Below are 72089 nucleotides of genomic sequence, written 5' to 3' on the forward strand. Positions count from 1 at the left end.
GGGTTTATAGAAGAGCCCAAGTTGTGAATTCTGACCACAGACTTGTTGCAGCTTCCCTGTGGATTCAGTTGAAGTCTCACAGGCCCAAGATTAAATTGGGCCAGCCTTCAAGATCAGGAATTTGTGTGAAATCTGTCAGGATGACTTTGAGACATGGACATAACTGGTGAATAGATTGTGGGAGTTATTCCATAAACACACCTTGAAAGTTGCTGTTGATTGTATCGGAGTTGTCAGTGTCCAGAGGTGTTTAATATCTGAGGGCACTGCAAATACAGTGAGGTAAAAAAGTATTTAGTCAGCCCCTGACTGTGCAAGTTCTCCAACTTAGAAAGATGAGAGAGGTCTGTAATTTTCATCATAGGTACACTTCACCTATGAGAGACAAAATGAGAAGAAAAAAAAAAAAAAAAAAAAAAAAAAAATCCAGAAAATCACATTGTAGGATTTTTAAAGAATTTATTTGAAAATTATGGTGGAAAATAACATATTTGGTCACCCACAAACAAGTAAGATTTCTGGCTCTCACAGACCTGTAACTTCTTCTTTAAGAAGCTCTTCTGTCCTCCACCTGTTACCTCTATTAATGCACCTGTTTGAACTTGTTATGTGTATAAAAGACACTTGTCCACAACCTCAAACAGTCAGACTCTAAACTCAACCATGGCCAAGACCAAAGAGCTGTCAAAGGACACCAGGAAGAAAATTGTACATGTGCACCAGGCTGGGAAGAGTGAATCTACAATAGTCAAGCAGGTTGGTGTGAATAAATTGACTGTGGGAGCGATTACAAGAAAATGTCAGACATGCAAGACCATTGATAATCTCCCTTGATCTGGGGCTCCACACAAGAGCTCATCCTGTGGGGTCAAAATGATCATGAGAAAAGTGAACAAAAATCCCACAACTACACGGAGGGACCTGATGAATGACCTACACAGAGAGGGACTCAACACACCAAGTGGAGTGGCCAAGCCAGTCTCCAGACCTCAACCCCAAAGGAAATTTGTTGAGTTGAAAGTCCATGTTGCCCAGTGACAGCCCCAAAACATCACTGCTCTAGAGGAGATCTGCATGGAGGAATGGGCCAAAATACCAGCTACAGTGTGTGCAAACCTGGTGAAGACTTACAGGAAACATTTGACCTCTGTCATTGCCAACAAAGATTATGTTACAAAGTATTGAGTTGAACTTTTGTTACTGACCAAATACTTATTTTCCACCATAATTTGCAAATAAATTCTTTAAAAATCCTACAATGTGATTTCCTGGATTATTTTTTTTCCTCATTTTGTCTCTCATAGTTGAAGTGTACCTAAGATGAAAATTCCAGACCTCTCTCATCTTTCTAAGTAGGAGAACTTGCAGAATCAGGGGCTAACTAAATACTTTTTTACCCCACTGTATCATCAAGAGGAGTTTTAGTGCACCGGTTGATGGTGATTCAAGGGTGTACAGGGAGCAGAGAAAACAGGCTATGATGGCCCAGCTGGGAGTTGACAAGAAGACGTATGTTAGAGGAACCTGATCAGGTGACATGCCATCTGTGGTCTAGTGACCCTCGACCTGCTTACAGAGGATACAAAGCACTTTGTTCCTTCAAACCTACACCTTGTCTCATTGCAGTCCCACAGATGCCTCTGCTGGCAGCTACTTTAAGCAGTTTTATAAAGCTGATTCTCATGTTGGGATGTTAGAAACCTCCAGCACCAGGGTGCTTGTGGCTGAGTCTCCAGTCAACTGCAATCCACAAAATATTGGTGAGATTGTAAAGGACGGGAAACAGCTGAGGGCAAAGAAACCTTCAGAGATTTATCAATCAATCAATTTCAATCAATTTTTTTTTTATATAGCGCCAAATCACAACAAACAGTTGCCCCAAGGCGCTTTATATTGTAAGGCAAGGCCATACAATAATGATGTAAAACCCCAACGGTCAAAACGACCCCCTGTGAGCAAGCACTTGGCTACAGTGGGAAGGAAAAACTCCCTTTTAACAGGAAGAAACCTCCAGCAGAACCAGGCTCAGGGAGGGGCAGTCTTCTGCTGGGACTGGTTGGGGCTGAGGGAGAGAACCAGGAAAAAGACATGCTGTGGAGGGGAGCAGAGATCGATCACTAATGATTAAATGCAGAGTGGTGCATACAGAGCAAAAAGAGAAAGAAACAGTGCATCATGGGAACCCCCCAGCAGTCTACGTCTATAGCAGCATAACTAAGGGATGGTTCAGGGTCACCTGATCCAGCCCTAACTATAAGCTTTAGCAAAAAGGAAAGTTTTAAGCCTAATCTTAAAAGTAGAGAGGGTGTCTGTCTCCCTGATCTGAATTGGGAGCTGGTTCCACAGGAGAGGAGCCTGAAAGCTGAAGGCTCTGCCTCCCATTCTACTCTTACAAACCCTAGGAACTACAAGTAAGCCTGCAGTCTGAGAGCGAAGCGCTCTATTGGGGTGATATGGTACTACGAGGTCCCTAAGATAAGATGGGACCTGATTATTCAAAACCTTATAAGTAAGAAGAAGAATTTTAAATTCTATTCTAGAATTAACAGGAAGCCAATGAAGAGAGGCCAATATGGGTGAGATATGCTCTCTCCTTCTAGTCCCCGTCAGCACTCTAGCTGCAGCATTTTGAATTAACTGAAGGCTTTTTAGGGAACTTTTAGGACAACCTGATAATAATGAATTACAATAGTCCAGCCTAGAGGAAATAAATGCATGAATTAGTTTTTCAGCATCACTCTGAGACAAGACCTTTCTGATTTTAGAGATATTGCGTAAATGCAAAAAAGCAGTCCTACATATTTGTTTAATATGCGCTTTGAATGACATATCCTGATCAAAAATGACTCCAAGATTTCTCACAGTATTACTAGAGGTCAGGGTAATGCCATCCAGAATAAGGATCTGGTTAGACACCATGTTTCTAAGATTTGTGGGGCCAAGAACAATAACTTCAGTTTTATCTGAGTTTAAAAGCAGGAAATTAGAGGTCATCCATGTCTTTATGTCTGTAAGACAATCCTGCAGTTTAGCTAATTGGTGTGTGTCCTCTGGCTTCATGGATAGATAAAGCTGGGTATCATCTGCGTAACAATGAAAATTTAAGCAATACCGTCTAATAATACTGCCTAAGGGAAGCATATATAAAGTGAATAAAATTGGTCCTAGCACAGAACCTTGTGGAACTCCATAATTAACTTTAGTCTGTGAAGAAGATTCCCCATTTACATGAACAAATTGTAATCTATTAGACAAATATGATTCAAACCACCGCAGCGCAGTGCCTTTAATACCTATGGCATGCTCTAATCTCTGTAATAAAATTTTATGGTCAACAGTATCAAAAGCAGCACTGAGGTCTAACAGAACAAGCACAGAGATGAGTCCACTGTCCGAGGCCATAAGAAGATCATTTGTAACCTTCACTAATGCTGTTTCTGTACTATGATGAATTCTAAAACCTGACTGAAACTCTTCAAATAGACCATTCCTCTGCAGATGATCAGTTAGCTGTTTTACAACTACCCTTTCAAGAATTTTTGAGAGAAAAGGAAGGTTGGAGATTGGCCTATAATTAGCTAAGATAGCTGGGTCAAGTGATGGCTTTTTAAGTAATGGTTTAATTACTGCCACCTTAAAAGCCTGTGGTACATGGCCAACTAACAAAGACAGATTGATCATATTCAAGATCGAAGCATTAAATAATGGTAGGGCTTCCTTGAGCAGCCTGGTAGGAATGGGGTCTAATAAACATGTTGATGGTTTGGATGAAGTAACTAATGAAAATAACTCAGACAGAACAATCGGAGAGAAAGAGTCTAACCAAATACCGGCATCACTGAAAGCAGCCAAAGATAACGATACGTCTTTGGGATGGTTATGAGTAATTTTTTCTCTAATAGTTAAAATTTTGTTAGCAAAGAAAGTCATGAACTCATTACTAGTTAAAGATAATGGAATACTCAGCTCAATAGAGCTCTGACTCTTTGTCAGCCTGGCTACAGTGCTGAAAAGAAACCTGGGGTTGTTCTTATTTTCTTCAATTAGTGATGAGTAGAAAGATGTCCTAGCTTTACGGAGGGCTTTTTTATAGAGCAACAGACTCTTTTTCCAGGCTAAGTGAAGATCTTCTAAATTAGTGAGACGCCATTTCCTCTCCAACTTACGGGTTATCTGCTTTAAGCTACGAGTTTGAGAGTTATACCATGGAGTCAGACACTTCTGATTTAAAGCTCTCTTTTTCAGAGGAGCTACAGCATCCAAAGTTGTCTTCAATGAGGATGTAAAACTATTGACGAGATACTCTATCTCCCTTACAGAGTTTAGGTAGCTACTCTGCACTGTGTTGTTATATGGCATTAGAGAACATAAAGAAGGAATCATATCCTTAAACCTAGTTACAGCGCTTTCTGAAAGACTTCTAGTGTAATGAAACTTATTCCCTACTGCTGGGTAGTCCATCAGAGTAAATGTAAATGTTATTAAAAAATGATCAGACAGAAGGGAGTTTTCAGGGAATACTGTTAAGTCTTCTATTTCCATACCATAAGTCAGAACAAGATCTAAGATATGATTAAAGTGGTGGGTGGACTCATTTACTTTTTGAGCAAAGCCAATAGAGTCTAATAATAGATTAAATGCAGTGTTGAGGCTGTCATTCTCAGCATCTGTGTGGATGTTAAAATCGCCCACTATAATTATCTTATCTGAGCTAAGCACTAAGTCAGACAAAAGGTCTGAAAATTCACAGAGAAACTCACAGTAACGACCAGGTGGACGATAGATAATAACAAATAAAACTGGTTTTTGGGACTTCCAATTTGGATGGACAAGACTAAGAGACAAGCTTTCAAATGAATTAAAGCTCTGTCTGGGTTTTTGATTAATTAATAAGCTGGAATGGAAGATTGCTGCTAATCCACCGCCCCGGCCCGTGCTACGAGCATTCTGACAGTTAGTGTGACTCGGGGGTGTTGACTCATTTAAACTAACATATTCATCCTGCTGTAACCAGGTTTCTGTTAGGCAGAATAAATCAATATGTTGATCAATTGTTATATCATTTACCAACAGGGACTTAGAAGAGAGAGACCTAATGTTTAATAGACCACATTTAACTGTTTTAGTCTGTGGTGCAGTAGAAGGTGCTATATTATTTTTTCTTTTTGAATTTTTATGCTTAAATAGATTTTTGCTGGTTATTGGTAGTCTGGGAACAGGCACCGTCTCTACGGGGATGGGGTAATGAGGGGATGGCAGGGGGAGAGAAGCTGCAGAGAGGTGTGTAAGACTACAACTCTGCTTCCTGGTCCCAACCCTGGATAGTCACGGTTTGGAGGATTTAAGAAAATTAGCCAGATTTCTAGAAATGAGAGCTGCTCCATCCAAAGTGGGATGGATGCCGTCTCTCCTAACAAGACCAGGTTTTCCCCAGAAGCTTTGCCAATTATCTATGAAGCCCACCTCATTTTTTGGACACCACTCAGACAGCCAGCAATTCAAGGAGAACATGCGGCTAAACATGTCACTCCCGGTCTGATTGGGGAGGGGCCCAGAGAAAACTACAGAGTCCGACATTGTTTTTGCAAAGTTACACACCGATTTAATGTTAATTTTAGTGACCTCCGATTGGCGTAACCGGGTGTCATTACTGCCGACGTGAATTACAATCTTACCAAATTTACGCTTAGCCTTAACCAGCAGTTTCAAATTTCCTTCAATGTCGCCTGCTCTGGCCCCCGGAAGACAATTGACTATGGTTGCTGGTGTCGCTAACTTCACATTTCTCAAAACAGAGTCGCCAATAACCAGAGTTTGATCCTCGGCGGGTGTGTCATCGAGTGGGGAAAAACGGTTAGAAATGTGAACGGGTTGGCGGTGTACACGGGGCTTCTGTTTAGGGCTACGCTTCCTCCTCACAGTCACCCAGTCAGCCTGCTTTCCCGGCTGCTCGGGATCTGCCAGGGGGGAACTAACGGCGGCTAAGCTACCTTGGTCCGCACCGACTACAGGGGCCTGGCTAGCTGTAGAATTTTCCACGGTGCGGAGCCGAGTCTCCAATTCGCCCAGCCTGGCCTCCAAAGCTACGAATAAGCTACACTTATTACAAGTACCATTACTGCTAAAGGAGGCCGAGGAATAACTAAACATTTCGCACCCAGAGCAGAAAAGTGCGGGAGAGACAGGAGAAGCCGCCATGCTAAATCGGCTAAGAGCTAGTAGCTACGCTAAGCTAGCGGATTCCTAAAAACACGCAAAGTGAATAATGTGTAAATAATTTAGAGGTGATTCAGCAGAATGAGTGCTTTAGTTAAGGCACGTAAAGATTACACTGGGAAACAAATCGTAATCTAGATAACTAGATCAATCTAACTGCGCAGATTAAACAGCTAACAGATACAGAAAAACACCGCTGTGCTCCGGAACAGGAAGTGATACAATACCGCAGTGAGAGCCAACCACCAGTAGAGGCAAGCAAGAGCATCAAAGCTGAGCTCCTCCATGAGTGGAGATGTTGTTCCACTTAGTTTCAATCTGAAAGAAGGGTATCATCCCTAGAGACTGGAATAAAGTTCTAAAATCTTTGGGTGGGTGCATGAGTTGTGGAGCACTTGATATGTAAGGTTGCATACACTTGACAATACTGTTTTTCAATAAGCATTGATAACATAAATTGTGCAGCACTAATCATCATCATCATCATCATAAGATACTGTTACAGCTGCCATTTAAACATTTGTTATTAGAACATTATCTGCAATATGAGCTTGAAAGAGATTCATGCTGCCAAGTCTCTGGCCATCATCGTGGGTCTGTTTGCTGTCTGCTGGCTGCCCCAACATGTGCACCAAAAGTAATGATGATTTTGGTGCACATGTTGCCTTCCCAGCACGGTGGATTAGTGGTTAGCACTGTTGCCTCACAGCAAGAAGGTCATGGGATTGAGCCCCACCTGTGGCCTTTCTGTCTGGAGTTTGCATGTTCTCCCCGTGTTTGTGTGGGTTTCCTCCAGGTGCTCTGGCTTCCTCCCACATCCAAAGACATGCAGGTTAGATGGACTGGAAACTTTAAACTGTCTGTAGGTGTGAATGTGTGTGTTTGTCTCTATGTGGTCCTGCGACAGACTGGCGTCCTGTCCAGGGTCAATCCGCCTCACACCCTATGACTGCTGGGATAGGATCCAACCCCTCGTGACCCTTAATTGGCGGAAGCAGTTGAAGATGAGTGAGTGAGTGAGTGTTGCATCGTGATGACGTCACGCGCCGGTCTGCTCCGGTGCGGGGGACCCACTGGTAGGCAGAAAACTCTTCTTCAGACACTGACTGTGCGTAATAATATTTGGAGATGTCACTGTTCAAAGCGTGCACTCGGTGATCCATCACACGCTGACGGATCAGCTGAGCGCCGTGCGTAAAAACACATCACATCCAGATGGATGACAATCTGTTTGAAAGATTTTCACTTTCCCAGCATTTTGTCTCAAGGACTGGATGTGATTTGGCTCAGAAGTGTCCAGTACAGGTGGAACCGATGGATCACATGCGCTCACCCTGTGTTCAAACTGAAAACTTTAAACCTCTGTGCAGCTCCACGTGTATAAGATGTAACTGAAGTTATTATGAGGGCTGCAAACTAACAACAATCTCATTTTCGATTCATTCTTTGGAAATCAAACACATAATATTCCTAAAGACGAGCATTTATGCAGAACGCGAGCACGCAAAAGAGCGATTTTGCAGACAGTAACGGACAAACGCAACATGACAAGTTAGGGTTCGGGACTCACCAGTGTCAAAATGACTGGAAGCTGCGAGAAGAAACACAGAGGGGACTGTCCAGGAACCCAGGGTTTGGTTCTAGCTGCTCTGGTGGCTTTCAGGTTGTTAAAATGTACGAAAAAAATGTTATGGATCTTGTGTTGTGCTCAGGATTTTTTATTTTTACTTTTGGGAAGTCATGTGATCCACACAGGTGTATGTAATCAATGTGCAGGCGTGTATAATTAAAGTGGTTACATCACTGTGGTGGCTTTTTTTTTTTTTTTTTTTTGGTCACAGAGAAACCTTTGGCACCACACTAGTTGTTTTTCCTCCATCATTTTTCCAATCTTGCACTGGGTGCGCACGCAGCTGCATTTAATAACTCTGTCAACCTGACGCACGGACGCGCACACTGGCCGGACTGTGCAGGAGTGTCTTTTTGGACTGCTTTTAAAAAGTCCCTCAACTTCAAGGCACAGCCTGCTGCTGCTGCTGAGCCCCTCACTCAGCCCACAAAGACGGAACCAGACAGCAGAAAGAGCATGCGAGGTCTCAAGCTCGAAAGGCTGCAGGTTTTCTGGTTGCAAAGAAAACCTGCACCCTCTTGACCCTTTCTGGAATGAGTCTGAGACCTCTGGTACAGACAAACATCAACATGCTGATAACGGTGTCGCCGACCGAATGGTCCCCCCCTAAAAATCGGTCCACCCTGCCTTCACTGTGCATGCGTCATTAGCCGTGGTTCACGGATTATCACCTCTTTTCTGCTTAAAACTGCACTCCAGTCATCATCTATCTCAGTGACAGATATCTGAAGCTTTTTTACAACAATCATTTCCACATAAATTCAGCATTATTTCATCATAAAAGACGGAGGAAGCGATCAGCGCGCAGCAGCTACACAAGCCGCAAGCCGATGCGTTCACTGTGAGTCGGTCATTTCAAAGCGTCACAGAGTTTTGCCAAGTATCTGAGTAAAATGGCCTCATTTCTGCTTAAAACTAACTTTAGAATGATTGAACAGGTTTTACTTTGTCATCTGATGGTTAATAATCCCATTATTCCCTTTGATTGCTTTGGGTGAAGAGAGTCCATCTCAGACATGCTGCTGTGGTCCAAAATGACGCATGCGCAGTGAAGACAGCGCAGACAAAATTTCAGGGGTGACAACAGCATTCCCTCACGTGACCGCCGATAAAATAACTGTACGCCTCCAAAAAAAAGCCTTTGTCGTCTCCAAGATTTAATTTCTCACAATATTGCTTTTGATCTTCGGGATCAAGAGTTGACAAGTAATCTGAAGTCATCTTCCCATGTGTTTTGTCACCGCATCTGCTTGGAGTCTGTAGTCTGGAGTCGAGTTCCTTGATTGAGTAGCATGAAATCAGAACAAGGCGCCATTTTGGTTCCAACTGCGCTGACCTACTGAATGAACCTTTTATGTTTTCAACATTTTTTCAAATCTTTTAACCACATACAGCAACACATCCAGGTACAGTTGCTATCAGAATAAATATAAAAGTAGTTAAGCTATCAAATGTACAGAAATGTACAGTTTATGATGATTTATTTAATTAATTTAAAGCCTTATTTATGCTTCTGCAGCTCTGTAACTCCATGTCATACAATGACATGCGTGACAGTTTTAAAGTTTTCCGTCTCTGGATTATGCTTATTATGGATTAATTTGACCCTCAACTATAGCTATTCTTTCTACAATCATCACCTCCAAATCTAAGGTAAGCTCTACAATTTCATCTTTTTCACACTCTGTGCTGTAAAGTTGCAGACTTTTCTGATCCATTTGTAATCAGCGTGCGCACTGTAAAAACTATTAAAATATGATGGCAGATGAAGGAGTGAAGGCAGAAAAGTGTCAAATCGAAGCTTTTTGTTGTGTCTGATTTAACAGGTGCACGTCCAGGCTGCGGGTCCGAGTCTGAGCACGGTGTGAAAAATATAAACTGTCGGGCTTTTAATTACAGAAATGACTCCGGTCCCACTTTCCTCAAATCAGCGAGTGTCATAGGGCTGAACTTTAATTTGTGCCTCTGTTACTTTGCACGTCCATACTGCTCATGGTTTTTAATGTTAATACATTGCAATCAGACAGGACATTTTATTTGATGCGAGTGAAAAATCTGTTATACAAAATCCATAATATACGGTGTTTATTACAAGGAAAACAATACAAAAACATTGGGACTTTGTTTTGTCAGGTGACTGCGACTATCCAATAATTTATATGACGACGGTTTAGTTGAGTTTTACTGTACATGGGACTGATGAATAAATTTGTCTGTCAAAGCTTTGATGATGATGTCGGTTTTCTTCCCACACGGCTGACTTTATTTTCCAAAACATTCTTCTGTTCGGATCTGAAGGGAATCTGTACATCTTGAATCCCTTGTGTCTATTTGCACAGCAACCCGGCATTTTCAGCGAATAAATAAATAAAATAGCTGGATTTTTAAGCAGACAGATTAACAGCGAACACTATTTTGGAACATAGATGGCACCAGGAGTCACGTGACCGTTTTTCCCCCCGACTCGTCCTGTCGCTACTCTCTGAATAAAGGGACTCTGGAGTTTTCCTCTTCCCTTTCTGTGCGCATGAGCAGGAAAGTTGGACGTAAACAATAACTTGTTTATCTGATCCCAGTCGACAAAATCAAAGCTGACATTAAGACAACAATTTCAGGTCTTCAGAAAGGGAGTCTGAGAAAAAAAGAAGAAACCGAGGCAGTATTATTAGACGGCATTGCTTAATTTCATTGTTACGCAGATGATACCCAGCTTTATCTATCCATGAAGCCAGAGGACACACACCAATTAGTTCAACTGCAGGATTGTCTTACAGACATAAAGACATGGATGACCTCTAATTTCCTGCTTTTAAACTCAGATAAAACTGAAGTTATTGTACTTGGCCCCACAAATCTTAGAAACATGGTGTCTAACCAGATCCTTACTCTGGATGGCATTACCCTGACCTCTAGTAATACTGTGAGAAATCTTGGAGTCATTTTTGATCAGGATATGTCATTCAAAGCGCATATTAAGCAAATATGTAGGACTGCTTTTTTGCATTTGCGCAGTATCTCTAAAATTAGAAAGGTCTTGTCTCAGAGTGATGCTGAAAAACTAATTCATGCATTTATTTCCTCTAGGCTGGACTATTGTAATTCATTATTATCAGGTTGTCCTAAAAGTTCCCTGAAAAGCCTTCAGTTAATTCAAAATGCTGCAGCTAGAGTACTGACGGGGACTAGAAGGAGAGAGCATATCTCACCCATATTGGCCTCTCTTCATTGGCTTCCTGTTAATTCTAGAATAGAATTTAAAATTCTTCTTCTTACTTATAAGGTTTTGAATAATCAGGTCCCATCTTATCTTAGGGACCTCATAGTACCATATCACCCCAATAGAGCGCTTCGCTCTCAGACTGCAGGCTTACTTGTAGTTCCTAGGGTTTGTAAGAGTAGAATGGGAGGCAGAGCCTTCAGCTTTCAGGCTCCTCTCCTGTGGAACCAGCTCCCAATTCAGATCAGGGAGACAGATACCCTCTCTACTTTTAAGATTAGGCTTAAAACTTTCCTTTTTGCTAAATCTTATAGTTAGGGCTGGATCAGGTGACCCTGAACCATCCCTTAGTTATGCTGCTATAGACGTAGACTGCTGGGGGGTTCCCATGATGCACTGAGTGTTTCTTTCTCTTTTTGCTCTGTATGCACCACTCTGCATTTAATCATTAGTGATTGATCTCTGCTCCCCTCCACAGCATGTCTTTTTCTTGGTTCTCTCCCTCAGCCCCAACCAGTCCCAGCAGAAGACTGCCCCTCCCTGAGCCTGGTTCTGCTGGAGGTTTCTTCCTGTTAAAAGGGAGTTTTTCCTTCCCACTGTCACCAAGTGCTTGCTCACAGGGGGTCGTTTTGACCGTTGGGGTTTTTACGTAATTATTGTATGGCTTTGCCCTACAATATAAAGCGCCTTGGGGCAACTGTTTGTTGTGATTTGGCACTATATAAATAAAATTTATTGAATTGATTGATTGAGGTTTGACGCTCGGACGTTACATTTGCAGGTACATTTTGAAATGTTCATTCTTAAATTACGAGAAAACTGTGTAGCTTGCACATGATGCATAATATTAAGTTAGCTCACTAAAGTTAAACAGGATAGGTGGATTGGAAAATTAAATTGTCTGTAGGTAGGTGTGTGTGTGTGTGTGTGTGTTCGCGCGCGCATAGACGCCTCATAACCACTGATCTGTCACGCTCTCTCGTGCGTCACTAGCTTAGTTTATGACAAGCTAAAAGTGGACGCTCTCGTTATGGCCGAACAACTTTCCAGTTTCTGGGGATTCTGTATTAGTACGCGCCCGCGGCCGATGTGCTTGATGAATTCCTGCGCAAAAGTAGTTCCCAGATAATTGTGATATATTCCTGTGAGATAATGAGTATATCTGATCTAAATCAATTCTAAAATTTACCAGCAATAAAATTATAAAGAGAACTGAAGTTTTAAGAGTAGCCATAATAAATATTTAAGAAACTTAAAAGTTTATGAGCATTGTAAACATTGACACGATGGAGTTTGATGCGGAAGAGTTCAGAAAGATACGATTGGAATATTTTGATTGCCATTTACAGTTGGCGAAGAAAGACTTGGGTGTTAACTTTGTGTTAAAGTCAGAACAAGAAGCTGCACTGAAAGAGATCTATCTGGAAAGAGACACATTCTGTGTGTTGTCGCTCCAACGAGAGCGGCACGCTGAGCAGGGTGGAGAATAGAGGTGGGCGGATCGATCCTAATATCGATTCCAACGCTGGTATTGATACTGAGCGATCCTCGTGTAAAAAGATTGACAGTCAAGCTTTTTTTCTCTCACGCACGCACTGACTGTTGCGCACGCAGATTCATCAAAGTCTACTCTCTGTCTGTAAGAGCAGCGCTGCGCTGTGTCACACAACACAGAACAGCGCACCCTCCCCCCCTCTGGTTTTTTGTTGTTGCACCATCACATCACATGGCTCAGCGGCGCCAGCCAGCAGCCATGCAAGTCAGCTCAGCCTGGCACACCCACTCAGTGCTCTCCTTGAGTCAACCCTCTACCTCAGGAGATTTTTTGTTATGTTGAGTGATATTTTTTAATCAAAAATGTTGATTGTGATAATAAAATATTTTGTTGTCATGTACAATGTTTGGTGAAATTCTATCCTAGGTCTTTTGGATCCTTTAGATGTTTGAAGGTTAAATATGAAAAGGTATCGGTATCGATTTTGGCGATACTGGGCCTGTATTTACTTGGTATCGGATCAATACCAAAATTCCCGGTATCGTCCACCTCTAGTGGAGAAAGTAGGCCGGCGAGCTCAATCTGTGGGTGAGCTATCCCACAATGCTAAAATAGCAGAGATGTCTGTCCAATGAGAGCAGCACTCTCAGCAGGGTGCTGATCTGTATATATTACTGGATCGCTCATTGGCCCACACACACTCCATAAAATCCGCTGAAGCAAACTGGCGGCCATCTTACCACTCCCAACTTATGCAGACCACACATAGACAGCTTATTAGAACATCAACAATTTCAAGTAATAACTGAGCTGATTCTCTCATTTACTATTTTTGTTCTTAGGATAATGCAAGATTGATCCCTCCTAATCCATGGCTGTCATGATTAGCCATTTGATTTATTTTCTTTCTTTCTTTTATTACTTTGACACTTTCTTCCCTTCTATTCTCACTTACATCTCACTGGGATAAATACTCAATCAATTCTAAAAAAGATCATTCTTTAATCAAAGTTTATACTGTACAAGTGCTGTGGAATCATCAGCAAGCTTATATATATATATATATATATATATATATATATATATATATTACAGTTGGAAGCGACGTGTTCTGTTCATGATATAGTACTTGGTACCATATCATGAACAAAAGTGGACGGATAACAAAAGTCAAAAGTAAAAAAAAAACAAAAGTCATGATGGATAATACAGAAATAGTGGATTTTTTTTTTTTTAAATAGTTGCACTAAAAGAATAAAACACCACTTAACTAGCTACAGAACAGTTAGTTTTCCCTGCAATGACAACATTTATTGCACACAACTCTATGAGCTTCAGCCTAATATAAGTAATAAAGCTCGTAGCAACAAAGTCTAAAACTCCAAAATTATGTACAAGTAGACCTAATAAATGTCTTAAAATAGTTCGTCCAACACAAAATACAACATGTGGCTACACATGTTGAGTTAATAAGCCACTTATTATTATTATTATTAATATTAATATTGTTATCATCTATATGATGGAATAAGGGATAGAACACTTCAAATTATTGTTCATTACTTCCCATTTCAATCATACTCACAGGTGAAATGTTCGTCCACAGCCTTTGATCTGGCAATTTGCGTAGTTTATAGCTGCACATGAAGGTGTTTTTTAACCAAAATTGCAAAGCATAAAGTTGCGTGCGCATCATTAAAGATCAATAGAAAAGAGCCTTCAGGAGTGGAACATTGGAGTGGTAATATGGTGGCCGGTTTGCTTCAAAAATATTGGCCAATGAGCAATCCAGTAGTATATAGAGATCAGTGCACATTATTTCCTGCAACGTAAATCCAGCGTTGCTGCCAAACACAGAGCGCCCTTTGGTGGCCATTTCTGGCTGATGAAAACATTGCAGAGCTCAATACAAATAAATATAATTTGGTCACTTTTCAAAGGGCTCAGACTCGTCAATAAAGTCAGTTAATGTACAGTGGTTCACTTCAGGTCAGCTCGGTGCATAAATCTCATTGTTTCAGGCAGTGAGAGCCAGTTGGTGGCTGTTAAAAATAAAACAAAACAAAGCAAAACCAGCTGATTTCAGTAGACAGTCAGTGCATCCTGAGGTGGTTTTCATCTGGGGGCCAGTCGTGGAAGTATGAATTCTTGCCTTCAGATTGGCCACTTTGCCAGAAGTGACAGATACTGACATAGTGTTCATAGATAATTGGCAAAGCTTCTGGGGAAAACCTGGTCTTGTTAGGAGAGACGGCATCCATCCCACTTTGGATGGAGCAGCTCTCACTTCTAGAAATCTGGCCAATTTTCTTAAATCCTCCAAACCGTGACTATCCAGGGTTGGGACCAGGAAGCAGAGTTGTAGTCTTACACACCTCTCTGCAGCTTCTCTCCCCCTGCCATCCCCTCATTACCCCATCCCCGTAGAGACGGTGCCTGCTCCCAGACCACCAATAACCAGTAAAAATCTATTTAAGCATAAAAATTCAAAAAGAAAAAATAATATAGCACCTTCAACTGCACCACAGACTAAAACAGTTAAATGTGGTCTATTAAACATTAGGTCTCTCTCTTCTAAGTCCCTGTTAGTAAATGATATAATAATTGATCAACACATTGATTTATTCTGCCTTACAGAAAGCTGGTTACAGCAGGATATGTTAGTTTAAATGAGTCAACACCCCCGAGTCACACTAACTGCCAGAACGCTCGTAGCACGGGCCGAGGAGGAGGATTAGCAGCAATCTTCCACTCCAACTTATTAATTAATCAAAAACCCAGACAGAGCTTTAATTCATTTGAAAGCTTGACTCTTAGTCTTGTCCATCCAAATTGGAAGTCCCAAAAACCAGTTTTATTTGTTATTATCTATCGTCCACCTGGTCGTTACTGTGAGTTTCTCTGTGAATTTTCGGACCTTTTGTCTGACTTAGTGCTTAGCGCAGATAAGATAATTATAGTGGGCGATTTTAACATCCACACAGATGCTGAGAATGACAGCCTCAACACTGCATTTAAGTAAGTAAGTAAGTAAGTAAACTTTATTTATATAGCGCCTTTCACAGACAGGGGTCACAAAGCGCTTTACAAGGTAAAACAATAAAAATATACAGTAAAACACTCAGTACTAAAAGATTATTGGCCATGAAAAGCCTGTTTAAAAAGTAGAGTCTTTAGTTGCTTTTTGAACATATCAACAGAGTCCACAGATCGCAGGGACAGAGGGAGTTCATTCCAGAGACGAGGTGCTACGGCTTTAAAAGATCGGTTTCCTCGAGTTTTAAAGGAGGTTCGAGGAACCATCAACAGGTTCTGACCTAAAGATCTGAGGCTGCGGGCTGAGGTGTAAGGCTGAATCAAGTCAGCAATGTAATCAGGAGCCTGACCATGTAGTGCTCTGAAAGTCAAAACCAAGATTTTAAAATTAATTCTGGAGGCAACAGGGAGCCAGTGGAGGGATTCCAAGATAGGCGTGATGTGGGCTCTCCTGTTGGTGCGGGTCAGAAGCCTCGCAGCAGACTTCTGGACATACTGCAACCGATTTATCTCCTTCTTACCCAGGCAAGTGAACAGGCTATTGCAATAGTCCAACCGCGTGGAGACAAAGGCATGGATAATTTCCTCTAATTCTTTCTGTGACACCAACTGTTTAAGTTTGGCGATATTTCGCAGTTGAAAGAAGCAATTCTTCACAAGCTTGCTTGCGTGCTGAGCAAGAGACATTCCTTCATCAAAAATAACGCCAAGGTTTCTAAGGCTTGTTTTTGCCGTTAAGCCCAAGTCACCAAGGAGGCTCCTGATAACAGGAACAGCACTGTCAGGGGCAACAATAAGTGTCTCAGTTTTTTCAGAGTTCAGTTGCAGACGGTTTCCATTAAGCCACTTCTTCACCTGTGACAGGCAGTCAAATAAAGAGTTCAGTTTGTGGACTTCTGAAATCTTAAAGGAACAGTACAGTTGTAAGTCGTCCACAAACAGGTGGTAGGAAATATCCCTGAAGTCCTGAATCAACTGGCCGAGGGGAAGGACATACAATTGAAACAGCAGTGGCCCCAAAACAGAACCTTGCGGGACACCATACTGTAAAGCAGCTGTTTTTGATAGTTTATGGCCAGCCAACACACTAAAGGTCCTCTCCTCCAAGTATGAGGCAACCCACTTCAGCACGGACCCCGACAACCCTACCAGATCGCGCAGCCGGTTGACCATAATGCTATGGCTGACGGTGTCGAAGGCAAATAAAATAGTTTTTAATCTATTGTTAGACTCGATTGGCTTTGCTCAAAATGTAAATGAGTCCACCCACCACTTTAATCATACCTTAGATCTTGTTCTGACTTATGGTATGGAAATTGAAGACTTAACAGTATTCCCTGAAACCCCCTTCTGTCTGATCATTTCTTAATAACATTTACATTTACTCTGATGGACTACCCAGCAGTGGGGAATAAGTTTCATTACAGTAGAAGTCTTTCAGAAAGCGCTGTAACTAGGTTTAAGGATATGATTCTGTTGTGTGTTGGGGGGGTTTGGCTGGACATTTTGGTGTTCTTTTCTTTTCTTTGCTCTCCAGGTGGTATGCAAACTGTTTTTTTGTCTGTGGAGAAGGTGCTGGCAGAAGAGTCCTTCACCCTCATCAGTGTGATATGCAGCACCTGTGGATGATGCTCACATGCAACCTTAAAGACTTTCAGCTGAGGCAGATAATGAGATGGCGTTCTGCATTTAAGCCATGTGTGATTCGAGCAGAATTGCCGGGAACTCGACCTTATGACGTTCGCTTGTGAGACGCTGAGGACCGCGCCTGGGTTTGACACATCGTGCCTGTGAAGGAGGACAGGTGAGGGACACATGCTGTCAGCACACATCAGAGGTGATTGTCTGAATAAGTGTTAATAGTAATTTGGTATTTTGTTACGCAGTATATTTGAATATTGATGAGAATTGTGCAGCTCGCTTCTCACGGCCGTGGCGTGCGGACTGATGATCCTCCACCTGTTGTGAGAAGCTGCTCATTTACATAAAGCTTAAATTCAGACCTGAATGTGTTGCTGATAGTGTGTGCCTTTGAAGGATATTAGTTGTAGCTGTTGACTTACCTCACCTCTTCTATCCTTCACAGAGAGTCAGTTTGTCGTGTCCACCTGGGGGGTGTTTGGCGGTGAACTTGAGTCCAGAAGCGCCGGGCTTCGATCCCTTTGGGCGCTGGAGAGCGCGCCGTCCTTCACTCCGCCAGACAAACGCACTTTTATGTTGTACACAATTATTGCACAAGAGGGGAAAATAAAATTGTTTTGTTTTTGGAACCGCTTTCTGGTTATTTAGCGCTGGGTTCAGTCAGACGCAGGTCCGCTCCTCAACCCGCGTCGACACATAACAGATTCCTTCTTTATGTTCTCCAATGCCATATACCAACACAGGGCAGAGTAGCTACCTAAACTCTGTGAGTGAGATAGATTATCTCGTCAATAGTTTTATATCCTCATTGAGGACAACTTTGGATGCTGTAGCTCCTCTGAAAAAGAGAGCCTTAAATCAGAAGTGCCTGACTCCGTGGTATAACTCACAAACTCGCAGCTTAAAGCAGATAACCCGTAAGTTGGAGAGGAAATGGCGTCTCACTAATTTAGAAGATCTTCACTTAGCCTGGAAAAAGAGTCTGTTGCTCTATAAAAAAAGCCCTCCGTAAAGCTAGGACATCTTACTACTCATCACTAATTGAAGAAAATAAGAACCGCAGGTTTCTTTTCAGCACTGTAGCCAGGCTGACAAAGAGTCAGAGCTCTATTGAGCCGAGTATTCCTTTAACTTTAACTAGTAATGACTTCATGACTTTCTTTGCTAATAAAATTTTAACTATTAGAGAAAAAATTACTTATAACCATCCCAAAGACATATCGTTCTCTTTGGCTGCTTTCAGTGATGCCGGTATTTGGTTAGACTCTTTCTCTCCGATTGTTCTGTCTGAGTTATTTTCATTAGTTACTTCCTCCAAACCATCAACATGTCTATTAGACCTGATTCCTACCAGCCTGCTCAAGGAAGCCCTACCATTAATTAATGCTTCGATCTTAAATATGATCAATCTATCTTTATTAGTTGGCTATGTACCACAGGCTTTTAAGGTGGCAGTAATTAAACCATTACTTAAAAAGCCATCACTTGACCCAGCTAGCTTAGCTAATTATAGGCCAATCTCCAACCTTCCTTTTCTCTCAAAAATTCTTGAAAGGGTAGTTGTAAAACAGCTAACTGATCATCTGCAGAGGAATGGTCTATTTGAAGAGTTTCAGTCAGGGTTTAGAATTCATCATAGTACAGAAACAGCATTAGTGAAGGTTACAAATGATCTTCTTATGGCCTCAGACAGTGGACTCATCTCTGTACTTGTTCTGTTAGACCTCAGTGCTGCTTTTGATACTGTTGACCATAAAATTTTATTACAGAGATTAGAGCATGCCGTAGGTATTAAAGGCACTGCGCTGCGGTGGTTTGAATCATATTTATCTAATAGATTACAATTTGTTAATGTAAATGGGGAATCTTCATCACAGACTAAGGTTAATTATGGAGTTCCACAAGGTTCTGTGCTAGGACCAATTTTATTCACTTTATACATGCTTCCCTTAGGCAGTATTATTAGACAGCATTGCTTAAATTTTCATTGTTACGCAGATGATACCCAGCTTTATCTATCCATGAAGCTAGAGGACACACACCAATTAGCTAAACTGCAGGATTGTCTTACAGACATAAAGACATGGATGACCTCTAATTTCCTGCTTTTAAACTCAGATAAAACTGAAGTTATTGTACTTGGCCCCACAAATCTTAGAAACATGGTGTCTAACCAGATCCTTACTCTGGATGGCATTACCCTGACCTCTAGTAATACTGTGAGAAATCTTGGAGTCATTTTTGATCAGGATATGTCAGTCAATGCACATATTAAACAAATATGTAGGACTGCTTTTTTGCATTGTAAGAGTAGAATGGGAGGCAGAGCCTTCAGCTTTCAGGCTCCTCTCCTGTGGAACCAGCTCCCAATTCAGATCAAGGAGACAGACACCCTCTCTACTTTTAAGATTAGGCTTAAAACTTTCCTTTTTGCTAAAGCTTATAGTTAGGGCTGGATCAGGTGACCCTGAACCATCCCTTAGTTATGCTGCTATAGACTTAGACTGCTGGGGGGTTCCCATGATGCACTGAGTGTTTCTTTCTCTTTTTGCTCTGTATGCACCACTCTGCATTTAATCATTAGTGATTGATCTCTGCTCCCCTCCACAGCATGTCTTTTTCCTGGTTCTCTCCCTCAGCCCCAACCAGTCCCAGCAGAAGACTGCCCCTCCCTGAGCCTGGTTCTGCTGGAGGTTTCTTCCTGTTAAAAGGGAGTTTTTCCTTCCCACTGTCGCCAAGTGCTTGCTCACAGGGGGTCGTTTTGACCGTTGGGATTTTTCCGTAATTATTGTATGGCTTTACCTTACAATATAAAGCGCCTTGGGGCAACTGTTTGTTGTGATTTGGCGCTATATAAATAAAATTGATTTGATTTGATTTTGATTTATGGGGGGTGGGCACCGTGGGCATAAGCCCTTAAAAAAAAAAAGAAAAGAAACCTCTCCACCGCAAAATGATTTTCTTGTCACAACAGGTGCGTAGGGAGTCGGGCACACATGCATTCCCACACATACTCTCACCCACACCCACAGAGGACATCCACACACATACCTAACCAGGGACTGGGACGTACATGAGGGAGTCTAAAATCACATCAACGAAACACGGCGACAACTCAAAAAATCCGACCACGGATCAAACCCCAACAAACTCTCCACTATTACTGCAGCAGATAACTGAAACAATCCTTCAAATGGTGATGCATCCACCAAATACGACACAAATACTCCTTAGACATTAATCTTTTGGAAAACAAAAACGACTGGCCACTTAAATTTTCAGTAGGCTGCCAGGCAGGGGTCAGTTGAGGAATGACACAGGGGTCACTAATAGGATTAATAAATGGAACAGTTTTGATGTGTTGAATGTTTGGTCTGCAAAGTAAAAGTCAAACAATGTCAACGTTCACTGGATTCTGTGACATGTGACATATGTTACCCCATAACATGATAACTAAGCATGACACATGGTGCAAACTATTCCTCTTTAGAACAATATTAACCAATAATTTGCATCACTTTTTACCAAAATTGACCTCTATAAATATTCTGTTATCTGCTGCACTATGTGAATATATTTTGCATGATGTTAATTGTTGCACTAAAAAAGAAACATTTTTTGAATGTACTTGATTTAAATGTGTACATCAGACCCACATGATCAGAACGTGTCCAGCTAATATGTTTTTTCTCTGTATTCCAGTTAGCCAAGAGGACAATGACGTCAGCTGGACACATGGAACAGTGTCCACATTTAAACATTTATCCATCCATCCATTTTCTTCCGCTTTATCCGGAGTCGGGTTGCGGGGGCAGCAGCTCAAGCAAAGCCGCCCAGACCTCCTGATCCACACACACCTCCCCCAGCTACTCCGGGGGAACCCCAAGCCAGCCGAGAGATGTAGTCCCTCCAGCATGTCCTGGGTCTGCCCCAGGGCCTCCTCCCAGCGGGACGTGCCCGGAACACCTCTCCAGCGAGGCGTCCAGGGGGCTTCAGGACAAGATGCCCGAGCCACCTCAAGTGACTCCTTTCGACATGGAGGAGCAGCGGCTCGACTCTGAGCTCCTCCCGAGTGACCGAGCTCCTCACCCTATCTCTAAGGGAGTGCCCAGCCACCCTGCGGAGGAAACTCATCTCGGCCGCTTGTACTCGCGATCTCGTTCTTTTGGTCATGAGCCAAATCTCATGACCATAGGTGAGGATCGGAACATAGATTGATCGGTAAATCGAGAGCTTTGCCCCCCTACTCAGCTCTCTCTTCACCACGACGGTCCGATACAGCGACCGCATCACTGCAGACGCTGCACCGATCAGTCTATCGATCTCACGCTCCATCCGTCCCTCACTCGTGAACAAGACCCCGAGATACTTAAACTCCTCCACTTGAGGCAAGGACACTCCACCGACCTGAAGAGGGCAAAGCACCTTTTTCTGGTCGAGAACCATGGTCTCGGATTTGGAGGTGCTGATTTTGATCCCATTTAAACATTTAAATCAAATAAATTCTCAGAACTCCCCCAATGTGTTAAGTGCAGCAAAAAAAGATTCCAGTTAAACAGCTGAAATGTTGTTTCATTACACTCTGAACAGTAGGTGATGATGAAGGTCAGATTTTTTTTTTAAATTCCCTCTGTCACAAATAAACAGCTGATTTAAATAAACATCTGATTTATATACTTTTTTAAAAGGCTCTCTGGCGCCTCCTGTTGATCAAATGCATGCTTACAGTTTTAAAAACGTGTGGTCGTTTAAGGGGTTTTAAACTACCGGCCCTTGTGCAGGTGTATTTAATTACATTAATGATGTTTTAGATGGTTGTGGTACCACGTAGCCACCTGTAATCTGAATTCTGGAACCACAGATGGACAATAAACACTTTTTAAAGCGAGCACAAATTTGACAGAACAGTGTAATTTTTTTTCCTTTTTCACTGATTGGAACAGATGACAGATCTGTGTTTCAGATTTGGTTCCCCTGAGGACAGCTGCTGGCACATGTTTAATGACATCCACCTAAACAGTGATAGTGGTAAAGTTTCAGTCCTAGTGCTGCTGGCTCTCAGTGCTGCGTTTGACACTGTTGACCATGACATATTACTGAACTGATTAGAGAACTGGGTGGGACTTTCTGGCACAGTACTAAAGTGGTTTGAATCTTATCTTACAATGATCTCCAATGCTTTAAAATGGACAAAAACCAGAGACGTGTGGAAGAAAATGGAAAACAACCATCAAAATGGATAGAAGAATAACCAGAATGGCAAAGGCTCACCCATTGATCAGCTCCAGGATGATCAAAGACAGTCTGGAGTTACCTGTAAGTGCTGTGACAGTTAGAAGACGCCTGTGTGAAGCTGTTTTATTTGCAAGAACCCCCCACAACGTCCCTCTGTTAAATAAAAGACGTGCAGAAGAGGTTACAATTTGCCAAAGAACACATCAACTGGCCTAAAGAGAAATGGAGGAATATTTTGTGGACTGATGAGAGTAAAATTGTTCTTTTTGGGTCCAAGGGCCGCAGACAGTTTGTGAGACGACCCCCAAACTCTGAATTCAAGCCACAGTTCACAGTGAAGACAGTGAAGCATGGTGGTGCAAGCATCATGATATGGGCATGTTTCTCCTACTATGGTGTTGGGCCTATATATCGCATACCAGGTATCATGGATTAGTTTGGATATGTCAAAATGCTTGAAGAGGTCATGTTGCCTTATGCTGAAGAGGACATGCCCTTGAAATGGGTGTTTCAACAAGACAATGACCCCAAGCACACTAGTAAACAAGCAAAATCTTGGTTCCAAACCAACAAAATTAATGCCTCACAGATGTGAAGAAATCATGAAAAACTGTGGTTATACAACTAAATACTAGTTTAGTGATTCACAGGATTGTTATAAAAGCAGTTTGAACATAATAGTTTTGAGTTTGTAGCGTCAACAGCAGATGCTGCTATTATTGTGAACACCCCCTTTCCTACTTTTTGTTTTTTTTTACTAATAGCCCAATTTCATAGCTTTAAGAGTGTGCATATCATGAATGCTTGGTCTTGTTGGATTTGTGAGGATCTACTGAATCTACTGGTACCTTGTTTCCCATGTAACAATAAGAAATATACTCAAAACCTGGATTAATCTTTTTAGTCACATAGCACTACTATTATTCTGAACACTACTGTACATACTGTCTCAGATCATAGAAAACAACAAAATCAGTTACCATAATTATGCTGATGACACCCAGCTCTATATCACAATGTCACCAGGTGATTATGGTCAAATACACACTCTAGGTGAACGTATTGAACAAATTAATGAGTGGATGAGCCTAAACTTTCTCCAGCTAAACAAAAACAAAACTGAGGTGGTTGTTTTTGGAACTAAAGATGAGAGATTAAAAGTCGGCGAGCAGCTTCAAACATTAAAGCAAAAAACCACTGACCATGCCAGAAATCTAGGGCTGATCATGGACTCAGAGCTGAATTTTAACACACACATTAAGGCAGTTATAAAGTCGGCGTACTACCACCTAAAGAATGTATGGAGGATAAAAAGACTAATTGTCAGAAGGATCTGGAAAAATTAGTGCAAGCATTTATTTTTAGTAGGCTTGATTACTGTAATAGTGTGTTTACACGTTTTCCCTAAAAAATCAGTCAGACAACTGCAGCTGGTCCAGAACGCTGCTGCTCGAGTCCTCACTAAGACCAGGAGAGTGGACCACATCACTCCAGTTCTAAAGTCTTTACACTGTGTCCCTGTCCACTAGAGAATAGACTTTAAGATTCTGCTGCTGGTCTACAAAGCAATGAATGGCTCAGGGCCAAAATATATTAGGGACCTTCTGACCTAGTATGAACCATCCAGACCACTTAGGTCATCTGGAACTGGTTTGCTCACAGTCCCAAGACTCAGAACTAAACACGGAGAAGCAGCTTTCAGCTTTTATGCTCCAAATATTTGGAACAAACCCCCAGAAAATATCAGGTCCACAGAAACTGTTGGTTCCTTTCAATCAAGGTTGAAGATTGACCTTTTTACAGCTGCTTTTTATTAGAAGATTTTATTGCTAATATTCAATTTTTTCCAGCTATTTCATTTTTTCTTTTGTCTTTTTGTTTTCTTTTAATGTGTTGTTGCAATATTTGTTTGTATGTATATGTAAAGCACCTTGAATTGCCCTGTTGCTGAAATGTACTATAGAAATAAACTTGCCTTGAGGACCTGTGAATGATTATCAATCAATCAATCAATCAATTTTTTTTATATAGCGCCAAATCACAACAAACAGTTGCCCCAAGGCGCTTTATATTGTAAGGCAAGGCCATACAATAATTATGTAAAACCCCAACGGTCAAAACGACCCCCTGTGAGCAAGCACTTGGCTACAGTGGGAAGGAAAAACTCCCATTTAACAGGAAGAAACCTCCAGCAGAACCAGGCTCAGGGAGGGGCAGTCTTCTGCTGGGACTGGTTGGGGCTGAGGGAGAGAACCAGGAAAAAGACATGCTGTGGAGGGGAGCAGAGATCGATCACTAATGATTAAATGCAGAGTGGTGCATACAGAGCAAAAAGAGAAAGAAACAGTGCATCACGGGAACCCCCCAGCAGTCTACGTCTATAGCAGCATAACTAAGGGATGGTTCAGGGTCACCTGATCCAGCCCTAACTATAAGCTTTAGCAAAAAGGAAAGTTTTAAGCCTAATCTTAAAAGTAGAGAGGGTGTCTGTCTCCCTGATCTGAATTGGGAGCTGGTTCCACAGGAGAGGAGCCTGAAAGCTGAAGGCTCTGCCTCCCATTCTACTCTTACAAACCCTAGGAACTACAAGTAAGCCTGCAGTCTGAGAGCGAAGCGCTCTATTGGGGTGATATGGTACTACGAGGTCCCTAAGATAAGATGGGACCTGATTATTCAAAACCTTATAAGTAAGAAGAAGAATTTTAAATTCTATTCTAGAATTAACAGGAAGCCAATGAAGAGAGGCCAATATGGGTGAGATATGCTCTCTCCTTCTAGTCCCCGTCAGTACTCTAGCTGCAGCATTTTGAATTAACTGAAGGCTTTTTAGGGAACTTTTAGGACAACCTGATAATAATGAATTACAATAGTCCAGCCTAGAGGAAATAAATGCATGAATTAGTTTTTCAGCATCACTCTGAGACAAGACCTTTCTGATTTTAGAGATATTGCGTAAATGCAAAAAGCAGTCCTACATATTTGTTTAATATGCGCTTTGAATGACATATCCTGATCAAAAATGACTCCAAGATTTCTCACAGTATTACTAGAGGTCAGGGTAATGCCATCCAGAGTAAGGATCTGGTTAGACACCATGTTTCTAAGATTTGTGGGGCCAAGTACAATAACTTCAGTTTTATCTGAGTTTAAAAGCAGGAAATTAGAGGTCATCCATGTCTTTATGTCTGTAAGACAATCCTGCAGTTTAGCTAATTGGTGTGTGTCCTCTGGCTTCATGGATAGATAAAGCTGGGTATCATCTGCGTAACAATGAAAATTTAAGCAATACCGTCTAATAATACTGCCTAAGGGAAGCATATATAAAGTGAATAAAATTGGTCCTAGCACAGAACCTTGTGGAACTCCATAATTAACTTTAGTCTGTGAAGAAGATTCCCCATTTACATGAACAAATTGTAATCTATTAGACAAATATGATTCAAACCACCGCAGCGCAGTGCCTTTAATACCTATGGCATGCTCTAATCTCTGTAATAAAATTTTATGGTCAACAGTATCAAAAGCAGCACTGAGGTCTAACAGAACAAGCACAGAGATGAGTCCACTGTCCGAGGCCATAAGAAGATCATTTGTAACCTTCACTAATGCTGTTTCTGTACTATGATGAATTCTAAAACCTGACTGAAACTCTTCAAATAGACCATTCCTCTGCAGATGATCAGTTAGCTGTTTTACAACTACCCTTTCAAGAATTTTTCAGAGAAAAGGAAGGTTGGAGATTGGCCTATAATTAGCTAAGATAGCTGGGTCAAGTGATGGCTTTTTAAGTAATGGTTTAATTACTGCCACCTTAAAAGCCTGTGGTACATAGCCAACTAACAATAATTATCTTATCTGAGCTAAGCACTAAGTCAGACAAAAGGTCTGAAAATTCACAGAGAAACTCACAGTAACGACCAGGTGGACGATAGATAATAAATAAAACTGGTTTTTGGGACTTCCAATTTGGATGGACAAGACTAAGAGACAAGCTTTCAAATGAATTAAAGCTCTGTCTGGGTTTTGATTAATTAATAAGCTGGAATGGAAGATTGCTGCTAATCCTCCGCCTCGGCCCGTGCTACGAGCATTCTGACAGTTAGTGTGACTCGGGGGTGTTGACTCATTTAAACTAACATATTCATCCTGCTGTAACCAGGTTTCTGTTAGGCAGAGTAAATCAATATGTTGATCAATTATTATATCATTTACCAACAGGGACTTAGAAGAGAGAGACCTAATGTTTAATAGACCACATTTAACTGTTTTAGTCTGTGGTGCAGTTGAAGGTGCTATATTATTTTTTCTTTTTGAATTTTTATGCTTAAATAGATTTTTGCTGGTTATTGGTGGTCTGGGAGCAGGCACCGTCTCTACGGGGATGGGGTAATGAGGGGATGGCAGGGGGAGAGAAGCTGCAGAGAGGTGTGTAAGACTACAACTCTGCTTCCTGGTCCCAACCCTGGATAGTCACGGTTTGGAGGATTTAAGAAAATTGGCCAGATTTCTAGAAATGAGAGCTGCTCCATCCAAAGTGGGATGGATGCCGTCTCTCCTAACAAGACCAGGTTTTCCCCAGAAGCTTTGCCAATTATCTATGAAGCCCACCTCATTTTTTGGACACCACTCAGACAGCCAGCAATTCAAGGAGAACATGCGGCTAAACATGTCACTCCCGGTCTGATTGGGGAGGGGCCCAGAGAAAACAACAGAGTCTGACATTGTTTTTGCAAAGTTACACACCGATTTAATGTTAATTTTAGTGACCTCCGATTGGCGTAACCGGGTGTCATTACTGCCGACGTGAATTACAATCTTACCAAATTTACGCTTAGCCTTAGCCAGCAGTTTCAAATTTCCTTCGATGTCGCCTGCTCTGGCCCCCGGAAGACAATTGACTATGGTTGCTGGTGTCGCTAACTTCACATTTCGCAAAACAGAGTCGCCAATAACCAGAGTTTGATCCTCGGCGGGTGTGTCGTCGAGTGGGGAAAAACGGTTAGAGATGTGAACGGGTTGGCGGTGTACACGGGGCTTCTGTTTAGGGCTACGCTTCCTCCTCACAGTCACCCAGTCGGCCTGCTTTCCCGGCTGCTCGGGATCTGCCAGAGAGAAACTAACGGCGGCTAAGCTACCTTGGTCCGCACCGACTACAGGGGCCTGGCTAGCTGTAGAATTTTCCACGGTGCGGAGCCGAGTCTCCAATGCTACGAATAAGCTACACTTATTACAAGTACCATTACTGCTAAAGGAGGCCGAGGAATAACTAAACATTTCACACCCAGAGCAGAAAAGTGCGGGAGAGACAGGAGAAGCCGCCATGCTAAATCGGCTAAGAGCTAGTAGCTACGCTAAGCTAGCGGATTCCTAAAAACACGCAAAGTGAATAATGTGTAAATAATTTAGAGGTGATTCAGCAGAAGGAGTGCTTTAGTTAAGGCACGTAAAGATTACACTGGGAAACAAATTGTAATCTAGATAACTAGATCAATCTAACTGCGCAGATTAAACAGCTAACAGATACAGAAAAACACCGCTGTGCTCCGGAACAGGAAGTGATACAATACCGCAGTGAGAGCCAACCACCAGTCGAAGCAAGCAATGATTACACACACAGGGTGCAGCGCGCACAAACTGGTCTCTGCTGCTGCAGCTGCATCAATCTGAAGTCACTCAGAATGTCGAGCTGCGAGTTTGAATCGCTGGAGAAGATTCTGGAGGATCATCTCCCACAGGCCGAGCTGGCGGAGGTGAAGCGCCTTTTGTTCGGGAAGGAAACAAAGTGAGTCGAGTTAATGTGGATGAACAGAAGCTGAACATGATTAATTTTAGACTTCCTATTGTCTCTTCAGCACTTGTTTAGTTCTTCTCTTGCGGGTAAATGATTATTCTGCTGAGTGGACTTCGTCCAGTTTTGTTGCCGCCATCATACATGCAGAAACTTTAACCTCAAGAAACAGAAACGAGTGAAATCCGTTGGAGCGTTGTTGCACACTCGGTGCATGACTGTAATAAATGTTGGCACATAATGAGCTGATCACTATAAGCTTGGCGTCATGTCGATTCCCCAGTTGGCTGTGGTGATATCCTGTAAAGTGTGTTTGCTTCTTTTTTTTTTTTTGTATGTATTTTTAAGCATATTAGAAATCCAGTTGCCCACAGTGGAGGCACTCGGCTGATGCTAACATTTGGTGCAATGTCAACTAATGATAAGCTAGCACCAAGTCAATTATACAACATATAAAATAAAAACTGTAAAGTTAATCTAAAATAAGGAAACAGCACTGCAGTACAGTGACATTCCTCATCTCATCTCCAACCACTTATCCAGGATTGGCTCACTGATGCAACAAGTCCAGCAGGGGACCCCAAACTTCCCTTTCCCGGGACATTAACCATCACTGTCTGAGGGATATCGAGGCATTCCCAGGCCAGTGTGAAGATATAATCTCTCCACTTAGTCCTGGGTCTTCCCCGGGGTCTCCTCAGATGGGCATGCCTGAAACACCTCCCTAGGGAGACGTCCAGGGAGCATCCTTCCCAGATGCCCGAACCACTTCAGCTGGCTCTTTTCAACGTGAAGGAGCAGTGGCTCTACTTCGAGCTCCCCACGGATGACCGAACTTCTCACCCTATCTCTAAGGGAGACACCAGCCACCCTCCTGAGGAAGCCCATTTCGTATGTTTGTACCCGTGATCTAGTTCTTTTGGTCATGATGCAACCCTCAAGACCATAGGTGAGAGTAGGAACGAAGATTGACGAGTAGATTGAGAGCTTTGCCTTTTGGCTCAGCTCCCTTTTCATCGCAACAGTAGGGTAGAGCAAATGCAACACCATCCCTGCTGCGCCAACTCTCCGGCCAATCTTACATGCCATTGTCCCCTCACTCATGAACAGGACCCCGAGGTACTTGAACTCCTTCACTTGGGGTAAGACCTCATTCCCCACCCAGAGCAGGCAATCCATCGGTTTCCTGCTGAGAACCATGGCCTAAGATTTAGAGGTGCTGATCCTCATCCCAGCTGATTCACACTCGGCTGTGAACTGATCCAGTGAGTGTTGGAGGTCACAGACTGATGAAGCCAACAGGACCACATCATCTGCAAAAAGCAGTGATGAGACCCTGAGCCCACCAAACTGAAAACCCTCCTCCCCCCGACTACGCCTCCATATCCTGTCCATGAATTTCACAAACAGAACTGGTGACAAGGCGCAGCCCTGGCGGAGGCCAAGCCCCACTGGAAACGAGTCTGACTTACTGCCGAGCACCCAAACACGGCTCTCGCTTTGTGTATACAGAGATTGGATGGCCCTGAGAAGGGACCCTCTCACTCCATACTCCCACAGCACCTCCCACAGTATCTCCCGGGGTACCCAATCATACGCCTTCTCCAAGTCCACAAAACACATTTAGACTGGATGGGCATACTCCCAGGCCCCCTCCAGGATCTTTGTGAGAGTGAAGAACTGGTCCGTTGTTCCACGACCAGGACAGAACCTGCATTGTTCCTTTTCAATCTGAGGTCTGACTATCGGCGAACCCTCCTTTCCCAGCACCCTGGAAGTAAACTTTACCAGGGAGGCTGAGTAGTGTGATGTCCCTGTAATTGGCACACACTCTCTGGTCCCCTTTTTTAAATATGGGGACCACCACCCCAGTTTGCCACTCCCTAGGGACTGTCCGTGACCCAAACTCAGTGTTGAAGAGATGTCTCTTCCAAGACAGTCCCTCCACACCCAGAGCCTTCAGTATTTCTGGACGGTCTCTTCAACCCCTGGGGCTTTGCCGCTGCGGAGTTGTTTTACAACTTCAGTGACTCCCACCAGGCAAATTGATGATGAGCCCCCATCAGCTCCCAGCTCTGCCCCTACTATAGAGGGCACTCAGTCTGATGCGGGAGTTCCTCAAATTGTTGCTTTCAGCACCGGATTACCTCCTCAGTTGAGGTCAACAGAGTTCCATCCTTACTGTAGACAGCTTGGACTGTTCCCTCTTTTCCCCTTCTGAGGTGCCTCACGGTCCACCAGAAACACCTTGGTGCCGACCGAAGGTCCTTCTCCATGGTTACTCTGACCTCCTCTCACACCCACAGCTTTGCCTCCCCCACAGCAGAGGCTGCCACCCTTCGGGCCTGTGGGTACCTTGCAAATGCCTCCAGAGTCCTCCAAGATAACATATCACGGAAGGACTCCTTCTTCAGTTGGACAGCTTCACTGACCACCGGTGTCCACCACTGTGTTCGAGCGTTGCCGCTCCTTGAGGTATCTAAGACCGTCAGGCCACAGCTCCCTGCTGCAGCTTCAGCAATGGAAGCTTTGAACATTGCCCATTCTGGTTCAATGCCCCCAGCCTCCACATGGATGCCAGAAAACGTCAGCCAGAGGTGTGAGTTGAAGATCTGTCAGACATCTCCTCCAGATGTTCCCAGTTCACTCACACCATTCGTTTGGGCTTACCGGGTCTGTCCAAAGTCCTTCCCCAATCTCTAATCCAACTCACCACCAGATGGTGATCAGTTGACAGCTCTGCACCTCTTTACACCCGAATGTCCAGAACATGCGGCCTCAGATGAGATGATGTGATCACAAAATCGATCATCGATCTTCGGCCTAGGGTGCTCTGGTACACTTACGAGCATCCTTATGTTCGACATGGTGTTTGTTATGGACAGTCCTCCAGGCTGGGGCAAGTTTTCTTTCTCATTTTTTCATGGTGTTATTGTGAACCGTTCTTACTTTGGCCCCTCGCCTGAGACCAATTTGCCATGGGGGACCCTACCAGGAGCACGAAGGCTCCAGACAACACAGCTGTCAGGTTCATAGCGGCACACAAACATCTCCACCACGATAAGGTGACGGTTTCCGGAGAGGAACCAACACCAACACAGCACAATGACATTCTTTTCCCATTATAAACTACAACTAGATTACATGTAATTTCAAAGGACCTTGAATGTTTCTCTTTATATCCCAGTAAATGCTCAAAGGAAAGACTAATGATTCAACCGATTACAGCAAAAATTATTGCTGTGATTACAATTAAGTACATTTTATTTCTCGACTCATATTTGATAAATACTACAACTAAGGAAACTTACTAAAATAGGTGGCTTCTGCATGTTTTTTTTTTTGGGGGGGGGGGATATTATATCCTTTATTTAATTTAATAAATTTGGTAAAATACATTGTCTAAAATAAATTGCAAGTATTTTTATTTAAGGGAATTTTGACTAGCTCAGAGTGGATTTATCCACAGGGAGTTGCTTTAGTCACTCATATAATTTTATTTATTAATACACTGATGGGCATAAGATTTACATCTTCTCTGGTTGTGGTGCTGTCTTGGAAATTAGTTTTCTGGCTATATTTTTGATGATTTCGATCTTGACCTCCCCATCGTGTGCAGGATCCTGAAAACTCTTCTGTGTTTTAGGAGGTTGGAGGTCCCGCTGTCTGCTTTGGAATCTGCCTCAGAACGACGCTTTGAGCTGAAGGGTTATGAGATCGATGCTGCTCAGGAACAGCTGAGGTCGCCCAGGAAGGTCCGGGTGGGACTGATCCAGCACCATATTGTGCTGCCCACTGATGCCCCTATCCTGGAGCAGGTCAGATCCAGATCTTCCAGTCAGACTGTGTTGTCGCTGTTTTTTTTTAGATGTGCTAGTTATTCTCTATGTGTCACCCATCTACAGGTCACTGCCATGCACACCCGGATTGGCGAAATAGTTGAAGTTGCAGCCATGTGTGGCGTCAACATTGTTTGTTTCCAGGAGACTTGGAGTGAGTGATTTGACAAAGTGCATTGAGAAGGATTTTAAAGGGATGTAACTGATGTAAGCTTACTGTCTGGCTCTTCTCTGCAGCCATGCCTTTTGCATTCTGCACCCGTGAAAAACATCCATGGGCAGAATTTGCAGAGTCTGCTGAAGAAGGAAACACCACGCGGTTCTGCCAGGAGGTGAGGCTACAGAGAGCTGAACAAACACAGCACAGATCATAGGCGGCTCTGAAGGGGGGCTGGAGCCCCCTTCAAGAATTTCAGGAGCCCTGTTAGAAAATTGACATTTGCTTTGTAAAATCCAGTTTTCAGCCCCAGTTTCTCACCCGAACCATCTGATCACCTTGTAGTGCTGCACAAGGTATTGTTTTTACTTATTACAGGGATAAATGGAAAAGTAAAACAACAACAAAAAAACCCCCCAACAAAAAACATGGTAAATAGAGTTCAGCTTTGCCCAAAATGCCCTGAAACCAGCTCCAGTTCATAAAATGACAAGTTATGAGCAGCTTCTGTGGAGATATTTGTGTGTGTGTGTGTGTGTGTGTTTATATATATATATATATATATATATATATATATATATATATATATATATATATATATATATATATATATATATATATATATATATATATATATATATAACACACCACGGTCAGTGAGAATTCCATGTCTAACTGGCGTGCATTATTTTCGTATATACGCACACGTAGTTCGGCGAGTTAAATCACTGTAATAATCACTCCGCTCTGGTCGTCACCATAGCAACGGACCAAACAGTTGGCGCAGAACAGCTGTGTTTTGACAAGTGAATGACAGAAACGCGATAAAACATGGATTTTCCAAGTGAATTTTAATATTGTTGGCCAAAATAAAACGTTTGAGGAATGGAAAGAGGAGAGCAAACGAGAAGAACAGCAAAAGCAACGGCATAAAGATTTAACATCGGACGAACTTAACAAGATTGAAGAAGGGAAAGAAGAAGAGAATGGTTCTATCCTTGCGGGCGGCCGAGCACTCCGCATCAAAACAGCGAGTGTAGTTTCTGGACCTGTTTGACAGAGTTTGTCACAGCGTGACACAGCAGAGAGAGAGAGAGGAGGGGCGGTGTGAGCGGCCCGCTGCCGCGCGAGCCCACAGACTCGTGCGTCAGAGTCAAAACATAAAATAGTCCCAAATACTCGCACATTTTTATCAAGTTCTGTCAACTTAAATAAATATTTGTGTGTTAGCTCACTGTGTGGGACCGTGGTATAAGCGGATTAAACAACTCGAAGCCGTGCATTACACAGTTTGAATGCATGTTTCAGACTCCGCGTCGTGCATTCAAACCGTGTAATGCATGGCTTCGAGTTGTTTAATCCTTACATATATATATATATATATTTGAAATGGGTCAGATTGTGGTGAAAAGATGGAAAATTTATCAAGTTTAAAGGTTGAATGCACAGTCGCTTTTGAGATACATACACTATTCATATCATTAGTCTGGATACAGTTCTTAATTTTGACCCACGTGGGTTAAAATCATAAAACGGCACAGTGACAGACTTTCTGCAAAGACATTATTGATTATATTGGGGGAGGGGTTTCACCCATTCAGTGAAACGATGCTGTTTGAGTGCAGAACAGCCGTGCTACACTCCATATGCTAAGATAAGAAATGTGGCAGATCGTTAATTGTAACCGAAAGTGTCAAAAAAAGTAACATTGAAGCAGAATGATGGCAACAGACATGGATAATAACCATGAGCCACCAGAGATCCAGTTAGGAAGAACTGTAGACAAATTTCACATCAAGGTTTTGCTGGATATCTGCTGGACAGCTCAAAGATGGAACAGTGGGGAGACCAACATTTTATCATAGTGTTTATTAGTTTTTCCTCAGTTGTAAGTCAGAAATTCCAAGTTCCCAGTTTGTGCCAAATGCAGCATGAAACTCCAAAGTTTGCACCTACGATTAATCCTTTATTTTGCCTGCAAGATCTTGCAGGTGAAACTCATTATATTTGCTGTGGAACCCCCCCCCCCCCCCCCGAAAATAAATTTTCAACACAAATTAAATTTTATGTTGGTTTTTTGTGTCTTGTGTGCCGTATGAAGGTCCTCTAAACCCAGCGTGTGGTTCTACAGTCAAATCCAATTGCTTTGTGCCGAGTCCTGTCGTCTGTGGTGGTGCTAAAGGCTGTTGTCTCTCTTCCATTAGCTGGCCAAGAAGTACAACATGGTGATTATTTCCCCAATTCTGGAGCGGGAAGAGCTGCACGGAACACTGTGGAACACAGCCATGGTGATCTCCAACTCTGGAAAGGTGCTTGGAAAGTCCAGGAAGAACCACATTCCCAGGATAGGAGACTTCAACGAGGTGAGTGTGTGACGTGGAGCCCAGTCAAGTCTTTGGATTGACACTGAGGTCTGTGCCTTTTCTTCCTCTTATACTCTCAGTCTACGTATTACATGGAGGGTAACACTGGACACACAGTGTTCCACACACAGTTTGGGAAGATTGCGGTGAATATCTGCTACGGGCGCCATCACCCTCTCAACTGGTTCATGTTCAGTGTTAATGGAGCTGAAATCATCTTCAACCCCTCGGCCACCACTGGATCCCTCAGGTAGGAGACTCACTCAGTCAGTAATTATTATCCACTGTAACTTAAAATGCAACGTAGGGAGGAGACCCATTGGTGCCAAAGTATGGCTGTTTAACCCTCTGGAGTCCAGGGTATAATTGGTCATTTTTGACTACTTTTGGTTTTACCTTTATAATTTACCTTTAAAAAGTGTTTACCTGGCCTTGTTTGGTGTCATTTTTTTCAGCACATCACCTGTGTGACTTTACAATTTCTCATTCATTTTGACCTACTGTATTAACACAGTGAACCTAAAATCACACAAAAACTTAAAATCCAAGTAGGAAAAGTTTTTTTTTTTTTTTTTTTTGACTGTGAAAACCACAAACTTGTTTAACAAACCATTTTCATAACAAAATGTAAATATAAATTGTAAATTTCAAAAACACAAGTACAATGTAGTGCAGGACATGCTAAACTATTTCAGCCAGTCAACAAAAAAAATTCCTGTCCAACACAGAGGGGTACGTCGCACTTCCACGGTGTGTCACTCCTCTTGTTGTCCACCTGAAGGCATCGTTGGCACCTCCGTCTGCCTTTTGTGGCCTTTTGGCGAGGATCTGTGCCTGTCACAATTAGCACAGGAACATGGTTTTGGCTCCTGTTCTGTGGGACACCTGTTTTGTCTGTGCCACACAGTTGACACACCAGCTCCACCATAAAGTCCTTGTGTGTCATAGGCTGCACTTGCTTGACGCTGCTGATCTCATGGTGCTAGATGAATGCATTTGTGGTTGCAATGTCAAGAAAGTGCAGCAACACTGTCCTGTACCAGCGTGCAGTTTTCCGATGGGTGTAGTAGTACTGGATGAGCTCAACAGATAGGTTGACTCCATCAATGTTTTTATTATAAGCCAACAGTGGGGTAGGACAGGGAATGCCTTTCACCGTCCAGCATCCATCCTTCCCTTCCTTCACCCTTCTCTGCACTGTCTCACCCGAAAATGCATGATGGATGGTGGAGCACACAGACACCTCCCATGTGTCCATCCACTTTACAAACACCAGAGGCCCCTCTCTTATCCATCTTATAGATCCTCTTTCAGATTTTTTTTTTTTGTGAGAGCATTTTCCCTCCCTCTGGGGCATCCTCGTCTGTTCTCCCTGTATGTGCTACATGCCCTAAACTTCATGTTAGCCAGCTCCATGAACAGTTTGGCACTCTTGTAAAAATTGTCCATGTAAATGTGGTACCCAGTACCAAGCGAGGATGACTGGATCAGGTTCATGACCACATCGTACGACAGTCCGTGCTCACTTGTGGCCACAGTCTAGCCAGTGTAAATGGTGAACCTGAGTGTGTAGCCATTACTTGAAACAGCCAGCACAAAAAGCTTCAGGCCCCATTTTGTTTTCTTGTTCTTCAAATATTGATTCATTCCAGTTTTTGCCGCCATCGCACCATCCTTTCCACTGCCAGCTCCCTCCTCAGGTGGTAATAAGCCTGGCAGGCACTGAGGATGTCATCATAAAGGGCCAGACTTGAAACAGTTTGGCATGACCTGCTGTTCCCTTTTTTCTGTCATTTTCTACATCATCATCTGGATCACTTAGGTGGATGTTCCAGAATATCAATCTAAATCTGTCTCTGGACATTACTTTCAGTGGAAAAGGCACAGACAAAATATTATTTTGTTTCCAGTAGTCCTGGAGACTTGGCAGTGACACCAAAGACATGTATATCAGAAGTCCAAAGAATTTGTACAGATCTTCCATTTCAATGTCTGTCCAGTTGTATTTTTTCCCTGCCCTTCCCATGCCTTGTTTTTCTGCAGCAATTTTATCGGTGTTGGTGCAAATTGTTCTAATTGTGTCAGTTGCAAAAAACAAAAGAAAACGGTGTTTTGGACTTTGGGTGGAAAGTGTATTAACCTGGACTCCTGGTGTTCTCTGAGGTTGAAATCTGCTTACTGCTGGACCAGTGTCTGCATCCTCCTCCATGTTGCAGCAGTCAACGCTGGGGCGTGTCTCTGCTGCGCATCCAAGCGGAGATCTGGATTTGGAAACAGAAGTGCGTGCTCCGACCCTCTGTTCAGATCTCCGTGCGCACATTGGTGGATCCACCTGCTTTGGTTGCTCCTCCAGAACAAAAGAGGGATAATCTCTTTCAGCACTAGAATTCTCACTGTCTGTTTCAGACGCTGAAGACGCGCTGCACGCTCCGTCTTCCTCCATTTAAAAAAATAACTGAAGCGCTTGCTTCACATTAATAAAACGCCTCATTTTTACAAAAAAATCCTAAACAACAACAAAACACTAACCACACATGCTTCCCACCAGTAATAAAGAGAAAGCGGCCACACAGTCAGACCCATGTGAGGTGGGTGAGCTGTGATCAAACACATGTGGGGTTAGTGAACACATGTGGGGTTAGTGATTCCTGAATTGGTGGAAAATTCACAAGCTAGCCAACCATTGAGGAAGAAGGAGTCATATTTCTTCGCACTGCTGTCGCTGCTGCAGTAGAGAAGGAAATTATCCTTTTAGCTGTGTGTGTACATAAACACGGAGTGTAAAATGACAATAATATTCATGAAAATGCATGGCGTAAAAAATACTCATAAGTGAAGTTATACTAGGCCTATTAACAAATTTAAAAAGTGCTATAAAAGGTTGAAGTCTCCACGTTCAACAAACATTTAAAGGGAGCCTCAGAGTGCAGCAGATTGTTACGTCTGCTTAATTAGGTCATGTGACTTTTTATGCGAGGGCACGTCATCGACTCCAGAGGGTTAAAATCTGTGTGCCATATATATAGTAAGTCCCATATAGGCCCCTGAGGCCTTTGATGCCCTGAGATGAGAATCAAAACTTTATCAGTACCGCGTCTGATTCAGTGTGGGGAAATGTAGATCAACATACATTTTCATTGTTGATGCAGACATTCTTGTTGTTGTTGCTAGATGGAGAGGTTTGTACGGTGGCCCTGAAGTGCAAAACACAACAGCAAATCGCACAGCACAACAGCAAATCGCACAACACAACAGCAAAAGAGAAACGACAACAACATTAACCAAAACGGAAAAGGTAGGTACCTTCGGGCTAAATTACAACTGAATCCACAAGGGACGGCTTTGAGAACACGCAGGAGGTTTACAAGACGTACCTATGGTCCAAACTACATATGGCATGTAGATGGGTATGATAAACTGAAACCATTTATGGTTTCATTTGTTTCAATAACCTCATGACCACATCATGTTTAACATGAATCCTGTGTTTTTGTTGGAGAGCTTGCCACATAGCCCGATAACCAAAGAGTTGCCTTGATCCTTCCAGCTCAATCAGAATTGCACGCCTCACCTCCGGGAGTGGGGAATAATTTAGTCTTCTGTTCAGCCCTGCTTCTTTTAAACGTGTCTTCAGCGTACGAAGACTAATGTTTATGCTATGAATTGTCGACAGCATATCCAATATGACGTCATATTCATGTCCTGCATCAAAATATTCTTTAATAAGAGCACATACGTTTTCACTAGCGGCGCTCATATTTTAAAAACATGTAAACCTTCAGGTTCAAAGGACAGGACGGACCACCGTCCAATCAGCAACGATTTGTGTCGTTGATTGGATGGTGGTCTGTCCAGTCAGCCTGAAGGTACCTAGCTTTTCCGTTTTGGTTAATGTTGTTGTCGTTTCTCTTTTGCTGTTGTGCTGTGCGATTTGCTGTTGTGCTGTGCGATTTGCTGTTGTGTTGGGCGAGTTGCCGTTGTGTTGGGCGAGTTGCCGTTGTGCTGGGCGATTTGCCGTTGTGCTGGGCGATTTGCCGTTGTGCTGGGCGAGTTGCCGTTGTGTTGGGCGAGTTGCCGTTGTGTTTTGCACTTCAGGGCCACTGTAATTTGGCTTCATGACATCACATGAGTTTTTGCAACACTGAACTGTCAGGAAAAACACGGCGGCACTGATGAAATTAATTGATAACTGATAATGATTCCAATGCATTGAAAAAATGTGGGACTGGTTCCCAGTTCCCGTCCCTATTGGTGCTGGTGCTTTTTTTCTCTGGATTCTGTCATGAGAAGTGGGTCACCAGTCCTTAAACAGTTTTGTTGGTATAGGATCAAATCAAATCAATTTTATTTATATAGCGCCAAATCACAACAAACAGTTGCCCCAAGGCGCTTTATATTGTAAGGCAAGGCCATACAATAATTACGTAAAAACCCCAACGGTCAAAACGACCCCCTGTGAGCAAGCACTTGGTGACAGTGGGAAGGAAAAACTCCCTTTTAACAGGAAGAAACCTCCAGCAGAACCAGGCTCAGGGAGGGGCAGTCTTCTGCTGGGACTGGTTGGGGCTGAGGGAGAGAACCAGGAAAAAGACATGCTGTGGAGGGGAGCAGAGATCAATCACTAATGATTAAATGCAGAGTGGTGCATACAGAGCAAAAAGAGAAAGAAACACTCAGTGCATCATGGGAACCCCCCAGCAGTCTAAGTCTATAGCAGCATAACTAAGGGATGGTTCAGGGTCACCTGATCCAGCCCTAACTATAAGCTTTATCAAAAAGGAAAGTTTTAAGCCTAATCTTAAAAGTAGAGAGGGTGCCTGTCTCCCTGATCTGAATTGGGAGCTGGTTCCACAGGAGAGGAGCCTGAAAGCTGAAGGCTCTGCCTCCCATTCTACTCTTACAAACCCTAGGAACTACAAGTAAGCCTGCAGTCTGAGAGCGAAGCGCTCTATTGGGGTGATATGGTACTATGAGGTCCCTAAGATAAGATGGGACCTGATTATTCAAAACCTTATAAGAAGAAGAATTTTAAATTCTATTCTAGAATTAACAGGAAGCCAATGAAGAGAGGCCAATATGGGTGAGATATGCTCTCTCCTTCTAGTCCCCGTTAGTACTCTAGCTGCAGCATTTTGAATTAACTGAAGGCTTTTTAGGGAACTTTTAGGACAACCTGATAATAATGAATTACAATAGTCCAGCCTAGAGGAAATAAATGCATGAATTAGTTTTTCAGCATCACTCTGAGACAAGACCTTTCTAATTTTAGAGATATTGCGTAAATGCAAAAAAGCAGTCCTACATATTTGTTTAATATGCGCTTTGAATGACATATCCTGATCAAAAATGACTCCAAGATTTCTCACAGTATTACTAGAGGTCAGGGTAATGCCATCCAGAGTAAGGATCTGGTTAGACACCATGTTTCTAAGATTTGTGGGGCCAAGTACAATAACTTCAGTTTTATCTGAGTTTAAAAGCAGGAAATTAGAGGTCATCCATGTCTTTGTCTGTAAGACAATCCTGCAGTTTAGCTAATTGGTGTGTGTCCTCTGGCTTCATGGATAGATAAAGCTGGGTATCATCTGCGTAACAATGAAAATTTAAGCAATGCCGTCTAATAATACTGCCTAAGGGAAGCATGTATAAAGTGAATAAAATTGGTCCTAGCACAGAACCTTGTGGAACTCCATAATTAACCTTAGTCTGTGAAGAAGATTCCCCATTTACATGAACAAATTGTAATCTATTAGATAAATGTGATTCAAACCACCGCAGCGCAGTGCCGTTAATACCTACGGCATGCTCTAATCTCTGTAATAAAATTTTGTGGTCAACAGTATCAAAAGCAGCACTGAGGTCTAACAGAACAAGTACAGAGATGAGTCCACTGTCTGAGGCCATAAGATCATTTGTAACCTTCACTAATGCTGTTTCTGTACTATGATGAATTCTAAACCCTGACTGAAACTCTTCAAATAGACCATTCCTCTGCAGGTGATCAGTTAGCTGTTTTACAACTACCCTTTCAAGAATTTTTGAGAGAAAAGGAAGGTTGGAGATTGGCCTATAATTAGCTAAGATAGCTGGGTCAAGTGATGGCTTTTTAAGTAATGGTTTAATTACTGCCACCTTAAAAGCCTGTGGTACATAGCCAACTAATAAAGCTAGATTGATCATATTTAAGACCGAAGCATTAATTAATGGTAGGGCTTCCTTGAGCAGCCTGGTAGGAATGGGGTCTAATAGACATGTTGATGGTTTGGAGGAAGTAACTAATGAAAATAACTCAGAACAATCGGAGAGAAAGAGTCTAACCAAATACCGGCATCACTGAAAGCAGGCAAAGAGAAAGATATGTCTTTGGGATGGTTATGAGTAATTTTTTCTCTAATAGTTAAAATTTTATTAGCAAAGAAAGTCATGAAATCATTACTAGTTAAAATTAAAGGAATACTCGGCTCAATAGAGCTCTGACTCTTTGTCAGCCTGGCTACAGTGCTGAAAAAAAACCTGGGGTGGTTCTTATTTTCTTCAATTAGTGATGAGTAGTAAGATGTCCTAGCTTTACGGAGGGCTTTTTTTTATAGAGCAACAGACTCTTTTTCCAGGCTAAGTGAAGATCTTCTAAATTAGTGAGACGCCATTTCCTCTCCAACTTACGGGTTATCTGCTTTAAGCTGTGAGTTTGTGAGTTATACCACGGAGTCAGGCACTTCTGATTTAAGGTTCTCTTTTTCAGAGGAGCTACAGCATCCAAAGTTGTCCTCAAAGAGGATATAAAACTATTGACGAGATAATCTATCTCACTCACAGAGTTTAGGTAGCTACTCTGCCCTGTGTTGGTATATGGCATTGGAGAACATAAAGAAGGAATCATATCCTTAAACCTAGTTACAGCGCTTTCTGAAAGACTTCTACCGTAATGAAACTTATTCCCCACTGCTGGGTAGTCCATTAAAGTAAATGTAAATGTTATTAAGAAATGATCAGACAGAAGGGAGTTTTCAGGGAATACTGTTAAGTCTTCAATTTCCATACCATAACTCAGAACAAGATCTAAGGCATGATTAAAGTGGTGGGTGGACTCATTTACATTTTGAGTAAAGCCAATCGAGTCTAATAATAGATTAAATGCAGTGTTGAGGCTGTCATTCTCAGCATCTGTGTGGATGTTAAAATCGCCCACTATAATTATCTTATCTGAGCTAAGCACTAAGTCAGACAAAAGGTCCGAAAATTCACAGAGAAACTCGCAGTAACGACCAGGTGGACGATCGATAATAACAAATAAAACTGGTTTTTGGGATTTCCAATTTGGATGGACAAGACTAAGAGTCAAGCTTTCAAATGAATTAAAGCTCTGTCTGGGTTTTTGATTAATTAATAAGCTGGAATGGAAGATTGCTGCTAATCCTCCGCCTCAGCCCGTGCTACGAGCATTCTGGCAGTTAGTGTGACTCGGGGGTGTTGACATATTCATCCTGCTGTAACCAGGTTTCTGTAAGGCAGAATAAATCAATATGTTGATCAATTATTATATCATTTACTAACAGGGACTTAGAAGAGAGAGATCTAATGTTTAATAGACCACATTTAACTGTTTTAGTCTGTGGTGCAGTTGAAGGTGCTATATTATTTTTTCTTTTTGAATTTTTATGCTTATATAGATTTTTGCTGGTTGTTGGTGGTCTGGGAGCAGGCACCGTCTCTACGGGGATGGGGTAATGAGGGGATGGCAGGGGGAGAGAAGCTGAAGAGAGGTGTGTAAGACTACAACTCTGCTTCCTGGTCCCAACCCTGGATAGTCACGGTTTGGAGAATTTAATAAAATTGGTCAGATTTCTAGAAATGAGAGCTGCTCCATCCAAAGTGGGATGGATGCCGTCTCTCCTAACAAGATCAGGTTTTCCCCAGAAGCTTTGCCAATTATCTATGAAGCCCACCTCATTTTTTTTTTAAGCAAGTTGTGCTTTTTGTACATGTTATGAGTTTTGTCAGCACGCCTAGTGATATACAATCAAATTCTGTAAATCTAGGTAACACCTCAGTAATGGCGCCCACCTCAATAGCAGGGTGTAGTGGCTGGATTAAGATATGTTTAACCTAATGTCGTCTATTTTCTTCTCAAAGTAATCCAAGAAATCTTGTGCTGTAAAAGGAGAGCAACTTACAGGTGGTTGCCCATGATTAGTGGTGGGCACAGTTCTGCTAATCCGCAAACCACTAATTATCGAAGCTAATGTTTTCATTATCAGATTAGCTTTTCAGATAATTTTGAAAACCATCTGCGGACTAATTATCTTCCGATAAATTTTGGTCCGATAATTTTTAGACCACTAACATATTTTTGCAGGTGTGGTGAACAAAGCTTAACAGTTACAAACAATTATGAAGTCTGATATCAAAGATCTGAGTACCTACCTGTTAAATGTTTTGTAGTAGATGTACCATTCTATCCTCTGCAAACAGAGGAGAGCTAGTTCTAGGAGAAATGGCTCTATTCTCTGCACTCAAAGGAGAACTGGTCACAGAAAAGAAAAAAGGGCATTTCTTTTTACCCCATACTGATATGCCGGCAATATCACCCAGGTCATCCAGAGGCATACAGTTTTAACTAATTTCGGACAAGTTATTTAAATTAATGTAACGTCTGAAGTTTTATAAAGTGAAAATATCAGATATATCTTTTAGTTTTAAAGTAATGCACTAATTCTGAAGGTTTTAGTGTGGACATGCTGTGTCCAGTGTATTATGGGTAATCTCACTACATTCACGACAGGAGAAATGCATTTGAAATGCTTTGATCAGGCTCCACACGGACAGTAGCATTAAACCCTTTGTATATTGTGCCTAAAACTCTCTTGAATATATTCTCTGGTTTTATAGACGTTGTTATTGTGTTTGTTTTATGTAAAAATGCCAGAAGAAGCTCATGTTGATTCTGCATTATTTTCAATTGGAATCATTGTGAGCTGCAACGCTTCCAGCTCTTTATCGTCCTGCTTATGTCAAACACTGTCTGTCATCTTTGTTCCAGAGTAATATATATATGATGTCTGAAATTCAGTTTACGTTTATTAAATTTCACGCAGCTTAAATGCAACAGACACAAATTATTTATTTGGAATATTTGTTTTGGCAAGTTTTCACAGTCTCTACTGCCATCTGCTGGCCAGTAATGTTCATGGCAGTATTTGCCCTAAGTATTGAGATATCCCATAATCCTTTGCGCGCCAGAGAGTATTTGTTTTGGCAAGTTTTCACAGTCTCTACTGCCATCTGCTGGCCAGTAGTGTTCATGGCAGTATTTGCCCTAAGTATTGAGATATCCCATAATCCTTTGCGCGCCAGAGAGTTCTTGCAAACTTTTGCTGCAGCTGATGAAAAGAAATAAATATGTACATTTTGATTGTATAATGTTCATTTACAATTGTCATCGTGTTTTCTCTCTGTTTTTTTTTTCTCTCGGTTTGTGGTTGCCTTTGATGCTACCAGAAGCAATTGTAGTGCTAAAACTCAAAATCAGCTTGTTAGTAGTTGCAAGTGTACCGGAGACAATACTGAAAGTTATGGGTTAGCTGTAGCTTCCGATAATTTTTTGGGTGGTTTATCGGTTTAGCTTCATAAAAGGTAACTTTTCAGTTAGCTGATTAGCTGTTATCAAAGCTAACTTTTTGGTTAGCTGTGCACACCTCTGTCCATGATAAGTTGCCACCATGTCGAACAAGAACTTTAATGTATATTTTGTGTCTTTATTTTATCTTAAACAAACGTTCCCCAATCACTATCATATTTGAAAGTGAGGTGCAGACTGACAGTCAATATCGCCTGACAAAGTTTGATCTGGATCTGATGTGGATTATGGATTCTGTGGACATTTGAATTTAATGTTGAAAAGCCCATTTGGTGTACATTTTGCATTATATCTTATTCAAAAGTGCCTCAACCACTCTCATTTGTGATTAATGAACAGACTAAGTTTGATCTGCATCTGGGGCCTCATGTACAAAGTACGCATACACACAAAAACATGGTGTCTGTCTCCATGCTAACATTCAGATGTATCAAAAGTGAAATGACCATGGAAATGTGCGGTGCATCATGCAAAAATCCTGGCTGGCATACACACGTTTCTACCGTGATCATTCCAGACAGAGAGGGGAATCCCCAGGTCCCAGGGGCTACTTAAATATATTTGCATATTTGAAAAGGGCCGTGGATGTGGCACGTGTTCATGTATGCTCAATTCCATGTTCAGTGGGATGTACAAATGGAATGTGCTTGGATCCATGCGTACGCACACTTGACACATCTGAATTTTTTTGTGCTTGCGCCAGTTTCTGGGTTTTGGAACCCCTGACATTGGAGGGAATGTGAGGCATTATTGTAAAGTGCTTTGAGCGTCTGATACAGATGGAAAAGTGCTATGTAAATGCAGTCCAGTCACCATTTGGCATATGCCATGTTTCAGTGGGAAATCCACGCAAGTCTTTGTACATGAGGCCCCTGATCTGTATTGCGGATTTAGCGGATTTTTGATTTTAACATCGAAAAGCCCTTTTGATCTATATTTTGTATTATATTTTAGCTTATGAACACCCACTTCTAGAAGGGCTTCTAGCAGAAAGTGGAAACTAGTGTTGGTGGAGCTTTGCGCTCTATGAGTGCGGTGCTCTAGTTTTTTTTTTTTTCTTCTTCTTCTCTCGCAGCGAACCCATGTGGTCGATTGAGGCGAGAAATGCAGCCATAGCAAACCACTGTTTCACCTGCGCCATCAATAGAGTCGGAACCGTAAGTCTGCATTCAGCTGAGAAAACTTATTAACACTGATGATGATGATGATGATGACGTGTTGTGATGAATGTATTTGTGCTCTCTACTCAGGAGCATTTTACAAATGAGTTCACATCTGGCGATGGTAAGAAAGGTAAGATTTTCTTCAGCTTATTTGCCTCTCACATGCCTGGAAGGTCCTCACCATGTCATTTAGGTCCTTCAGACTTTTTTTTTTTTAATTAAAATGGTGCTGGGAAGCATTATCATGGCTAAAACCCTTCAGCTCTAACCTGGGCCCTCTTGACCCCCCCCCCCCCCCCTCACCATTTTAGGCATACAAAACACATACAATAAAGTTAAAACAGCACATAAAAACAAAACATGTCACACAGCACCACTAGGTATTAAAAGCCAACTTAATTTTTTTTTTTTTTGGGGGGGGGTTACTTAAATTTAAATAGTTTTGGCACTACCCATTACTTACTTTGAAATCCGAGACACGTTTTCGGTCTATTGACTCTGTACCACATCCGGAGACTCTGTGAGGTTTTAGCAACATCTGCAACTGATCTGATGCAGAAGCAAAACGGAAGTGACGTTCTGTGACCAAATATTATTTTATTTTTATATTTTTTATTTTTTTTGCCAAGACCGAATCTGTTTTTCCCCAAAGCTATTTTAGATTACATCATGTGACCTTTGGTTCAAGGGTTCTTAAGGTGGATGAGACAGACACTGATCTGACACGGAAACAAACCTAAAGTGACGTCGCCGCAGCCGGGGCCTCATGGCAGATGAAACAGATAGCCCAGTTGGATTTATTTATTTATTTTTGTACATCACCCAAATGTTTCACTCAGCCTTCGGCCTCACTTCTTAAAATATCTGAACAACAACAACAAAAAAAGTTGTGTGTCTGTTGCCTTAAGTGGAAATTTGCTGTTTGTATCCAGGCAGGTTTCAAACTAACTTTGATTCACTTCACCCACAAAAATAACCTAAATATATTACAATTCATTTTGTACATTGTCTCAATTAGGTCTCTGCATGTTTTGGATTTTATATCCCGTTATACAGCTTCATGAAGAAGTGGAGCAGAGGAGGATTTTCTTAAAAAGAAGACCTGAAAGTTCACCTACAATTTGCCAGAAGGTACATCTGAGATGCAAGCCTAGATTTGATGTTTTAGTGAAAGAAGACCCTCCTCTATACCACTTCATCATGAAGCTGTATAACTGGAGATACAAAACGCAGAATTTGCACTGTGCAATTTCTCCAATCACAGCCACAGAAGCCTAAAACGTCTTCTGGGTTGTCTTTGTGTCTTGGTGGCTTTCCTCACTCTTTTCCTTCTTGCACAGTCACTCAGTTTTTGAGAACTGTTCACTCCACACAGATTTACCACAGAGTGTCATACTGTTTGTATTTCTTTATAACTGATGTAAAGTTCAAGACATATTCAGTGACTTGGAAATGTTCATGTATCCATCTCCTGACTTGTCTGAAGAAAACTGACAATTAAACTGATTATTTACAGGTATTATACCAAAGGGGCTGATTACTTATGCAACCCATCATCTTGGCTTTTATATTTTTAATTACTTTCTATCAAATTGTAGAGATTTGTTTTCAGTTTGAGTCTAAGGAAGATAATTTTAGAAATTTTTATACTGAGAAGCCTGATTTACTTTTTGTATTTGAAACGCCATAAACAAATTAAAATGCGTGAAATACCAAGGGGCTGAATACTTTTGCAAGCCACTGTAACTAGGAGTCTGTGGTTCAGATGATGTGTTCAAATTCAGAACTACTAAGGTGGATTAGAACTTTTTTGTGGAACACAGCACCAACTACTGTACAGGATGGACCTAGCAGTCAATATGTGTCACAGATCTTAAAATGGCTCTTTTCAACCAGACATATGGTGCCGTGACATGTCAGTCATCCGGGTGGCACCTGGAGTGTCTCATCAGATTTCAGGGAAGTCCCGTGCAAGTCAGCTACACCCATGCCAGGAAGTGCTCAACATTTGACATTTCCTGTTTCACTGTGGACTCAAAAGGACCTAATTACATGGTGAGGACTCTTTTCCAGGCGTGTAAGATGCAAATTAAGGAAATGCTTATAATGGCGGTGATTAAGAGGGCAGCAGTTGGGGGGTCTGGGGGTCGAAGCCCCCCAGAAGGTCTTTGCCATGATTATGCTCTCAGCATATTTATTGAAAATAAAATGTGACGGACCTAAATGAGATGATGAGGACTCTTTTTCCAGGCATGTGAGAATGCAAATAAAGAAAATGCTTCAAGTTGCAGGGGGTTAAGAGGGCTGTAGCTGGGGGTCAGGGGGCGAAGCTCCTGCGAAGATAAAGATTTTTAGTCATGCTAATGCTCTCCAGAAGCATTTACTGAAAAAAGTCTGAAGGACCTAAATGACATGGTGAGATGCTGAAGAGCTTCGCACATTCATGTCCGTGTCATATGCATATAAATAATCACATTTCTTCAGTTTATTCTTTAGTGGTGTTGTTTTGATGCTGTGCAGTCATTTTGGGGGAGAATAATTTAATCTCTTTTTTTGTGTGCAGCTCATTACGACTTTGGACACTTCTATGGATCCAGCTACGTGGCGGCTCCTGATGGCAGCAGAACTCCTGGACTCTCCAGAACCCGAGACGGGTTGTTGGTGGTAGAACTGGATCTCAACCTGAACCGACAAATCAGTGACAAGTGGAGTTTTAAGGTGAAAGTCTTCCTGAGCATTCTGTTGCTTTTGTTTCTAACAGTGATGTCACAGCTTTGTTTTCATTCAGAAACTGACAAAAATAATAATAAAACCCCCTCTTAAGAACCATAAGAATAATTACAGAAAAGATGACAGAGAATACATTAAATAACTCAAAGTGGTATTTTCAAAATAAATGTTGTGAAATAAGTATAAATTTTGAAAATTAAACTGCCATTTTATCAACCAATAACATTTTAATGTTAAATTAACTAATGTAGCTTATGAAGGTTTTTTTTTTTTTTTTTTACTGCCATCTTTACTTTCACACTTTCTTGAGTTAATTTTGAATTACTGAAATGCAACGGCGGCTCCAGGATTTTAGAATGGGTGGCACCCCTACCACGTGCTGTGTAGCAATGATGACTGAGATTTAAAAATATATATAAATAAATGCGTGTATAAAATATTAAATTCATAATCATGAGGTTATGGATTATGGTTGTTGGCAGGACTGCAGCCAAATAACTAATTTGCATAAAATACTGTGAATTGCAACTTGAGATTTCTCAAGAGGCAGATCTTGAAAATTAACACTAAAAAAAAAAAGTTTTGCAGTAAATTGGCAATTTCCAAAAGAACATTGGGAATGAATAGATCCAGCATTCAGTGTGTTAGATGTGTAAAAAAAATAATAATTAAAATGTTAAACATGTAAATGTATTAAGGCTTTTTTTCATGCTTACCCCTTCTGGATAATAGTTGCCAAATGAAATAAAATTGCAACTTAGTTTTGTCTTTCCATTTGTAATGTGTAATTCAACATTGAATTTGATTTGATAGTGTTTATTGAAAACTGTCATTCATTTTCCTTGGATTTGGTAAACACACAGGCATGACCCCTCTGTAAGAAAGAGAAATAAACTGTCTGTACCTCTACTTTTTAACATGATAATTTAAAAATGCACACTGTCATCTTACACATCTCAAAATTTAAAAAAATTGTTGAAATCTGGGCTTACACTCCTGGACAGGGTGAGAACGTTGACTATCCAGGAGGGACTCAGAGTAGAGCTGCTGCTTCTTCCCATCAAAAGGACTCAGCTGAGGTGGTTCGGGCATCTGGTGAGCATGCTCTGGTCTTCTCCTTCAGGAGGTATTCCAGGCATGTCCAACTGGGAGGAGACCCCCAGAGAAGAACCAGGACATGCTGGACAGATTTGTATTTCCCAGCTGGCTTGGGAATGCCTCAGGATCCCACAGGAAGAATTAGTGGACTTGGTTAAGGACAGAAAAGTGTGGGATGAGCTGCTTGGTTTGTTGCCACCACAACCCAGACCTGGATAGGCAACAGAAAAATTAATGAATAAATAAAATCCAAAACTGCAACTTGTTTTTTGTGGGTTTCAGTAAGATATATCCATCTGCCACCTGCTGAACACTGCCACCTGGTGGATATGTCTGGGCTTGTTGTGAGGGAATATACATGCTGGATTTGGTTAAGTTACAAGCAGCATAAAATGTGCTTGGTTTTTTGTTGCTCTGGTGGCTTGTGAGGTAAAATAAATCATTGCTGAAGTGTTTTCTGCTTTTCTTTGCAGATGACTGGGAGGTATGCTGAATATGCAGAGGAACTTACCAAGGCTTTCAGACACGACTTCAAGCCAAATATAGTGAAGGAGTAATATTTTAACAATGCAGTATTTTGCATTTCCTGCAGCTCATTTCACTATAAAATGCACCAGACTGCACCAAAAAACATGTAAGCAACATGTATCACAAATACAGGGATTAAACCTACTGTGTGTGTGGATTTGATGTCATGGACAAAAATAAGGAGAAAATGGTTCAAATGGGATGACGTTGATGCACTAGTGAAGTTTAGCGGTCCCCTACTGGAACCGTTGCCCCTGTGAGCCAATCCCACATAAGTGGCTAAAGATGACTGAGTGGATAAAAATCAGATCAGGTGTACTTGTACTTTAACCTCAGTCTGGAAATTGCTTCTTTGTTAAAGAAAACCACATCATTACAGATGTGCTGGGAGAAATCAAACAGTTAAAACATCACAACTCAGAACAAGAACAAAAATTTTCTATCTGGAAAATCGGATGTCTGACTTGGAGCAGTATTCACAAATGAACAATGTCATCATCTCCGGACTAAAATTAAACCAAGGAACTTTTCACAAGCCGTAACGGGAGTTAGTTCTGAGGGCAGTGGACACGAGGAAACCACGGAGGAACAGGTGACTGCATTCCTTCATAGTAAACATATTGACATTAATAAAGAAAATATCGAAGCATGTCACACTCTGCCGACTCGGGATAAGACGTCCACTCCAGTCATCATCATCCGCTTTGCAAACAGAAGGCATAAAATTTAATTACTTAAGCAGGGAAGGAAGCTGAAAGGCACAAACATTTACATAAATGAGCATCTTACCAAGAGTAACGCAGATATCACCAGGAAAGCTAGGCTACTTAGAAAGCAGGGTAAAATTCATTCGGTCTGGGTCACAAATTGCAAGGTTTTTAATCAAACTAAGGGATGCACCTGAAAATGCCAGAGGTCTGTGCATCAGGAATATGAGCCAGTTAGAACACTTTGAGTAAGGATGGTCACCCTTTAAGGGACAAATCTTGAGAAATTCTGCACCATGTTTAGGTTCACATCATGAAGTTAGACTTTGCTTAACTGCATTTTTGGATTGTGGATTACATTTCTTTGGGATGGCAACTGAATTTTCAAAATTTACTCCTGCACAGGAGCTCAGTTTGAAACATTTTGATGACGCTGATCACAGATTTCCTAACACTGAAGATAATATTGATCCAGACTGTTTATTCCTTAAAAATAGAAATCATCACTGTAATTATTTTACTGAGGAACAATTTAAGCAATATTTCCTCACAAGTGGTTCATTCTCTGTTATGCATTTTAACAGCGGAAGCCTTCCTATGAGTTTTTTAAAATCCAGGACTGAAAATTGCTAATAAATATTTTTTAGTTATTGCAGTTACTGAGATGTGGTTAAAAGAAGAGTCTGTTGATTTTGTCCAGCTTGAGGGTTATGATTTTTTTTTCTTGCCAGAAATGGGGTAAACAAACGAGGTGGTGGTGTGGCTAACCATTATTGTGAATTTCTTCTCAATATGTCATTTTCCTTGGATGGTGTTATGGAATGTGTCACTGGAGATTATTTGTGAAAAATCAGAAAACATAATTATAAGTTGTATTTACAGAGTTCCCGGGTCAAATATGAACATTTTTGTGGAGAAATTGACTGAGATGTACAGCTCAGTTAAAACCAATAAGCTTTTATTTGTTTGTGGAAACTTTAACATAGATTTTCTAAATCCTCATAGCTATATGCATATAGTGGAATTCCTAGATTCTGTGTTCTGTATGGGATTATATCCAGCAATAACATAACCAACCAGGATCACTACGAACACATCAACAGTCATTGACAATATATTAACAAACATCATTGTTGGGAATTTAATGAGTGGATTACTTATGAATGACATCAGTGATCACCTGCTGGTTTTTGTTGTTTACAACTCTTTACTTGATAAAGTTGATCATATCGACACTTAAAGTTTCAAAAGAAAAATAACTAAGGAATCTACGGCCAATCTTACAATGGATTTATCGCACCAAGACTGGTGTGGCATCTATACTGAAGACATTGACCAATCATATTAATCATTTATCTCCAAGCCGTATGATAAACATTGTCCACTGATATCAAATGTTGCACACAAGCGAAATACTGACAAACCCTGGATCACTAAGGGACTGCTGAATGCATGCAAAAACAAAAGTTTTTGTACAAGCAATTTTTAAAGCATAGAACAATTGAAGCCCAGAGTAAATACAAGACATATAAAAACAAGTTCACCAATATTATGCAGTCTTGCAAAAGGCAGTATTACAGCTATTTGTTGAAAAAAAAAAAAAAAACATCAAAGGTACATGGAAGCTCTTAAATGAAATCATCAAAAATGAAAAAATGTCCAAGACTATCCAACATATTTTTACTGAAATACTGATAAAGATACAGTTAAAGAAAAAATTTATAGTGCATCATTTTAATTATTATATTGCCAATGTGGGGAAATATTTAGAAAATGAAATTGTCTTCTAATATGAGCTCTTGGGATAACAGGACAATGAGGATCAATCTTTCAGATTCAATATTTATCAAAGAAACTGATGAATATGAAATGATTAACATAGTACAACCCCAGTTCCAATGAAGTTGGGACATTATGTAAAATGTAAATAAAAACAGAATACAATGATTTTCAAATCCTCTTCAACCTATAATCAGTTGAACACACCACAAAGACAAGATATTTAATGTTCAAACTGATAAACTTTATTGTTTTTGTGCAAATATTTTCTCATTTTGAAATGGATGCCTGCAACACATTTTAAAAAAGCTGGGACAGTGGTATGTTTCCCACTGTTACATCACCTTTCCTTCTAATAACACTCAGTAGGCGTTTGGGAACTGAGGACACTAATTGCTGAAGCTTTGTAGGTGGAATTCTTTCCCATTCATGCTTGATGTGCGACTTCAGTTGTTCAACAGTCCGGGGTCTCCGTTGTCGTATTTTGTTCTTCGTAACGCTCCACACAACCCCAATTCCAATTTCATAGGAATTGGGGTTGTACTTATAAAGTATGAACATTTTCAAACCCATCCTTGTTTCCATCGCACCTGTTGTTTTTTCTTGGAATATGTGTGGACCACATTGGGTTTACTAAGCAACTACTTTTATGTTGGAATTGCTTGAATGTTCACATGTCTTGTGCAGTTTTCTCTCTTGACAGATTTTGCACCTAAACTTGACAAAATCATATTTTATCATCATGTCAAATGATCAAATAGACACGTAGCACTGGACACGAACATACATATTACCCAGAGATCATCTGGGTAATATGGGTAATATCTCTGGGTAATATCATCCAGAGATCAGAGACCCAGAGAAAACCATGACGTGTGACGCACGGGACAAACAAGGGACTGACACATGCATCAAGTGTTCGATTTCTAAAGGACATGAGGAACAAATCAGGACTCCTGCAGGGACACTTTGGTGTGTGGAGTCAAAAAGACAAATTCAACACCCAAACTTCTAACATTTTTTTATTCAATTAAACAAAAAACTACTAAATTTGGACACAGTGAAAGTAATTCTGGTTTTGTGTGCAAAGACAAGTGTCGATAGTCTGAACGCGAGTCTCATTGTTTGGACCTTGAAGCGAGTCGTTCAGAGGAGGGGTTTCTGCTCAGGGTCTGGTGGTGTTGGGGACAGCGGTAGTGATGTTAAGCTGGAGTCAGTCTGCTTGACACAGCATTGAGCTTTTTGAAATAGAGGTGGGCGGATCGATCCTAATATCGATACCAATGCTGGTATTGATATTGAACGATCCTCATGTAAAAAGATTGATACTCAAGCTTTTTTCTCTCCTGCGCACACTGACTGCTGCGCACGCAAATTCATCACAGTCTACTCTCTGTAAGAGCAGCACTGCGCTGTGTCACGCAACACGGAGCAGCGCACCCTTGTATTGTGGTTTGTCAGCGCTCTACCTCAGGAGATTTTGTTTTAAGTTGTGTTGAGTGATATTTTTTTAAACAAAAATGTTGATTGTGATAAAGTATTTTGTTGTCACGTACAATGTTTGGCGAAATTCTATCCTAGGTCTTTTGGATCCTTTGGATCTATGAAGCCTAAATATGAAAAAGTATCGTATCTGTATCAATATCAGCGATACTGAGCCAGTATTTACTTGGTATCGGATTAATACCAAAATTTCCGGTATCGCCCACCTCTATTTTGAACCAGAAGTGTCAGTGAGCAGCGTTTCGAGCACGCCCCCCCCATCACGTGACCACTGTGAGCGAGGCCTCGTTACGTCACGCCACGTGTCGAGCTTTGCGGAAAATTCGAATAATCTGGGCATTTCAATACGACCCGTCAAGTATTTAAATGTGATCTGAATCACGGCTCAAACCGTGGGTTTTTGAGAGGAGGAGATTGCTCGCGACATTGTTATTGCCAATCACCATGTGAATCGGAGCCAGGGAAAGCATTAGTGGCCTTTTATTATGGGCAGTCTAAGGCACACCTGTGCACTAATCATGGTGTCTAATCAGCATCTTGATATGGCACACCTGTGAGGTGGGATGGATTATCTCAGCAAAGGAGAAGTGCTCACTATCACAGATTTAGACTGGTTTGTGAACAATATTTGAGGGAAATGGTGATATTGTGTATGTGGAAAAAGTTTTAGATCTTTGAATTCATCTCATACAAAATGGGAGCAAAACCAAAAGTGTTGCGTTTATATTTTTGTTGAGTGTAGGATCTAACATAGACAGACACACACCACACACAACAGGCATCCATTCATACACAACATTTATTCAGACAGTACATCAACATAGGTCATAGGTTCGACTATATATTATAGGTAGATCAGAGACTGAGCTGAGTGACTGAACAGCTGTGATTTTGTTGAAGTGAAAGGTGTGTGTGTGTGTGAGTGAGAGAGAGAGTGAGTGAGTAGTGGTGAGGAAAGGACATGGAGGAGCCAGTGCCAAAAAGAGCACAATCAATTGCTTGGGAGCACTTTGATCTAATAAGCCCCAAAAAGGTCAAGTGCTTGATTTGTGCTCAAGAGTTGACGTACAGTAACAATACGTCTTTAATGCTGCGACACCTGAGGTCCAAACATCCCGAGACATCAATGACTGCTGCTTCTGTTGCTGCTCCTGGAGCAGGAATCAGGCCATGTAAGCTATATTTTATTCTTTATCTAAGATTAAAACATACTCATAAACAAAAATAGCTCAGCATGTTATACTGTATTTCCATTAAAGGCAGACAAGCTGATTTGGATGAGGCACTGGCGGACTATGTTGTGCAAGATGCACAACCGTTCAAAATAATGGAGAGCAAAGCCTTCAGGGCTTTACTACAAAGGTTTGACCCAACATATGCCATGCCTTCTCGCCAAACTTTAAAATGTATGGTGGAGCTGGAAAAGGCAGAGTCAGTAAGTCTGACTGCTGATATGTGGACATCCATGAACATGCCTATCTTGGGGTCACCTGCCACTACATAAAACAACTCTGAGCTAGCAAGTGTTTTGCTGGGAGTGGGACATTTCACCCAGTCACACACTGCAGAGCATTTAAGGGATGCCACGGACCTGCAACTTGAACAATGGGGCTTGAGACAGAAAGTCCACTGTATAATCACAGACAATGCTGCATCTTTTGATAACTTTTGATCACCATTGTGTCGTGATGATGTTGACCAAATTTGAAGACGATTGGATGAAATCCCTAGGAGTTCGTTCAAATGTAAGTAGTGGTTGGTGAGTTTTTGAGAATGGGAAAAGGCTGAAATTTCGATTTCATTTTGCACAGAATAATAATAATAATAAAAACAGCGCAATTACAATAGGGTCCTCGTAGGACGTTGCCTACTCGGGCCCTAATAACGTCTATAAACCCAGAGAATATATTCACAAGAGATTTAGGCACTAGAGTTTAATGCTGTTGTCCATGGAGCCTGAACAGAGTGTCTGAAATGCAATTGTCCTGTCGTGAACGTACTGAGATTACGCTATTCTACCCATAATGCACTGCTGGGCACAGCATGTGCTCACTAAAACCTTAAAAATTAGCACATTACTTTAAAACTATGGATGGATGGATGTATGGAGGGAATTAAATCTAACAGCAAGGCAGTTTACTTTTTTCTCTCATGCACATAATGTACACACTGTACACACCACACTGATATTTGAGAAGTGAAATGAAGTTTCTAGTATTTACAGAAAGTGCAATAATCATTTAAACAAAATTGGGCAGGTGCATTTTTGGGCACCCTTGTCATTTTATTAATTTGTATAAATTTAGTACTAATTATTGGAACACAAAATTGGTTTGTTAAGCTCAATGACCCTTTATCTCCTTACACAAGTGAATCCAACCATGAGAAAGGGTATTTAAGGTGGCCCTTTGCAAATGTCTTCCCTCTTTGCATCTCTTCTAATGAGTGGCAACATGGAAGCCTCTGAACAACTCTCAAATGACCTGAAAACAAAGATTGTTCAACATCATAGTTTAGGGGAAGAATGCAAAAAGCTATCTCAGAGATTTCAGCTGTCAGTTTCCACTGTGAGGAACATAGTGAGGAAATGGAAGACTGCAGGCACAGTACTAGTTAAGAAAAAATCCAAATGATCCACACAGCCACAGCACTCTCAGTCAAAATAAATGAATAAACAAATAAATAAATTTATTAAACAGAAAAAATCAAGTTACGTTTCAGGCAAATGCCCTTTTGCCCTAAACATATCTTGATTTTTTTCTGTTTAATAAAATTTTTTTTTGACTGACAGCGCTGTGGCTGTGCGGATTATTTGGATTTTTTCATGTATGCTGTTGATCCTGCACGCCTCTTCAGATGCTTGGGGTGTGCGTGTCTCCACTGCATTAACAGTACTAGTTAAGGCCCGAAGTGGCAGGCCGAGAAACATCTCAGATAAGCTGAAGCGAAGGATGGTGAGAGCAGTCATAGTCAACTCACAGACCTGCTCCAAAGACCTACAACATGATCTTGCTGCAGATAGTGTCTATGTGCATCGTCAACTATACAGCACACTTTGCACAAGGAGATGCTGTATGATGCTGTAATGCAGAGGAAGTCTTTTCTGCGTACATGCCACAAACAGAGTCGTTTGAGGTATGCTAAAGCACATTTGACAAGCCAGCTTCATTTTGGAAAAGGTGCTGTGGACTAATGAAATTAAAATTGAGTTATTTGGACATAACAAGGGCCGGTTATGCATCGCTGAAAAAGAACACAGCATTCCAAGAAAAACACTTGCTACCTACAGTAAAATTTGGAGGTGGTTCCATCATGCTGTGGGGCTGTGTGGCCAGTGCAGGTACTGTGAATCTTGTTAAAGCTGAAGGTCACATGGATTCCAGTCAATATCAGCAGATTCTTGAGAACAATGTTCATGAATCAGTGACAAAGTTGAAGATGCACCAGGGCTGGATCTTTCAAGAAGACAACGACCCTAAACACTGCTCAAAATCTACTAAGGCATTCATGCAGAGCAGAGCCGGTGTTCTGTCGAGATGAGGTGCGTCGTCGAGATGAGGGGCCTCGCGGAACTGCATATGTGTGTACTGAAAAAATTACTTGACGAAGTTCGCTTATTTTGATGGGCAAGTAAATGTATAAATTGTTCATCTGAACATAGTAATGTATAAAATCTACTCACTATAAAACGAGAAGTATTTTTAACCTGGAGTTAGCTTATTTCCACATATACATATACATACATTTATGCTCCTAACGTAAAATACAGAAAATGTTTTACTTACTAGGCTGTAAATACACTGAATACAATAATAAGAAAAAAAAAACTTTGACGAAAAAAAAATGCGCATGCGCAGTTGCACGTCAAGCGAGTTACATCATCTCCCCATGTGCAGTTGCGCGACGCACCTCATCTCGACGGGACACCTGACCCTGGCTTAGGCAGTATAGTCAAGTGTTAAGGGCGCAATGACCACTAGAGGGCGCAGCAGCGCCAGAAATTGGGGAGGAAAAACATTTCCACTATTCTTAAAGGTGGTTGGTTTTATTATGTATTAATTTAACTGTTTGGGAAAGCCTATAATAATAATAATAATAATGACGATGATTCTATGTTACTTAAGACGCTCCCTGCCCCTTCCACAACCCCCCTCTGACTAATCAGACTTTACCTGCTGCTTGGGGGATTGGTCGTTTTTGTTGTTGTAAATGCGTCATATCAACCAGCCAAACTGAAACAACGTCGTTTGTCAAAACGTCCCAAACTGGTGCTCAGGGGAGGAAAAAAAGAAAAGAAGAGGAAAAACGCAACAAAGACAGAGGTAATGTTACAGTAAAGATGATGCCATGTTGATTATTTTCCTTTTGCAGAAAGAATATTAATTGAGAACGTCATTAACTATTAGCATATAGCTAATCAATAAATAGCTAGCGCTAACTGCGTCAGTTTATGGAAGCAGAGACTTATTTCTAGCAATATCTGACTGACTTTGATAGAAGGGCCAAAGCTATAACAGAAATTAATAATGTAATTGCCTCCCCTTTACCTTCCTCAGGTAAATGTATGTAGATCTATTAGATTATCCACCAGGTGTTATGTTCTGTATCTGGTTAGCTAAAAGTTTTCCCAGACTTTAATACTCTGTTAATCAAAATGCTATTTATTTCCCACTCCTGTATCTATAGTTGTAAGCCTGTTGTTCATAGTGTCTAAAGTGTGTTTATAGTGTTAAACTTTCTCTCAGTGTACATTCCTACATGCAGTATTATATTGATATACGTATATATTAATAATACTTAAGTTTATTGTTGATTCTTTCTTTGTACTCTGTAGCCTGATGCAGAGGAACAAGTACAATGTTTTCTCTGGGCCCCTCCCCAATCAGACCGGGAGTGACATGTTTAGCTGCATGTTCTCCTTGAATTGCTGGCTGTCTGAGTGGTGTCCAAAAAATGAGGTGGGCTTCATAGATAATTGGCAAAGCTTCTGGGGAAAACCTGGTCTTGTTAGGAGAGACGGCATCCATCCCACTTTGGATGGAGCAGCTCTCATTTCTAGAAATCTGGCCAATTTTCTTAAATCCTCCAAACCGTGACTATCCAGGGTTGGGACCAGGAAGCAGAGTTGTAGTCTTACACACCTCTCTGCAGCTTCTCTCCCCCTGCCATCCCCTCATTACCCCATCCCCGTAGAGACGGTGCCTGCTCCCAGACTACCAATAACCAGCAAAAATCTATTTAAGCATAAAAATTCAAAAAGAAAAAATAATATAGTACCTTCAACTGCACCACAGACTAAAACAGTTAAATGTGGTCTATTAAACATTAGGTCTCTCTCTTCTAAGTCCCTGTTGGTAAATGATATAATAATTGATCAACATATTGATTTATTCTGCCTTACAGAAACCTGGTTACAGCAGGATGAATATGTTAGTTTAAATGAGTCAACAGACTTAACAGTATTCCCTGAAAACTCCCTTCTGTCTGATCATTTCTTAATAACATTTACATTTACTCTGATGGACTACCCAGCAGTGGGGAATAAGTTTCATTACACTAGAAGTCTTTCAGAAAGCGCTGTAACTAGGTTTAAGGATATGATTCCTTCTTTATGTTCTCTAATGCCATATACCAACACAGTGCAGAGTAGCTACCTAAACTCTGTAAGTGAGATAGAGTATCTCGTCAATAGTTTTACATCCTCATTGAAGACAACTTTGGATGCTGTAGCTCCTCTAAAAAAAGAGAGCTTTAAATCAGAAGTGCCTGACTCCGTGGTATAACTCACAAACTCGTAGCTTAAAGCAGATAACCCGTAAGTTGGAGAGGAAATGGCGTCTCACTAATTTAGAAGATCTTCACTTAGCCTGGAAAAAGAGTCTGTTGCTCTATAAAAAAGCCCTCCGTAAAGCTAGGACATCTTTCTACTCATCACTAATTGAAGAAAATAAGAACCCCAGGTTTCTTTTCAGCACTGTAGCCAGGCTGACAAAGAGTCAGAGCTCTATTGAGCTGAGTATTCCATTAACTTTAACTAGTAATGACTTCATGACTTTCTTTGCTAACAAAATTTTAACTATTAGAGAAAAAATTACTCATAACCATCCCAAAGACGTATCGTTATCTTTGGCTGCTTTCAGTGATGCCTGTATTTGGTTAGACTCTTTCTCTCCGATTGTTCTGTCTGAGTTATTTTCATTAGTTACTTCATCCAAACCATCAACATGTTTATTAGACCCCATTCCTACCAGGCTGCTCAAGGAAGCCCTACCATTATTTAATGCTTCGATCTTAAATATGATCAATCTATCTTTGTTAGTTGGCTATGTACCACACGCTTTTAAGGTGGCAGTAATTAAACCATTACTTAAAAAGCCATCACTTGACCCAGCTATCTTAGCTAATTATAGGCCAATCTCCAACCTTCCTTTTCTCTCAAAAATTCTTGAAAGGGTAGTTGTAAAACAGCTAACTGATCATCTGCAGAGGAATGGTCTATTTGAAGAGTTTCAGTCAGGTTTTAGAATTCATCATAGTACAGAAACAGCATTAGTGAAGGTTACAAATGATCTTCTTATGGCCTCGGACAGTAGACTCATCTCTGTGCTTGTTCTGTTAGACCTCAGTGCTGCTTTTGATACTGTTGACCATAAAATTTTATTACAGAGATTAGAGCATGCCATAGGTATTAAAGGCACTGCGCTGCGGTGGTTTGAATCATATTTGTCTAATAGATTACAATTTGTTAATGTAAATGGGGAATCTTCTTCACAGACTAAAGTTAATTATGGAGTTCCACAAGGTTCTGTGCTAGGACCAATTTTATTCACTTTATACATGCTTCCCTTAGGCAGTATTATTAGACGGTATTGCTTAAATTTTCATTGTTACGCAGATGATACCCAGCTTTATCTATCCATGAAGCCAGAGGACACACACCAATTAGCTAAACTGCAGGATTGTCTTACAGACATAAAGACATGGATGACCTCTAATTTCCTGCTTTTAAACTCAGATAAAACTGAAGTTATTGTACTTGGCCCCACAAATCTTAGAAACATGGTGTCTAACCAGATCCTTACTGTGGATGGCATTACTCTGACCTCTAGTAATACTGTGAGAAATCTTGGAGTCATTTTTGATCAGGATATGTCATTCAAAGCGCATATTAAACAAATATGTAGGACTGCTTTTTTGCATTTACGCAATACCTCTAAAATCAGAAAGGTCTTAGAGTGATGCTGAAAAACTAATTCATGCATTTATTTCCTCTAGGCTGGACTATTGTAATTCATTATTATCAGGTTGTCCTAAAAGTTCCCTAAAAAGCCTTCAGTTAATTCAAAATGCTGCAGCTAGAGTACTGACGGGGACTAGAAGGAGAGAGCATATCTCACCCATATTGGCCTCTCTTCATTGGCTTCCTGTTAATTCTAGAATAGAATTTAAAATTCTTCTTCTTACTTATAAGGTTTTGAATAATCAGGTCCCATCTTATCTTAGGGACCTCGTAGTACCATATCACCCCAATAGAGCGCTTCGCTCTCAGACTGCAGGCTTACTTGTAGTTCCTAGGGTTTGTAAGAGTAGAATGGGAGGCAGAGCCTTCAGCTTTCAGGCTCCTCTCCTGTGGAACCAGCTCCCAATTCAGATCAGGGAGACAGACACCCTCTCTACTTTTAAGATTAGGCTTAAAACTTTCCTTTTTGCTAAAGCTTATAGTTAGGGCTGGATCAGGTGACCCTGAACCATCCCTTAGTTATGCTGCTATAGACGTAGACTGCTGGGGGGTTCCCATGATGCACTGTTTCTTTCTCTTTTTGCTCTGTATGCACCACTCTGCATTTAATCATTAGTGATCGATCTCTGCTCCCCTCCACAGCATGTCTTTTTCCTGGTTCTCTCCCTCAGCCCAAACCAGTCCCAGCAGAAGACTGCCCCTCCCTGAGCCTGGTTCTACTGGAGGTTTCTTCCTGTTAAAAGGGAGTTTTTCCTTCCCACTGTAGCCAAGTGCTTGCTCACAGGGGGTCGTTTTGACCGTTGGGGTTTTACATAATTATTGTATGGCCTTGCCTTACAATATAAAGCGCCTTGGGGCAACTGTTTGTTGTGATTTGGCGCTATATAAAAAAACTGATTGATTGATTGATTGATGTTCTGGAATGGCCATCTCAGTCCCCAGACCTGAATATTACTGAAAATCTGTGGTGTGATTTTAAGCAGGCTGTCCATGCTCAGAAACCAACAAACCTGAGATGTTTTATAACGAATGGTCCAAAATACCGTCAACCAGAATCCAGACTCTCATTGGAAGCTATAGGAAGTGTTTAGAGTCTGTTATTTCTGCAAACGGAGGATTTACTAAATATTGATGTATTTTTTCTGTTGGGGTGCCCAAATTTATTCACCTCCTTAATTTTGTTTAAAGAATTATTGCACACTTTCTGTAAATCCTATAAACTTCATTTCACTTATCATATATCACTGTTTGTCTGCTATATGCAGGGTTGGGAGGGTTACTATAAAAATGTATTCCGATACAGTTACTAGTTACCTGTTGAAAAATGTAGTCAGTAATGTAATACAAGTACCATAATATTAAAGTAATGTAATCTGATTACTTTCAATTACTTCTGGATTACTCCAATATCAAATATGCTAATACAGACAAAAGAAACTAAATATAGTCTTGACCACATAGTACAGTTTATTAAGCAAAAATAAAACTGTTTCTATTACATGGCATGCTCTGTTTTACTTCACATTATGAATTAAGAGCACCCACAATATTGTTTTAAACACACCCAGTGTTCACCTGCTAAATTTTCAACAAAAAAATGCCAAACAAATGAAGGATAATGAAAACTCAGGCATTGTGCGGATGAATTTGTAATTAAAAGTGGCTTGCAGAATAGTACAAAACAAAACAAAAAATTCTGCTACTTGTTCAGTAAACATAAAATTATCTTAGTCTTTCACATAGCATTCGCACCATGTTTAACATATCAGTCCACTTATTGAACTTTCAAAATAAGAACAACAGCATAATGAAAACCATTAAGTAAATACTGTCAGTAAGGAGGCGTGGTCGCCATTTTAATTCCGGGCAAGTTAGTGATTTGCGTGCATAGACGTTCAAGAAACAAGTGGAATATGCCAGAAAGCTGTGCATGTTGGCAAAGCCAGAAACGGAGGAACAAGGGAGACAATATTTCCTTCAATAAGTAAGTGGTTTTGGTTCCTCTTGTCACTTTGTCCGTGATATTTGGATGATAGACAGCTGTATGTTTCCTGCTGTGTCGCCCGATGACACGGACCATTAACTCTTCACTTATGTCTAGTTGATATTTTCCACTGCTAGACCAATGTCTAGTTAAAATACTTGTCGTTAGTGATTAAAATTGTTTGACAAGACTGGGGATTTTTTTTAAATTTGCACCTTAAAATAATGAAATTATAATGACCCGCGCCGTGCCGCTCACAGTCACACCCACACATAGAGATGTGTACCCACACCACTGACTTCATGAATGAAACTCAGTCAATAAAGGATAATTGTGTAAAAATATAATATAATATAATATATATATATATATATGTATTGTAATGGTTTTAGGAGCCATGCTGTGTTGAACACAGCAGCAGCTCAGCAACTTGAACAGCGCAGATCCGTGTAACTTTCAACACTAATATTTGGGAATGTGTGTGTGTCAGAGTAAGTTTAATACTTTCTTTCCTACCATAATTTAATGTCATTTAATTTTACTGGCTCAGTATCCAGGTCACAATGGCATTTTAACACATATTTTGCGAGCATTTTTCTGAGTGTGTTCAGTCGCGAATCTCCACTGAAAATGCATTAACATCCGGGAACTTCATCAATATTTTGCCCAGTTAGGAGACGTCATGTCACTGTCCATGAAGGGACGTTTTCGTTTCAAAGCAAAAAAATATATATACAGATAATATAAAATGCATAAAAATTGTAATCCTGCGAACTAATCCCCATTTTTACTAAACATACCTGTAATCTGAATACGTCTTTTTTTCTGTAACTGTAGCGGAATACAGTTACCTTTTTTTGTATTCTAATTACGTAACGCCGTTAGATGTATTCCGTTACTCCCCAAGCCTGGCTATATGATATATTTAACTTAAATTGCTGCTCCAAACAACCAATGATTTATAAAGAAAAATCATGGAAATCATCAGGGGTGCCCAAACTTTTACATACCACTGTACATAACCGGATAGATATAGTTAAAATGAACATCCTGCCATGATTGCTTTTTCTTTTTCTGTCCATACCAACAGAAATACCTGAGAAACAATTCAAAGAGTGGAAGAGAATGCTATCAGGGTTCATATGGAAAGGACTTAAACCAAGGATCAGATATAAACCACTGCAATTGCCTAAAGAGAGAGGAGGATTATCTCTACAAATCAGCCCATCTTAGATATCTGATTTATCTGTGCAGTCCATATTACAATGCTAAATGGAAAAATCTAGAATTAAGACAACTGGATATTCCCCTCCAGAGTTTACTTGGAGACAGAAATCTATAGTCACAGCATAAACAAAACTTAAGTGGCTGGACAAAAACGCCCTGAACATTTGGTTTAACAAATGTCATTAAAAACAAACTGGACAAAACATATTAAAGTATTAAGATGAGTGGCACATGATCGATTTTATACCTGCCCAGATGGATGGGCATTTCAAACAGTGGCTCTCTAATGAAAACTAAATTTCTCGGGGTCTTGGTTTGGAAAACACAAATAAATTATGTCAAACTAAAATGTCAAAGATCATTGCCATTTTGTATAAAGCGCAAGACTTCCTCTCTCAACACTCAGTTACTTTATTCATTACGTTTTTCCATATATGACCTACTGCATTGAAATCTGGGGAACTATCTACAAAACTAATGCAAACCCCATATTTTTACTAAAAAAAAAAGCTATAAGAATTATTAGTAAGAAATCTTATCATGAGCCAACTAATCCTTTGTTTGTCTGTTATTTTGAAATTTTGGAACTTGATTGATTACATCATAATACAAACTATGTTCAAAGTGAAAAATAGACTTCTGCCACAACACGTCCAGGACCTGTTTAAAATGAGGGACTCCAGTTATAATTTACGAGGAACATTATTATTTCAGAAATCAAAGATTCAAACTACTGTAAAAAGTTAGTGTTTCTGTCAAAGGTGTAAATATTTGGAATAATGGCCCAGACAATATAAAATCACTTGGTAGTTTGGTTGGTTTTAAAATGTTGTGTGGGCCGCTGAAGAGGAGGTACTGCTGGCCCACCACCACCAGATGGCGCCCTGCTTGAAGTGCGGGCTTCAAGCACGAGAGGGCGTCGGAGCAACCGGGAGTGACAGCTGTCACTCATCATCAGCACCAGCTGTCACTCATCCACAGTTCATCACCACCACCATAAAGGCCGGACTACAACTCCACCTCCCCGCCGAGAAATCAGCCACTAGAGAGGTAATTTCTCTGCTACGCTTAACTCTGACTTAGAGTCTGAACTTCTTTGCAGCCGTTTTCCTGTGATGTGCCTTATCTGAGGGACTGGCGTTTGGTGTGATCAGCGACGGCTTCGCTTCACACTCCAACCAGATAAGTGGTTAGACAGGAGCTGCACGAGTGTGTGATTGGAGGTGGAGGTGCTCCCTCCCAAAAGAACACAGACTGTGATCGATTGTGGTCTGACTCTGTTGTGCACTGCTGCTTGCATGTTTGTGTTTTTTTTAAATTCAGCTTCATGGATCAGTGTATACTTTGGAGCAGTTATGATGGGTATATGTATAATTTTATATACATATGTATAATTTTTGATTTTGGGTATAGGGGTAGGCCTTTACAAGCTTCTGCTTCTGCCTGCACCCTTTCGGGCACATGGGTGCATTGTTGGACTATTTTATTTCTCTCTTTCATTGTATGATTTTTGCTGTTCTTGACCTGTGTGCTGAATAAATTAATTCACTCATTCAATCTATACAGTTTTAATGATAGAGTGAATGCAAGTCCTTAAATATTTATAAAGATATTAAAAACAGAAAATGTTCCATATCTTTATTTATAGCTTCAACTCAAAATAAAGATTGCAGTTTAAAATGTGCTATTTCTTCATAACAAAAAGCACCATTAGGAGCACGTCACCTGAATGATTCAAACCACCAGTTCAAGGCAAAGCTGAAAAATGTATGTCCATTAGTGCAAAAAACGTAGGCAAAATGATAAAAGAACTGACTAACCTTCTACATCATCTTCTCACAGAGGTCCACCTGTCACTGTTTTACTGTTTTGATCAAAAACAGTCCCCCATGCTGCCCGCCCCAAACCGCACCGTGACCTGAATGAAAAGTGGCGAGGTCACCGCGCCCACCTGCAGCAAACAGTCTCACGCCGTGGTCCACGCTGTCTTGCAGCCAGCGGAGTCTGGAGTATTGCACTGAAGTAAATCAGATGTCACACCTTGAGGGCAGTAATTTCCTGAGACGTTCAACACACTGTTCCCTGTTTACAAAAAGATCTGAGCAGAAAGTGATGATGACTTTAACAGAAGCTTTTTTTTAAAGGCATGTGTACCGACCTTTAACAGAATCATCAGCCCTGAATTATGAGAACAATATTTCATTCATCGTGGTTTCATAAATATGGGTTTGAGGTCTCCACAGATTGAATCTCTGATGGATCACATGTTAAAAATCATTTAAACGAGCAGCTCAGTTCATGTTGTGGAACATTCCAGGTGTTAATCCTTCAATGAAAACACGAGTTCAGAATTTTCCAAGTGAGCAGCGGGACGTATTGATGCCGAGCAGAAGGTCCACAACATTCTAATGCACAGCGAAGGACGAGTCCTCCAGACTGCTGTTCAGCTCTCCTTAAATACCAGCAGGATGTCTTCATCTGTTCCGTAGCTCTGTCGAGCCTCCTCAAAGTTAGTGGTGCTGGTACAGCACACCCCTAAAAAAACACACGTTAGTCACCAGCTTGGGAGAGAAAAAAAATTAAAAAAAATTAACAAGCCACACCGCACCTGTCAGTCACCAACCGGGCACACTGGTTAAAAACTACACCTCACTCGCCTGTTCGACGCAACCCTAAAAACCGCACCTACCCGTCACTCGCCTGTTCGACACACCCCTAAAAACCGCACCTACCCGTCACTCGCCTGTTCGACACACCCCTAAAAACCGCACCTACCCGTCACTCGCCTGTTCGACACACCCCTAAAAACCACACCTACCCGTCACTCGCCTGTTCGACACACTCCTAAAAACTACACCTACTCGTCACTCACCTGCTCGGCACACCCCTAAAAACCACACCTACTCGTCACTCACCTGCTCAGCACACCCCTAAAAACCATACCTACTCATCACTCACCTGCTCAGCACACCCCTAAAAACCACACCTACCCGTCACTCACCTGTTCGACACACTCCTAAAAACCACACCTACTCGTCACTCACCTGCTCAGCACACCCCTAAAAACCACACCTACCCGTCACTCACCTGTTCGACACACTCCTAAAAACCACACCTACTCGTCACTCACCTGTTCGACACACTCCTAAAAACCACACCTACTCGTCACTCACCTGCTCAGCACACCCCTAAAAACCACACCTACCCGTCACTCGCCTGCTCAGCACACACATCAGCAAAAATAATGTAGATACCGATATAGTTGTGAAAGGCTCATATCAGATGATATTACTGGTCAACCAGTTTATTTTTATTTTACAGTCACGCATCAAATTCAAAAGTGAGTTCAAACAAAAAAACAACAAAAAAAAAGTCTGCAAGTGACAATTATTTAAAATCAACTTCAACCTGACAACACTACAGAAATAATCCTCCGTCATAATTAACACCCTGCATGTAAACCGAGGATCTGCACCTGTGCAGCAAATCTGATCAGGAACAGATTACAGGAGCTGTAGAGATTAATGAGGAACGATCTGATCAGGAACAGATTACAGGAGCTGTAGAGATTAACGAGGAACGATCTGATCAGGAACAGATTACAGGAGCTGTAGAGATTAACGAGGAATGATCTGATCAGGAACAGATTACAGGAGCTGTGGGGATTAACGAGAATCAATCTGATCAGGGACAGATTATGGAAATTGTGGGGATTAATAAGAATTGATCTGATCAGGAACCGATTACAGGGTCTGTGGGGATTAACCAGAATTTAATACTCATTTACACTTCAATCATGTAGCTGAAGACAGAAGAAAATCTTATATCACGTTCTGCTGTGTGTGTGGGCGTGCCAGGTTACTTACGATCAGAATATGCAGGGTTGTTGTAGAAAATGCAGCCGCTGCTCCTGCTGAAGCCGCACACGACCACAAAGTGACCCTGGTAGTCCGGCTTCCTGCAGAAGCACTTCTGGCCCACGGGCAGGAAGCAGCAGTACTTGACAGGTGAAGAACAGTCTTCACACGACAACACCACAGCGTTCACCAGCACGATGGCAACATGACCCTCGGCTAGGTGAGACTGGATTTCCTGAATTGTCACAGAACTATGAGAAGACAACCAGAGGTCACACGCTGTAGTGTGGAAAACCTCAAAGCTCACAAAGTGAATGAAGTGCACAAAACTCACCATTTCTTCACCATCACCCCTTTATTCTCTGCTTTAAGGAAGAGCTCGTTCACTCTGTCTTCTTCTGTATCAAAGTGCTTCTTGTAAAACGACTGTCAATCACAACAAAAGACAGCAGAGTATGACTGTTTAAAAAAGGGTTTGACAGAGAAGAAAACATCTGTGACTCTGCAGAGTACCTGATTCCTAAAACCCTTGTCAACGCCCAGAGTTTGGGTGCAAAAGCAGTGTTTAACTCCGAGGTGGCACATGAGGTAGGCCAGGTCAATGGTCCACACACTCCGAGTCATTTTCAGCTCCCAGTAAGCTCTCTGAAACTCCTCCTCACTGACTGGGTGCAGATACCTGATGATTGACAGGTGGGGGGGGGGGGAATAAATGTCAAAAAGACCAAATATGTCACAATTTTCAACTATGGGATGTCCAAGTGAGACATACACAGCAGGAGCACTGACAGAGTGCATTCCTCCACCAACTGACAGGATGGCAACAATTTGTTTTTAAACTTTTTATTTTATCACATTTTCAAGGAACATTTTCAGAACAAAAAAGAGAAGAAGAAGAAAAAAAAAAAACTTATTTCCATCATCATCAAGACTCAGAATGACAAAAGAGAAGGGCTACATAAAATAAGTTTCTGTGTAGGCTCTCAGTTGTCCAGGTGGTTTCCATAGTAGAGAAGCTTGAATCTTCGACTGGACTGGGTTGCTTGACGCGAGGACGTTTTGCTTCAAAACGCAGAAGCTTCCTCAGCTAAAATTCTTGCTCTGGTAGTCTGACTTCTGTCTTGACTCTTGTAGAGAAGAATAAACAAAAGCCACAAGAGCTGGAGTTTTAAACCTAACCAGACCCCTCCTACCGAGCGGCAGACTGCTATAAGATAGTGACTAAACAATAGCTCTAATGACAGGGCAGCTGTCCCTCCTAACGATGGGACTGACGCCTCTCCTGATGGCTCCCTTGACGACTCTCCTGATGATGTGAATGACTCCTTACCATGAACAAAAGACTGAAACTGCTTTGACCTGAGTACCCCATTGTAAACAGGGGACAAAGCGTGTCTCAGACCCCCTCCCCGGTTAAGGCTGGGTTTCAACTGTTTCACATACAACCCCTGGCAAGAATTATGGAATCACCGGCCTCGGAGGATGTTCATTACTATGCGTGTCACTATGTGCGCGCACATCAGGGACCCGGATGTCCAACTGTACCTACGCCATTTGGCATGACTAAATCGGCAGGCCTTTGCGAATAAACAGCAGTAAAGACAACTATATCAACAATGGTTGTGAATGTGCGTACAGTTTGTTTTCAGCGGCGACCCAAAATGGTGACCGTAACTACGTGGAAGTGACATAGGCCCGACCGTACCTATTTGTCCGGTGTGGTGTACATTTCTTTCCCTACAGCTCACACTGATTCTAAATGTGTATATAATGCCTCCTTGACCCCTCTCTCAAACCATTTCTTCTCTCTGGCTAAGATTTTAACTTCCTTGTCCTCAAACGTGTGGTTAGTGTCTTTAAGGTGGAGATGAACTGCAGACTGAGGGCCACTGGAGCCCTCTCTGCGGTGCTGGTATAGCCTTTTGTGTAAAGGTTGCTTAGTCTCACCTATGTAGTGTTTGTTACAGTTTTCCTGACATCTGATAGAATACACTACATTGCTCTGTTTGTAACTAGGGATCCTGTCCTTAGGGTGAACTAATTTCTGTCTCAAGGTGTTAACCGGTTTAAAGTAAACTGGGATTTTGTGCTGTCTGAAGATCCTCTGTAGTTTTTCCCCTACTCCTGCAAAATAAGGGAGAGACACTCCTCTTCTTCTTGTCTCCGTCTCCTGTCTATCTGGTCTCTTTGTTCTCTGGGACTTCTGCGCTTTGTCCAGGGACCATCATGGGTACCCACATACTGTGAGGGCTTTCCGGATAAGTTGTTGTTCTTTAGCCCTTGCCAGCTTTTGTGGCTTCTGTTATTCTTCTCTACAAGAGTCAAGACAGAAGTCAGACTACCAGAGCAAGAATTTTAGCTGAGGAAGCTTCTGCGATTTGAAGCGAAACATCTTCGCATCAAGCAACCCAGTCCAGTCAAAGATTCAAGCTTCTCTACTATAAAATAATAAGGTCAAATTAGAGCTTTTAAAAAAAGTAGTAGATAAAATAACAGAAATGAATCATAAGTCTGTACATCACAATGCCGGGGGATCTTCATGTTGATCTGTTTCAGTGGATAAATATTCACCCCATTTTCTCCATCGTTTTTCTCCTTGGTCTTTTTGGGGTCTTAATGAGTAGGTCATTTGTTCTACAGTATATAGCTGCTTAACAGTGTTAACAAAACAGGGCTGTGGTGGGACATATATTCTGGAACCAATGTTTTGTGATTGATTTTTTTACTTGCCGCCAGCAGAATCTTACAGAGGTAAGCATCATTCACATTCATACCCTCAGGGATTCCAAGATAAAAAGTTGTAAAAATCATGCAAATATTAAGACCTAGTACCTTTGATATAATTCTTGTCACCTTACCCCAGAAAACCTGGATAACAGGGCAGGACCAGAATATATATGTGTGATCAGCCATGACCTCTCCACATTCCCTCCAGCAATTGAATTCGGTGCCACTTTGTTTTGATTTCTGTTTAGGGGTGAGGAAGAATCGGATCAGGTTCTTCCAGCAAAAGTCCCTCCAAGTCTTTGAGTTTGTGGAGGATGCCTGTGTTTTCCAGGCGCTTAGCCATATGTCCTGTGTTATTTCCATGTCTAGTTCGCTTTCCCATCTTTGTTTCATGTAGTCCGTGGTAACCATCTTCAGAGAAGTGAGGCTGCGGTATAGCTGACTTACAAGTCTTTTATTGTTACCAGAGACATAAGAATTTATGAATATTTGAGTGACTGCAGAGGGGCTGCTCCTTTTCATTGTTTCACCAAAATAGTCTTGCAGCTGCAAATAGCTAAAGAAATCCTGTCTGCCCAAACCGTACATCTCGCACAAGTTATTGAAATCAGACAGTTTTCCTTTTTTTTTTTTTTTAATCAATTTTGCACAAGGATGTAATACCACGGCGAGCCCATTGCCTAAACCTCTGATCCAGTATTGCAGGTTTGAATTCCAGATCATATGCCGGCCATCTAAGTATTTTCACCTCATTTAAAAGCTGGAAGTGTTTTATCACTTCCCCCATACATTCAAAGAAAGATTTAGAAATTGACTTGTAGTCCGTGATGTCTCAATTTTCCCCCCATGGCCCAGTAGTGACTGTACTGGTGTGTTTGTTAATGATACTCTATAGTCTTCCATTTGGCCTCATATGATGGGTTACACCAGTACACTAGGGGTCTTAATTGTGCTGATATATAATAATCTTTTAAGGATGGTAGGGCCATGCCTCCCCCCCCCCCCCCGGCAGCAGTAATGTGGTAAATTTTTTGTCCCAAGACATGAATTTGAATCAAAACATGCGTTTGGTCCAATCCCTAAATTGTCTTTGGGGGATTTCTATTGGTAGTGATAGGAAATTATACAATAGCCTAGGAAGGATATTCATTTTAATCGCTCTTATTCTGCTGCCGAAGTCGAGAGGGAGCAGGCCCCACCCTCTGAGATCTTCAATTATTCTTTTATTATTGTAGGTATAATTAATTTTAAATAATTGTGAGAGGTCCTTAGATAGGCTGATCCCAAGATAT

At 41.3% G+C, this 72089-nt stretch overlaps 2 protein-coding genes across 2 annotated transcripts in view; one reads left to right on the plus strand and one right to left on the minus strand.

Annotated features, from left to right (window-relative positions):
* Positions 1 to 28056: 28056 nt before the first annotated feature.
* On the plus strand, positions 28057 to 49904 carry upb1 (ureidopropionase, beta). Its single transcript, XM_034171285.1, has 10 exons — positions 28057 to 28252; positions 31905 to 32076; positions 32164 to 32251; positions 32335 to 32429; positions 34459 to 34617; positions 34698 to 34867; positions 45330 to 45411; positions 45505 to 45547; positions 47981 to 48135; positions 49719 to 49904. The coding sequence occupies exons 1-10, from the start codon at positions 28149 to 28151 to the stop codon at positions 49800 to 49802; spliced, it is 1152 nt and encodes a 383-aa protein (XP_034027176.1). The 5' UTR covers positions 28057 to 28148; the 3' UTR covers positions 49803 to 49904.
* A 15866-nt stretch (positions 49905 to 65770) lies between these two features.
* gucd1 (guanylyl cyclase domain containing 1) overlaps positions 65771 to 72089 on the minus strand; it is a 22794-nt gene continuing 16475 nt past the window's right edge. Inside the window, exons 3-6 of the mRNA XM_034171288.1 lie at positions 68584 to 68749; positions 68405 to 68496; positions 68080 to 68321; positions 65771 to 66748 (exon numbers count right to left, since the gene is read on the minus strand). Coding sequence (XP_034027179.1) covers positions 66657 to 66748; positions 68080 to 68321; positions 68405 to 68496; positions 68584 to 68749 — 592 coding nt within the window. The 3' untranslated portion in view covers positions 65771 to 66656. The remainder of the gene's footprint in view (positions 66749 to 68079; positions 68322 to 68404; positions 68497 to 68583; positions 68750 to 72089) is intronic.

Source organism: Thalassophryne amazonica, chromosome 5, assembly GCF_902500255.1.
Source record: "Thalassophryne amazonica chromosome 5, fThaAma1.1, whole genome shotgun sequence".
Classification (NCBI taxonomy): Eukaryota; Metazoa; Chordata; class Actinopteri; order Batrachoidiformes; family Batrachoididae; genus Thalassophryne; species Thalassophryne amazonica.

Excerpts from the sequence above, each read along its gene's own strand:
- upb1 (XM_034171285.1), top strand. The coding sequence starts at position 28,149 with ATGTCGAGCTGCGAGTTTGAATCGCTGGAGAAGATTCTGGAGGATCAT. Across the intron at positions 32,077-32,163 it reads ATGCCCCTATCCTGGAGCAG|GTCACTGCCATGCACACCCG; the intron begins GTCAGATCCAGA and ends ACCCATCTACAG. Across the intron at positions 45,548-47,980 it reads ATCTGGCGATGGTAAGAAAG|CTCATTACGACTTTGGACAC; the intron begins GTAAGATTTTCT and ends TTTTGTGTGCAG.